The 69,978-nt window shown below is 46.6% G+C and overlaps 1 protein-coding gene across 1 annotated transcript; it reads right to left on the bottom strand.

Moving 5' to 3' along the window:
- Window positions 1-9,855: 9,855 nt before the first annotated feature.
- Window positions 9,856-53,822, bottom strand: LOC134353508 (excitatory amino acid transporter 2-like). The gene is made up of 10 exons (XM_063061505.1): window positions 53,702-53,822; window positions 47,128-47,280; window positions 39,238-39,488; window positions 35,761-35,941; window positions 29,515-29,641; window positions 25,895-26,128; window positions 20,147-20,341; window positions 16,874-17,008; window positions 12,712-12,943; window positions 9,856-10,002 (listed from the first exon to the last, which is right to left on the bottom strand). Exons 1-10 carry the CDS (start codon window positions 53,820-53,822, stop codon window positions 9,856-9,858), a joined length of 1,776 nt encoding a protein of 591 aa, XP_062917575.1.
- Window positions 53,823-69,978: the final 16,156 nt, after the last annotated feature.

Below are 69,978 nucleotides of genomic sequence, written 5' to 3'. Positions count from 1 at the left end.
GCAGCTGTGGAGGCCAAGTATTTATGAATATTGAAGGCAGAGGTTTATAGACTCTTGACTGGTCAGGGCAGGAAGGGATACAGGGAGAAGGTAGGAGATTAGTGCTGAGATGATGATGGAATGGTGGAGCAGATCTGATGGGCCAAATGGCCTGATCCTGGTCCTATATCTTCTGGTCTTATGCCCTATCATCAGCCCCTCCTTACTGGCTGTCTCACTACACACTGCCTCTATTTGCAAACCACATCCTCAGCCCTATCACTCTGGTTCCCATTCCCCTGCCGAATGAATTAAAATCCTGCCTGCAAGAATATTGGACCCCTTGGGTTCAGGTGTAACCCATCCCTTTTGTACAGATCATACCTTCTCCAGAAGAGATCCAATGATCCAGAAGTCTGAAGCCCTTCTCCCTGCACCAGTTGCTCAGCCATGCATTCATCTGTTACATCATCCTATTCTTACTCTCGAAGACACGTAGCACAGGAAGCAATTCAGAGGTTACTTCCATGGATGTCCTGCTTTTCAGCTTTCTACCAAGCTCCCAGAAATCTCTCTTCAGGACCTCCTCATCTTTCCTTCCAGTGTAATTGGTGCCAAAATGTACCAAGACTTCTGGGTGCTTATCCTCCCCCTTTCGAGTGCTGTGAACCTGATCCATCTCAGCCCTGGGTGTGAACATACTATCCGGGCACCTGGGAGTGAACATACTATCTGGGAGGCTCTATTGCACTCACAGAATCTCAACATAGACCAGTACAGCACAGGAATAGGTCCATCAGCCCCCAATGTTGTGCCAAACCACAGACAAAGTAAATCAAAGACACCCAAAAATTAATCCCTCCTATCTGCCCAATGTCCATATCCCTCCATCTTCCTCAAATTCACGTGCCTCTGTCAGATTTCCCCTCAGCCTCCATCTCACGTCCGTCCAGCCTTTCACGATAGCACGTGCCCTCTAAACCAGGCAGCATCCTGGTAAACCTTTTCTGCACTCTCTCCAAAGCCTCAACATCCTTCCTATAGTGGGACAACCAGAACTGTATCAATACTCCAGATGTGACCTAATCAGAGTTTTATAAAGTTGTACCATAATCTCTTACTTTTGAACTTGATGCCTCAACTAATAAAAGCAAGCATTCCATAAGCCTTCGTAACCACCTGATCAATATGTGTATCCACTTTCAAGGAGCCATGAACTTGGACCCCAAGATCTCTCTGTTCAGCAACGCTGTTAAGGGTCTTGTCCTTAACAGTTTACTGTCTCTTTGCATTTGCCCTACCAGGGTGCAACACTTCAGATTTATCTAGGTTAAATTCCATCCGCCATTTCTCTGCCCATATCTGCAACTGATCTATACCACGCCAGTCTTCTACACTATCGACAACTCCTCCAATCTTGGTATCATCGCAACCTTACTAACCTACCCATCTACATTTTCAACCAGGTTATTTAAATACTTCACAAACAGCAGAGGTTCCAGCACAGATACCTGCGGAACACCACTAATTACAGACTTCCAGCTCGAGTCAGTCCCCTCACTTACTACCCTCTGTTTTCTGTGGGCAAGCCAGTTCTGAATCCAAACAGTCAATTCGCTGTGGACCCCATGCATCTTAATCTTCTGGATTAACCTCCTGTGAGGGACTTTGTCAAATGCCATAAAATCCATGTAGACAACACCCACTGCCCTACCTTCATCAATCTCTCTCATCACCCTGTCAAACAACCCAAGCAAGCTGGTAAGACACGACCTGCCTCACACAAAGCCATGCTGGCTCTCTCTAATTAGGCCATGAGTTTCTAAATACTCATATATCGTATCCCTAAGAATTTTCTCCTGAAACTTCCCTACAACCGACGAGAGACCCACTGGTTCATAGTTCCCAGGATTTTTCCTTTGTTCCCTTCTTAAATAGAGATACAGCATTAGCCAGTCCTCCAGGACATCACCTGTGCATAGAGAGGACACAAAGATACCGGTTAAGGCCCCAGTAATCTCATTTCTTGCCTCCTTCAATAACCTGGGGTAAATCCCATCAGGATCTGGGAATTTATCCACCTTAATACTCATTAGGAGGCCCAATACTTCCTTCTCCTTGACCTCTCAATGTCCTAATGTATTTATACACTCAACACTGATCTCCTGGAACCCCCGGTCCTTTTCCTTGGTAAATAATGAATCAAAGTTCTCATTAAGCACCTCATTCACATTCTCTGCATTCAAGCAAACATTCGCCTCTTTATCCTTAAGAGGACCTGTCCTCTCTCTCATTATCCTCTTGCTCTTGATGTATGTATAGAATGCCTTGAGATTCACCTTAATCCTACATACCAAGGACTTTCCATGTCCCTTCCTAGCTTTCCTAATTCCCTTCTTTAGTCCATTTCTGGCTCATTAATGCTCCTCGTGTGCTCTGTTTGATCCTAAATTCCGAAGCTTTACGTACTTCTCTTCTTTACTAAATTCGTCACCTCTCTGGACATTTAAGTTCTCTAATCTTTCCATCCCCGTCCTTCCTTCTAACATGAACATGCCTCTCCTGTACTCTGTGCAACTGATCTTTAAACACCCTCCACATATTTGATGCGGACTTACCAGGAAAAAAAAGATGTTCCCAGTTAACTTTCCCCAGTTCCAGCCTAATGCTCTCATAATTTGCCCTACTCCAATTTAAGACTCTCCCGCAAGTACCATACCTTTTTTTATCTAGAGCTATCCTGAAAGTTAAGACATTGTGGTCACTGTTCCCTAACTGCTCACCCACTGAAAGGTCAGTCACAAGTCCCATCAGTGTGATTGCACCTTTCTTGTTTCCGAGTTCTACCCAAATGAACTCAGTGTCTGAACCCTCCATTATGTCTCTCCTGAGTGCAGTTGTGATATTGTCCCTGATTAGTAGTGCATCTGTCCCCCTGCGAATCTTTTACCTCCTTCTCTATCTATAAGAAAACTTCAAAAACCTGGTACATTAATCATCCATTCCTGTCCCTCTGTCAACCAGTTTCTGTAATTTCCACAACATCACAGTTCCATGTATTAATCCATGCTCTAAGTTCATCACCTTTACTCATAATACTTCTAGCATTAAAATTCAAACTCTTCATCTATATGACCCATCATACCTGGTATTTTGATTTTGCTTTTCAATACTTTCCCTGACATCTACCTTCCTGTCCAATCCTTCACTTACTGACCTGGTGCTCCGGTACCCAACCCCCCTGCAAAATTAGTATAAACCGTCCCAAGCAGCTTTAGCAAACCTCCAGGCCAGGATATTGGTTCCCCTCCAGTTCAGGTGCAGGCTGTCCCTCTTGTACAGGTCACCCCTTCCCCAGAAAAGGTTCCAATGATCCAAGAACTTGAAAACCCTGTCCCCTGCACCATCTCCTCAGCCATTCAGTCATCCATGCTATCACCCCAGTTCTACCTACACTGACCTGTGGCACCAGGAGTAACCAGGATATGAAGGTCCTTCTCCTCACCCTCTTTCCTAATTCTATATACTCACTGTATGGAGCCTCCTCCCCTTTTCTGCCTCTGTCATTGGTGCCAATATGTACCACGACCTCTGGCTCCTCACTCTCCCCTTTGAGAATGTCCTGCAGCTGCTCTGATACACCCTGGACCCTAGCACCCGGGAGGCAACACACCCAGCCTGGCGCCTCTTTTGCAGCCACAGAATTTCCTGCCTGTCCCCCTAACTATCGTCCCCTATCACTACCATACTGCCTGACATTACCCTTCTCGGTCAAGCATCAGGGCCAGCCACAGTGCAACTAGCCTGGCTGCTGCTGCTGTCCCCTGATGGGTCATCCCTCACAGCAGTATCCAAAGAGGTATACTTGTTGCTGAGGGGAATGGCCAGAGAGGAACCCTTCACTGACTTCTTAATTCCCTTACCTCTCCTGGTCACCCATCTACTGTCCGAAGCCTGTACTCTGGGTTTGACCACATCTATGATGTCTTCTGCCTCCCAGATGATCCTGAGGACATCCAATTCCAGCTCCAACCCCTTGACCCAGTCAGTTAGGAACTGAAGTTGGGTGCACTTCCAGTTGATGTGGTCTTCTTGGAAACTGTCAGGTATCCTGAATTGCCACATCTGACAGGAGGAACATTCCATTCTGACTACTCCGTACCAATAAAAACGCTTACCTGTTCCTATCTGCGCCTGTCTGTTCTCGCTGAAGCCTGTCAAGCCAAAGTCCTCCCACTCTATTACTGGCACACTCCAACAATGGCCACTCCACTTGACCCAGCTTTTCTTTTATTTGCTGTTGAGTTTAGTCCTCTCATCTCTACTCCTCTGTCTATGGAATCTCTTTTCACCACTGCAGTCCTCTTCACCTCTCTTCTCTTCTGAGCCACAGCACCAGACTCAGTGCCAAAGACTGTGCACCCCGCCTCCCCCCCCCCCCCGCAGTAGGTTGTCCCCCTCAACAGCATCCAAAGTGGCATAATAATTATTGAGGGGAACAGTGACAGGATTGGCATTTCCCTTCCTTCTCCTGACAGTCACCCAGTTACCTGCCTCCTGCAACCTCCATCCGGCTACCTCCCCAAAGCTCCTGTCTATCACTTCCTCAGTCGTCCGTAGGAGCCGAAGGTCACTGAGCTGCAACTCCAGTGCTTTATCACATTCTCTGAGGAGCTGCAGCTCAGTGCACCTGGTGCAGGTGTGGTTATCCCAGAGGCTGGAGGTCTTCCAGAATTCCCATATCTCACACAAAGAACAAAAACCTGCCCCTGAGCCATTCTCATTGCACTAACTGTACCCTAACAGACAAGGAATGAAAAAATAAAGAGGAAGAAGAAACATACCAGATACTTACCTCGCCCAGCCTGATCTTACCGAAGCCACTCTAACACTGGGCCACTCACACAATGGCCGCTCTGATTGCACCTGCCTTATTTTTATTTGCCTTTTCTAGTGAATCCTGATTGGGTGCACCCATGGACCTAGATGAAATTGCTGCTTCTTGTGCTCCTGCTTACTGACTGGGCGCAGTCCAACTCTGAAATCTACCTCGCTTTGATCTTCCACATTATTGTTTGCCTGCACTGCATTTTCTCTGTAACTATTAACACTCCTGCAATTTGTTATTGTTTCTCCTTTTACTGCCTCAGTGTACTGTGTAGTAATTTTATCTGCATAAAACAGAATGCAAGACAACCTTTCTACTGTATCTCAGGGTACATGTGAGACTGATAAACCAACTTCCATTCCAATAACTTTGCCACTTTGGGCAGGTTTGATTTTTCCTCATTGTCCTTATTGTCAGTATAGGGTGTAGGATCTATGTGCTGTAACTTGCAGTGTAAGGATAACAAGCTGGAAACGCAGATCATTAAAAGTATGTCCGTTTTATTCATGGTACTTTGACTATGCACATGTTCACAATACACACCTGATCAAATACATCACACACAACATCACACTTATTTACATTTCCAAAGTTTAAAAGTTCCAGGGGAAAGGGGTCAACGTGAACCCAAGGAACAGCAGTACATGGATCTTTCCTTGGTTGAGGAACACTTTGCTGCTGGAGAGTTTGGCAATGCTGGTCACCACAGCGACAGGAATTGTCCAAGCACTCTGGTCCAATGTTATTCGAGCTTGCTGAAGCCTACCTCTATATGATCCTTCCGCGAGCCTGGATATACAATTGATTGGCTTAATATGTAGAATCTAGGGAGTGTCTAAGACCAAAGGGCATAGCCTCAGGATAGAAGGACATTACTTTAGAATGGAGATGAGGAGGGTTTTATTGAGCCAGAGGATGGTGAATCTGTGGAATTCACAGCCACAGATGGCAACGGAGACCACGTCACTGGGTATATCTAAGCACATAGAGCACAGAACATTACAGCACAGCACAGGACAGCCCCTCATCCCACAACCAGTTAACCATTCGCCAACCATTTAACCTGCTCTAAAGTCTAACACTTCCCTGCCACATAGCCTTCCACTCCTGCATCATGCACCTACCTAAGAGTTTCTTAAATGCTCCCAATGCATTCCACTCGCTCACCATTCTTTGCGTAAAGAACCTACCTCTGACATCCATTTAAAGCGGAATTTGATAGGTTCTTGATTAGTAAGCCTGTCAAAGGTTTCGGGAACAGGGTAGGAGAATGGGGTTGAGAGGGAAAGTAAATCAGCCATGATCGAATGGTGGGGCAGGCTCGATGGGCTGAAAGGCCTAATTCTGCTTCTATATCTTTTGGTCTATGTGAGAGGCAGGTTGCAAACTTTGTACCAGATGTGGGTGTGGGTGCTTTTGAGCTCCACCTACTTTAATTCTTTGAACGAATCTTTTCCTAACATGGAGAGTCTACACATGCGGGCCGATCTACTACACTTGTGCATCCCACCAGGATTTACACCATTGACTAATGTCCCCTGGGGTCAGGGATGGTCAGATTGTGCACACAGCCTGTGCAGGAGCATCATAGAGCTCCGTTAGTCCATTTAAATCCCCTTTATCAACTCACCAAACACTGCCCCCCATCTTGAGTTACCCTGGCCCTCCACTCACGACTCAATTTGCCTTGTCGTCAGCTTCACTGCTGAGTTGGGGTCCCACTGCTGCAACCTCGTCATTCTATGGAGATGGAGGAAAATATCAACCTCAGCAAACACCCACAGGAACATCTGACTTTAGCCCTTGCCTTCAGTAAGAGGGAAGCCAGCATCCTGCCACCTCACTGCATGTTCAACCTCCTCCCGGGCAACATCCTTCCCTGAAGTTCTCCCTCTCTGCTCCTGAGACCCAAGCCATGAATGACTACATTGCCAATGCACTACAACGTGGTCTCATTCAACTATCTCAGTCCTCAGTTGGTGCAGGGTTCTTCTTTATCAGAAAGAAAGATGGAGGTCTTTGTCCTTGCATCGACTCAACCAAAGCATCGTTAAGAACACCCTTGATACCACACTGGTTCTGGTGGTCCACCAAGATTGCAGGTATGTGTCAGCTCATTGCTACCTGCCCTCAATGTGCCCAGTTCATTTCTTCCAAACCTGCGGCCCTCTGTGCTCATGCAGGTCCCCCTAGATCGGTGGTCCCACATCGCCATGGTCATCACCATGGATTTGACACCTTCCAATGGAGCCACGTTGATCACGATCACGACCACTTCTCCAAGGCGGCCCACTTCATTGCCCTCCTCAAACTTCCATCAGCCGCAAAGATGGCGGATCCAGTTCTCCAACGTGCAGTTCACCTCCATGGCTTCCCTCAGAGCTTTGTGTCAGACTAGGACCCTGCTTCTGGTGACTTTTCTGCTCCCTCCCTCCGCACCTCAGTGAGTTTGGCCTCTAGCTATCAAAGGTCAACCAGCAAGTGAAGAAGTTTTTGCGATGCTTCACTGCCCCTAACCCTTCCCCATGGAGGAAGTATCTGCTCTGGACTGAGCTGTCCCACAGTCTACACACCTCCTCTGCCTCAGGCATATCACCCTTTGAGGTTTTCCATAGTTACCAACTGCCATTGTTCCCCATGAGGGAACCAAAATGGAGGTTCTGTCCACCAGAGCCCTTGTTCACCAATGGCCGGAGTGCCATCCTAGCTGCCAACCATGCCTACTGCCACCAGGCTAACCGCCATCTGCAACCAGCCAGACTACTCTGGCCAGGGAACCATGTTTGGCTGTCCACGCGATATCTGCCCCTGTGCACTGACTCCCACAAGCTCTCACCCCAGTTCATTAGTCCCTTTAAGATTGCCCATTGCATGAACCCAGCCGTCACTGTCCCTCTGGATCACAGTTACCTTCCATGTGTCCTGCCTGTTGTCCATAGACCACTCAACCTACCTAAGCCTGCACCTCTGGAACTAAGGATGCTGGAAAATGGTCCAGCGTACACAATTCACCAGTTGATGGGTTCATGTCATCGTGGATGAGGTGTGCAGTAGCTGGTTGACTAGTAATGGTACAGCCCGGAGGGGAGGTCTTGGAATCATCTTGGAATCATCACTCATCGAGGACCCATCCTTTGGTCCTGGGCCATTGGGAGCTGGCCATAGGAGAAGGGATCCTATCACACCTGTATATGAGTCTCCACCCAGCTAACAGGAGTCACCCGCCACTTGCTTCTATCTCATCTCCTGCAGCCTATTTAAACCCAGCTCTCATCCACAGTCCTTTGTTCACCCGTTGAACCAGCAGCCTCCACCAGTTGCTCCCAGCCATCAGTTACTTTGCTGTCTTGTCGTGTTAAATATCCGCTCTCTCTTACTTTGAGGCTCTTCATGGCTTGTTATATTGCAGATCTTTCATTAAAGTAATTGCTCACCGCAAGATTGTCTCTGTAGCTCTCCGTTTGAGTCAAGCCTCCTCCACATTTCCTGACACATACTTTGATAATAAATTTATTTTGAATGTTGACATTTGAAGGGAATATGACTGCCCACAATGGGATTGAAACAGAATCAATCGACTTTCTAGAGGGAATAGGAGGGGCAGTAGAGAGAAGGCAATTTTGCAGAACCATGGGGGAAGAGTGGAATGGTGGAACTGGCGGCAAAGTTCTCCTAGTAGCCGGAACATCCTCAATGGGCTGAGTGGCCTCCTGCTGTGATCTTATGTCAGAGTCAGAGTCATACAGCTTGAAACAGGCCCTTTGGTCCAATGGTACGTGCCTGTGTTTGACCTTTATCCCTCTAATCCAGGGGTCCACGGTTAATGGTAAGGCTCCATAGCATATAAAAGATTGGGAATCCCTCTTCTAAACCATCTCCACTGCTATACATTTGGATCAAGCTTCCTCTACGTTTCCTGACTTGAATCTCTTGTGTTTATGGTCTGAACTCAATGGTTTCAGAGAGCGATAGTTAACCTGCCCGATTGTTGAGCATCACCAGCATTTCTGTTCAGGTCCCCACAGTCCGTGTCTACAGTGTCTTTTATTCATTGGTTTGGATAAATGCAATGGCATTGCCCAGTGACAGAGAGAACATTCACTGCTGTGTGTATCAAGGATAGGATAGGGTTACAGAGTTGTACCACCAGACTTGACCCCCCCAGAATTTACAGATCATTTGGGCAAAACCGGAAGAAAAATCTGCTAAAGCACAATTCACTTTGAAACAATAATGATCAAGATATATACATTAACACCTCCACTTTACATCAAGCACATTACACAGTTAGCAACACATACATATATACACTATTTCACGATGACATCTTTTAATTCAGATAATGTGGTCTTTCCCTGGACATGGTGAAACTTTTGGACAAGTTCAGTTCCTGTACCTATTCTACCACACACTTCATTCTTACCTGGGATCTCCGTCACTGCACAGATTTGAACTATCTACTCTAAAGGTTGCCTGCAACGGAGAGGTGGCCTCACAGCCTCTAGCCTCCCCAACCCATCTTTGCACTTTCACCATTGTTTCCATGAATTTTACTCCTGCAGTACCCTGCCTTCCCACAGCCAACCAGTGAACTTCTAGACTCCTGAATATCCAACTGAGTGATTCTTACTCTAAATCTAGCCATTATCCACCAGTTTATTTGTAAAATGCCAAGTTGGGTTCTTGGGATAACTCTTTAAAAAGAAGCAGAGTTTTGTAATGGTGCTAATCTCGGGTGCTTGAGCAAGTTACCTGTTAATCCCAGGACCATCCTGACACATTGACAATTCCAAACTACCGTGAAGTGGTTGAGTTCTTGAGGTACAGGAGAAGCCACCTGACAGAATGTGCAATTGATATGGATTAATCATCTAATATGCTTTTGAGTGCAAGTGAGTGCTGGGCCGTTATCTAGGACTAAGGATTTACATCTGCTTGTCTCTAAGAGAGGAAAAAAGGCTAAAAGATACTCAAGAAACCAAACAGAATTATTCATCCTCTCCATTCACATCTTCACTCTTCTCCGTGTCACAGTTGGGCAGGGTTTCAATGCTGTTCTTCAGTTCTTCTGCTTCCTCCTTTCCCTCCAGCTCATTGTCATCTTCCTCTGTCCCTTCGTTCTTGGAGTCTATAATCTGTGAAAGTTCAAAGTAAATTAATTACTAATCTACGTATATATCATCATAAACTACTTAGTGATTCATTTCCTTGCGGGCATTTACAGGAAAGTAAAGTAAAAGAGGACTTATGAAAAACTATATATAAACAAAGACTAAAAACTAATGTGCAAATATACACACACACACACACACACACACACACACACACACACACACACACACACACACATAAATAACACTAAACACATGAGATCTGTAGCCCTTGAAAGTGAGTTTGTAGGTTATGAACTCAGTTCAGTGTTAAGGTGAATGAAGCTTTCCACACCGGTTCAGGGGCCTGATGGTGGAAGGGGAGTAAATGTTCCTGAACCTGGTGGTGTGGGATCCAAAGCTCCTGTTCCTCCTACCTGAGAAGCGAAAAAGAGAGCATGGCCTGCACACAGTGAGCCCTTGATGATGGAAAAGCATGGTCTGGGTGGGGGGGGGGTCATTGATGATGTGGGGAGATGTTATTGTAGTTATGTCTCGCCCCAGTGAGTGGGAGATCAGGGCTGTTTAACCCTCTCACTATGAAGCTATGGAAAGACCTTGAGCAGGTTGGGACTTTATTCCTTGGAGTGTCAGAGACCCAGTGGGGTGGGGTGTGGTTACCTTATGGAGGTATACTACATTATGAGGGACACAGGGTAAATACACGCAAGTTGAAGGTGAGAAGGTGAAGAATTTAAAGAAAACTGAGGGGCAACTTCTTCAAGCAACACACATCAAAGTTGCTGGTGAACGCAGCAGGCCAAACGAAGGGTCTTGGCCTGAAACATCAACTGTACCTCTTCCTAGCCTGGCCTACTGCGTTCACCAGCAACTTTGATGTGTGTTACTTGAATTTCCAGCATCTGCAGAATTCCTGTTGTTGGCAACTTCTTCATCCAGGGGATGACTGGTATATGGAACGAGATGCCAGAGGAAGTAGTTGAGGCATGTACAATAATGACATATAAAAGTCAGTTGGATTAGTATGTGATATGGATGATTATGTATTATTAATAATAATTATTGTTATTTATCATAATATGAAGTAATTTAAAGGATATGCTGGCATTGGAGAGGGTCCAGAGGAATTGCACAAAAATAATCCTTGGGATGAAAGAGTTATTGTATGAGGATCATTTGACGGCTCTGTGCCTGTACTCGCTGGAGTTTAGAAGAATGAGGTGGGGTAGATCTCAATGAAGCATCAGATATTGGAAGGCCTAGGTACAGTGGAAATGGAGCAGATGTTTCCAACAGTGGGAGAATCTAGGACAAAGAGCACAGCCTCTAAATTGTGGAATGTCCCTTTAGAACAGAGATGAGGAGGAATCTTTTTAGCCAGAGGATGTATTTATGGAATTCATTGCCACAGATGGTGGTGGAGGGCAAGTTACTGGGTATATTTAAAGCAGAGGTTGATAGGTTCTTGATTAGTCAGAGTGTCAAATGTTATGGGGAGAAGGCAGGAGAATGAGGCTGAGAGGGATAATAAATCAGCCGTGATGGAATGGCAGAGAAGGTTTGATGTGGGGGGGGGGTGCTGAATAGCCTAATTTTGCTACTACGTCTTATGGTCTTGGTATTAAGTTTTTATTATTATTATTAGAGGGATGTGGGCCAATTATTAGAGGGAAAGGGAGAATGTTACCCAGGTTTTCTGCATTTTGGATATGGACTTGGATTATCTTTCACTGGTTTTTAACCTGGGACCTACCAGCCTTCTCCTTCCCACCCTCCCCCCACCTTCTTTATAGGGCCTCTGCCCCTTCCCTCCACAGTCCTGATGAAGAGTTCCTGCCCGAAACATTGACCAATCTTTTCCACGGATGCTGCCCGACCTGCTGAGTTCCTCCAGCGTGTTGTGAGTGTTGCTTTAAAGCATCTTTGGACATTGAGATACAAGAGATTATGCAGATGCAGGAAATCTTGAGTAACACATGCAAAATGCCAGAGGAACTCAGCAGGTCAGGCAGTATCTATGGAGGGGAATAAACAGTCGACATCTCTTTACCATGACATGTCTGTATGTGGCCTTCTCTACACGACGAGGGCAAATGTAGGTTGGAGGAGCAACGCCTAATATTCCATCTGTGTAGTCTCCAACTGGATGGCATGAACATTGCTTTCTCTAAATTCCATTAATTTCTCACTCTGTTTCAAATGGTTCTCCCACTCTTTTGTTTTCATTCCTGGCTCTTCTCTTCCCCTTCCATGCCCTCAAGTCCTGCCCATCTCCTCCCTCTGGTTCCCCATCTCCTGTCCTTTCCACTATCCTCTACTATCAGCTTCGTTCTTCTTCAGCCCTTTGACTCTTCCACCTCTCAGTTTCTTACTTCATAACCCCCTCCCCACCCACCTTCCCCCTCACCTGGTCTCCCCTATCACCAGCCAGCTTGTAGTTCTTCCCCTCCCACCACTCTCTTATTCTGGCTTCTTCCCCTTTCCGTTCCAGTCCTGATGAAGGGTGCCTGTTTAGAACGTTGACTTTATTCCTCACCATATTCCTCTTCATTCCTGACCTGCTGAGTTCCTCCAGAATTCTGCGTGTGCTGCCCTGGATTTCCAGCATCTCTTGTGTTTACAATTCACTGCACTTTCTCTGTTGTTTCGGACATTGATCAATCATTCTGGACACCTCTACAGGACACACAAAGAGCACACTCATTCGAAAGTTGATCGAATTAGAAATGTTACCTCATAATCATCTGTTGGTAAGGAGTTATATCCTGCGTAGGGAAGTGGACTTTTGATCTCCATCTTGTAAATCTTGTCATTGTTGAGCGATGGTTGGAGTTTAATCATTTCCAAGTCGGCCTGGTCCGTGTGCTGGGCATCGATGGCTGCCAGCTCGCGTTTGGAGAGATGGTGGACTATCCCAGCACCGAAAGAATCACCGATCACGTTCACCGACGTTCTCATTCTGTCACTGCAATACAAAGACCTATCACTGCAGTGCCCGGTGAACCTGAGGTTGGGGGCATTGTTTTGGTGTTTATACCTCTGGGAGGGGGAGGGACAACACAACATACCCCAGGCAGGAGATCCATACCCTCGGGTTCAACAAAAGCTTCTTCCCCACTGCCATCAGGTTCCTAAACCCACCTGAAAATCCCTAAAACTACCTCAGAATGTATTTCTCTCTCTCTACTAGTATCATTATGTTCATTTTGTTGTGTAAGAAATGTCAAAGATCAAAGATCAAAGATCAATTTTATCCCCATATACATTTACAGGTTTTGGGAAATTGCTGTGGTGTGTTGACACAACATGGAACAAAAAACAACATTCAACAATTATAAGAACAAAGAATTACATAGACAATAAACTGAGGTAAAACGTGTGTGGGCTATGCCAGTCAAAGCTCAAACTGGGCATGGCACCTGATGATAATGATGATGAAAATGTGTATAAATACAGAATTACTGTAGAGTTAATGTTAATTTTGGGTATCTTATGTTGACCCCAGTATGCATGGCAAAACACTTGTAGGCTGCTCCCAGCTCATCCTTGGGTGCACAGACAGCTTTCTAGAGCAGCAGTAATCTGAAAGCTTTACAGAGCCAGTTGTGTAATCAGAGTTCAGTACCCGCCTCTGCCTGCTTGGAGTTTGTACGTTCTCCCTGTGACCACATGGGTTTCCTTTGAGTGCTCTGGTTTCCTCCCTCATACCAAAGGTGCACGGTTAGGGTTAGTGGGGTGTGTTGGCACCGGAAGTGTGGAGACACTTGTGGGCTGCCCCTAGTTCACATTCATGGACGGTTTTGTTCATTGGTGTAAACGACACACTTCACTGTTTCGAGCTAAACTTTAAAAATCTGAACACAAATGATACGTTTCACTGTATGTCTTGATGTAAATGTATCTGAATTAAAATTTATTTTAACTTCTGTTTGTCCTTGTCTGGTGCTGCTTCCGTAAAAAGCCAGTTTTCACATCACGTATACCCAGGGTCCCCGACAACGAACACGAAGCTGAACTGCTGTATGAATGCTCCCCAACACAGAAGCCAAGCACTCAGGATGCTGGACATGGAGAATGAAGTTAGCATTGCTGGAAATGGTCAGCAGACCAGGTATGGCCCACGGAGTGACGGAGCTACGGAGTGGTACTGCCTTTGTATCACAGAGAACTATCACTGATCTCAGCAGGTCAGGCAGCATCTATGGAGGGAATAAACAGTCAATGTTTTGGTCTGAGGTCCTTCTTCAGCACTGGCTGATTGTCGTTTTGTGGCAGCAGGGCAGTGCAATACAGTGGAGTCCGGTTCATTGGGTCATCAGTTAATTGGGGCTGGCACATATTTGGAAGAACCCTTAAAGCACAAAAACTAATTGAGAAAATCATCAGGATTCCTTTGTTCATTTGGGACAATATGCTGCTTAATGGGGATGGTGCCGGAGGATTGGCGTATTGCTCATGTGGTTCCATTGTTTAAAAAGGGTTCTAAGAGTAAACCTAGCAATTATCGGCCTGTGAGTTTGAAGTCAGTGGCAGGTAAATTGATGGAAATTATTCTTAGAGATGGTATATATAATTATCTGGATAGACAGGGTCTGATTAGGAACAGTCAACATGGATTTGTGCGTGGAAGGTTATGTTTGACAAATCTTATTGAATTTTTTGATGAGGTTACTCAGAAAGTTGACGAGGGTAAAATGGTGGATGTTGTCTATATGGACTTCAGTAAGGCCTTTGACAAGGTTCCACACGGAAGGTTAGTTAGGAAGGTTCAATCTTTAGGCATTAATATGGTAGTAGTAAAATGAATTCAGCAGTGGCTGGATGGTAGACGCCAGAGAGTAGTGGTGGATAACTGTTTGTCAGATTGGAGGACGGTGTGTAGTGGTGTGCCTCAGGGATCTGTACTGGGTCCAATGTTTCTTGTAATATATATTAATGATCTGGATGATGGGGTGGTAAATTGGATCAGTAAGTATGCAGATGATACTAAGATAGGTGGAGCTGTGGATGATGAGGTAGGTTTTCAAAACTTGCAGAGAGGTTTAGGACAGTTTCAAGAGTGGGCTGCAAGATGGCAGATGGAGTTTAATGCTGAAAAATGTGAGATGTTACATTTTGGTAGAACTAATCAAAATAGGACATACACGGTAAATGGTGTAGAACAGAGGGAATGCTGTAGAACAGAGGGATCTAGGAATAATGGTGCATAGTTCTCTGAAGATGGAATCTCATGTGGATAGGGTGGTGAAGAAAGCTTTTGGTTTGCTGGCCTTTATTAATCAGAGCATTGAGTATAGGAGTTGGGATGTAATGTTGAATTTGTATAAGGCATTGGTAAAGCCAAATCTGGAGTATTGTGTACAGTTCTGGTCACCAAATTATAGGAAAGATGTCAATAAAATTGAGAGAGTACAGAGGAGGTTTACTAAAATGTTGCCTGGGTTTCATCTCCTAAGTTACAGAGAAAGGTTGAACAAGTTAGGTCTTTATTCTTTGGAGCATAGAAGGTTGAGGGGGGACTTGATAGAGGTGTTTAAAGTTATGCGGGGGATTGATAGAGTTGACGTGGTTAGACATTTTCCATTGAGAGTGGGGAAGATTCAAACAAGAGGACATGGGTTGAGAGTTAGAGGACAAAAGTTTAGAGGTAACATGAGGGGGAACGTCCTTACTCAGAGGGTGATAGCTGTGTGGAACGAGCTTCCAGCAGAAGTGGTTGAGGCAGGCTCTATGTTGTTGTTTAAAGTTAAAGTGGATAGATATATGGACAGGAAAGGAATGGAAGGTTATGGGCTGAGTGCAGGTCAGTGGGACTAGGATAAGGTAAGAGCTCGGCACAGACTAGAAGGGCCAAGATGGCCTGTTTCCATGCTGTAATTGTTATATGGTTATATGGTTAATTGTGGCTGGAGGATGTTACCTAACTAGTGTCAGACGTGTGCACTTATGTGACCATTAGCCAGGACACTATGCTTAGAGTGAACAGTTTTTAAATAACATCAGTTGTGTGTTCCTATGTTCAAAAAGCAGTGACTTTTGACACGGAAAGCTGGCAAGGAGTAAGCAGTAAGACAATTCAGAGTTATTTTGCTCACTGAGGTTTCAAGCATTCAGGTTTGGAGTTGCCAGAAATGGATCGAGAGTGAAAATGAAATGACTTCACAACTTCAACTAGTTAGGAGCTACAAAGAGTTTGAAGGTATCAACAATCAACTTGAATGTTACAATGAAAATGAAGACCTGGAGAATGCAATCGTCAAAAATTGTATGAAGACAGTCCTTTATCTGCGCTAGGTGTCTATTAGGATTTTTTTCATTTAAACTCATTCAGAGGAACACAGCAGATGAATTCCTCTGTTGATACCTTTCAGGAGCTAATACACAGTTTTATAGTACTGTAGTAGTATTGACAGTGTTATAATTTGTTCTGTATTTTATTTAAGCAGATAATTTGTTACTCAGTTAAACAGTAGTTGGCCCTTTTTGTACCTTTTTAACTATTTCCATGAAACTTCAGCTAATGGGGGCAGCGACTTATTTGGACCAAAATGTGTCCCAATTAACTGGAATCAATTATATATAAAGAACCTTACTCTCAGTTGCAATATATTCAATACATAGATAGATAGATAGTGAGGTGGTGTTCATGGGTGCATGGTGCTTAGAGATACCTGATGGTGAAGGAGAAGAAGCTGTTCCTAAAACATTGAGTATGGTTCTTCAGGGGCTGAGAGAATTGCCATTTTCCACACATCCCTATCCCATTTTCCTTGCCTTATTCTCATCATCCAACCTATGTTCTTACCGCCCCTCCTCGACCCTCCGACATCCCGCAGACCCACACGTGCACCACCCAGCCCTAGTCCCTGAGTCACCCCCGCTTGGACCTACTCACAGCAGCCAGTCGACTGCGATGAGGAGGCTGATGTCCTGGGTGGGGAGACCCACTGCCGTCAGGATCAGGAGCATTGTGACGAGGCCAGCGCTGGGAATGCTGGCAGCCCCAACACTGGCTAAGGTGGCCGTCAGGCTGATGAGCAGAGAGAGAAAAAAACGAGAGATCAATTCAAGAAAAAGGCTGAAATTTAAATATTTTATTCTTTTAAACTTGGAGCAGGGGTTCCCAACCTGTGGTCCACAGAACCCTCAGTTAATGGTAGGGTCCACAGCAAAAAAAGGTTGGGAACCCCTGATTTATAGACACAGCAACAAACAGACTTTTCCGGCCCAATGAACCCTCATTGCCCACTTACACCCTTAAATATAAGATGGATGTGCAAGCTTTAGAGAGGGTGCAGAGGAGATTTACAGGATATCAAGAAAGGTGAAGCAATATAGGGCCTTTCTCTTTGGAGTGAAAGAGGATGGCTTTATGGAGGTGTACAAGATGATAAGAGGCATTGATCAACTGGATATCCAGAGAATTTTCCCAAAGGTGGAAATGGCTAATACAAGGGGGTGTAATGTTAAGATGAATGGAGAAAAGTATGGGGTGGATGTCAGAGGTAAGTTTTTTACACAATGGTGAGTGCATAGAACATCCTGGCAGGGGTGGTTGTAGAGGCAGATGTATTAGGGGCATTTAAGAAACTCTTTAGATAGACACAAGGATGATAGTGAAATGGAGAAATATGTAGGAGAGAAGGGTTAGGTTGATCCTAGGGTAGATTAAAAGGTCAGCACAACGTGGGCTGAAGGGCCTGTACTGTGCTGAAATGTTCTATGCTTTATATGCTTTATACTGGAGGGGAGGAGAAGATGGTGGCACGATGCAGCGTGCACAGCCGCTCCAAAATGATATCGTATTTGTTAAGTAGGGGCCATGCACAATCCTGATTTAATGGAGACAGATGTGAGGAGCATGGAGGAACATCTGGAGAAACTTCTGAAATGCCCGCTTTGCTACCGCTGCTACTGTGCGATTGAGAATCTCCGGAGGGGAAAGTCCCAAATCCTTGGCTTTGCCTATTGATTGTTGCCGGGGCCGGGATCGAAGCGCTCGGCAGAGATGGTGCTCGGTGCTCGGTGTTGGAGGGCTAGTCGGAGGCTCAAAGTTTTCAGACCGACTCAAGAGTTGGCTGTGGTCGGGTGCTTCCAGGGTGCTGCATCGGCAAGTTTGCGGTGCTGGAGGTTCATGGCAGGGAGAGTTTTTCTTCCATCTACCGTCTGCGTGAGATGATGGGACTTTCGAGAGACTTTGAGACTTTTTTTTTACCGTGCCCATTGTCTGTTCTCTATCAAATTACGGTGTTGCTTTGCACTGTTGTAACTATACGTTATAATTTTGTGGTTTTTGTCAGTTCTTTTAGTCTAGGTTTGTCTTGTGTTTCTGTGATATCATTCTGGAGGAACATTGCATCATTTCTTAATGCATGCATTACTAAATGACAATAAAAGAGGACTGCATGTCCTCATAATCTAATCTAATCTAATCTAATAATCTAATCTAACGTTTATCAGACTATCCCCTCCCTGTCTCCATCAACTGGGCCTAACAAACTGCAGTTATACAGCGTGCTGGGGAGACAGCATGTGTAGCATTGAGTGCAGTTTGGGTCTCCTCTCCAAAGGCAGGGTGAGGGTATGACGTGAAGACTCACCAGACTGGTGCCTGGGATGGCACTTTGACGTACAAGGAGAGATTGAGTAACAGGACCTGCCTTTTCCAGAGGTTAGATGAATAAGGGGGCGGCACGGTAGCACAGCAGTTTGCGTAACACTTAACAGCGTGCATGACCCAGGTTCGATTCCCATTGCTCTCTGTAAGGAGTTTGTATGTTCTCCCCACGACCATGGGAGTTTCTTTCAGGTGCTCCAGTCTCCTCTGCACATTCCAAAGAGGTACAGGTTAAGGTTATCAGGTTGTAGGCTTGCTATGCTGGTGTGAGATGTGTGGTGACCCTTGTTGGCTGCCCCCAGCACATCCTCAGACTCAGTTCATCGCTGATGCAAACTACTGGATGTGTTGTGACAAAAAAAGGCAATCTTTAATTCACCAGGCTGGTTCCTGGGATGTCAGCTTTCACATATGAGGAGAATTGAGTAGACCTTAGCTATACACTCAGTGGCCTCTTTATTAAGTACACCTGGTACACCTGCTTGTTGATGCAAATATCTAATCAGCCAATCGTGTGGCAGCAGCTGACATAAAAGCATGCTGACATGGTCAAGAGGTTCAGTTGCTGCTCAGAACAAACATCAGAAAGGGCAAGAAATGTGATCTGACTGACTTTGACTGGGAATGATTGCTGGTGCCAGATGGGGTGGTTTGAGTATCTCTGAAACGGCCGATCTCCTGGGATTTTCACGCACAACAGTCTCTAGAGTTTAAACATCCAGTAAGTGACTGTTCTGTGGGCGAAAACAACTTGATAATGGGAGAGGTCACAGGAGAATGGCCAAACCACATGTTACGATGTGCAGAAGAGCATCTCTGAACGCACAACATGTTGAACCTTGAAGTGGATGGGCTCCAACAGCAACAGACCATGGTTTATCACACGTGTGTCAAAACATTCTGTACAGTGATGAGTCTGAACCCGAGCAGACCTGACCTGTGTTAAAGGGATAAGAGGGTATCTCACTGAAATTCACAATATTCTCACAGAGGTAGACAGGCTGTATACAGGAAGGGCGTTTCCTCGCCTGAGAAGCCCGGAGCCAAGGGTCAGAATAAGGGGTGGTCTAATGAGGAATGGGACTCAAGGAAATGTCTTCACTTAAAAGACCTTGGAATCCTTTGCCCTAAAGAACCGTGGAGGCTCAGTCATCGAGTCGTTCTAAATGATTTCTGGATAGTTAGCAAATCAGCGGGGCTGATGATAATGGTGTAGAGATCCGTTTTCACTTTGACATGAAAGAGTCTTCTTCTGTTAACCAGTTTCAAAAAAAAAAGACAAATTAAGTCAACTGTCAATCAATGCTGTAAAGCAATAAAACATTAAAACTTCCAAGGGGGTGAATGTTTTTTTTATAAGACACTGTAGCACATCCGTCTCTCAGTGGCCTGTGGATCAGACCCTGCTGCGGAGGGTAAAGGGCAATGGTTGAGGTCGAGTTTGTTACGGGGGGAGGAAGGGAGAGGCAAGTACAGTAAGGAAGTTGTGGCCTTGGCACAGGGATGTGGGGCTCTCCCTGCCGTGCCAGTGGGAAGAGATGGGTCACTCACCTGACTGTAATGATCTGCCCTGGGTCCAGCATGATCCCGTTCATCTGAGCGATGAAGATGGCCGCCACTGCTTCGTAGAGGGCCGTGCCGTCCATGTTAATGGTGGCGCCAATGGGCAGGACGAAGCGAGTCACCCGCCGGTCGATGTGCAAGTTCTCTTCTAGGCAGCGAAAGGTGACGGGCAAGGTGCCAGCGCTGGACGGGAGAGAAAAAATGAGGGGGAGGCAGTGGAAATGCCGAGGCATCGAGGGAAGTCAGTTGGTCAGCAGCTGAAGGGGTAGGATCTAAGTATCTTAACGCCATTATGGTAACAACGTGAAAACTATGTCGAATATTAATATAAAGAAAATATAAAAGATTTTCTAGGAGTGTCCCAACTCTTCATGATATCATCAGGAATTTGGTGAAGGGAAGTTGCATGCTGTGTGAACAGGTGGGGCTTTCAGTCGGAATGGGTTGGTGACTAGCAACTGCTATTTGGTTCATTAATGTCAAATACACTGAGGTATTGTGAAAAACTTTGTTTTGGATGTCATCCAGTCAGATCGTTTCATCACCTCTGTGCATCCAGGGAAAATAATGACAGTGCAGAAGAAAGTTTAGTTGCTAATGAAAAAGAGAAGTGAAAAGAAGCAATAAGGTACAAGGCTATGACAAGCTAGATTGTGAGGTCCCACCCATGTACCTATCCAAATTTCTCTTAAATGTTGCAATTAAACCCAGTTCCTCTGGCAGCTCAACCCACATTCTGAGTGAAGAAGTAACCCCTCATGTTCATCTTAAATATTTCACCTTTCATCCGTAACCTATGACCTGTAGTTCTAGTCATGTCCAACCTCAGTGGAGAAAGCCAGCTTGCATTCACCCTATCTATACCCCTTATAATTTTGTATACCTCTCTCAAGTCTCCCCTCGTTCTCCTGCGCTCCAGATAATACCATGGGGTAGCACAGTAGTGTAGCGGTTAACGTAATGCTATTACAATGCCATTGAACCAAGCTCAATTCCCGGCACGGTCTGTAAGGACTTTCTTCATTCTCTCAATGACTGCATGGGTTTCCTCCAGGTGCTCCAGTTTCCTCCCACATTCTAGAGAAATATGATTTTGTAGATTAATTGGTCACTTGGGTGTAACTGGGCGGCGCAGGCTCGTTAGATTGGAAGGTCCTGATACTGTGTTTATCTCTAAATAAAATTAAAAAATAAAAATAAAGTATTACCTTGTTCAACCCTTCCCTATAACTCTGGTCCTCATGTCCTGGCAACATCCTCGTATAAATTTTCTCTGCACTCCTTCAAACATGTTGATATCTTTCCTGTAGGTAGGTCACCAGAACTGAGCACAATACTCCAAATTCAGCCTCACCCATGTCGTTAGCAATTTAACGGCCAACTCTGTGACCAGGTGGATAACTGAGTTGCTGGCCCATTGATAATGAGGACAGTGGGCCAGATAATGACCCATCAGAATATCGGATCTGTCAGACGCTGGATCATTGGGACCTTCCTACAGTGGATGAAGCAGTCCACAGGGGATAGAGAGAAGCAGAAAGACTTTTTGCACTATTTATTTATTATATATACACTCAATGGCCACTTTATTAGGTACAGCTGTACAGTGGAGAGCATTCTAACTGGCTGCATCACAGTTTGGTGTGGGAGGGCAGGCTACTGCACGGGATCGAAATAAGCTGCAGATACTTGCGAACTCAGTCAGTTCCACCATGGGCACTAGCCTACCCAGCATTCTGCATGTCATCAAGCAGCAATGCCTCAAAAAGGGGGCATCTGTCATTAAGGACCCCCCCCCCTCACCATCCAGGACATGCCCTCTTCTTGCTACAATCAGACAGGAGCCTGAAGAGACACACTCAACAATTCAGGAACAACTTCTTGCCCTCTGCCGTCAGATTTCTGAATGGACATTGAACCCATGGACACTACTGCACTACTTTTTTTTCTCGTTTGCACAACTTTTCTAATTTAACTTATATATATTTACTGCCATTTGTTATTGTGTATTGTAATGTACTGCTGCCACGAAACAACTAATTTCACCCTATATGCCAGTGATATTCAACAGGATTCCATGCACCAGCTTGCTAATGCAAATATCTATTCAGCCAATCATGTGGCAGCAACTTAATGCATAAAAGCATGCAGGCATGGTCAAGAGGTTCAGTTGTTGTTCAGGCCAATTATCAGAATAGGGAAGAAATGTAAACACTAGAAGTTTTGCAGATGCTGGAATTCCAATGCAAAATACACAAAATGCTGGAGAAACTCGGCAGGTCAGGCAGCATCTATGGAAATGTATAAACAGTTGACATTTTGGGACAATACCCTTCTTCAGTGCTCAGGGAAGAAACGTGATCTAAGTGACTGACTGGGGAATGATTGTTGGTGCCAGATGGGGTGGTTTGAGTATCTCAGAAACTGCTGACTTCTGTACTCAGTAATCTTTAGAGCTCAACAGCGAATGGTGTAAGAAACAAAAACATCCAATGAGCAACGTTCTGTGAGTGAAAATGCCTTGTTAATGAGAAAAGTCAGAGGAGAATGGTCAGACTGGTTCAAGCTGACAGGAAGGCGACAGTAGCACAAATAATCACACATTACAACAGTGGTGTGCAGAAGAGCATCTTAGTACTCACAACACTATCTATATATACCGTATATAGATAGATAGATAGATAGATAGATTTATTATTTCTTATTTTATAGTATATTTCATCTATTGCTCTGTACTGCTGCTGCAAAACAACACATTTCACAACATATGTCTGTGATAATAAACCTGACTGTGATTCTAAATCTGTACTGAGAAAGAGTAGCTGGAGGCTGCTTTGTGAAGTAGGTGTTGGCACTGATGACATTATCATGAAGGCTAGCAATATCATGAAGGATACTAGCCACCCTGTTCATGGACTGTTTGTCCCACTCCCATCAGGGAAGAGGCTACTCAGCACCCAAGCCAGGACCACCTGACTCAGAAACAGTTACGTACATCCCCCAAGCCTTCAGGCTGATCAACACCTCCACCTACTAATCCACCCCACCACCCCTCCTTCCACCACTATATCCACATCAGCCATTCCTCTCCACAGCCCCTCAGCACCTTTCACCCACCGCACCACCCCCCACAAGCACGGCCACTTTACACTTACGCTCCGCACCTCATACCTACACTGACGCAGTCACTGTCCTGCTATGTCTCCACATATCCTGCTGATACCTAGAAGAGTTCCTCTTGCCAAGAGTCACTTTGTGACTTTATCACTTCCTGTCAGAGTCACCTTATGTACAGATACTCCTGCACCTAGCGTCACTTTGTGTACAGTCTATCAGTCTACATATATAAACCAATCTTACTGATATACACAGCCACACTCAGTCACTTGTTGGTCCATGGCCTCTTCTTGTGCCAAAAAGAGGTCCCCCTCAGGCTAGAAAAGCAACATCGCATATTCCACCTGGGTACCCTCCACCCTGATGGCATAAACATCGATTTCTCCTTTCAGTGAACAAAAATTCCCCTCCCCTCCTCTGACCTTTTAACTTCTCCTCACCAGCCTATCACTTCCCCCGGGTCTCCTCCTCCTTCCCTTTCTCCTGTTGTCCTTTCTTCTCCAGCCCTTTACCTTTCCCACCCACCCGGCTTCACCTATTGCCTTCCAGCTAGCCTCCTTCCCCTCTCCCCCGACCCCACCTTTTAACTCAGGCATCTCGCCTCTTCCCTTTCAGTCCCGATGAAGGGTCTCGTCCCAAAACGTCGATGGTTTACTCTTTTCCATAGATACTGCCTGGCCTGCTGAGTTCCTCCTGCATTTTGTCTGTGTGTTGCTTTGGATTTCCAGCATCTGCAGATTTTCTAGCGTTTGTACTTTATCGGATTGCTTTCATATTTATAATAATTGTGTTTTTATTGTGTATTTTTATGCTGTGTTAGATCCAGAGTAACAACCATTTTGTTCTCCTTTGCACTCATTTATTGAAGAATAACAATAAACAATCGTGAATCTTGAATTGTGTTTAACCTGTCGAGAGAGAAAGTGGGAGGCTAGAGGGTCCAGGCATTCAAAACTTTGATTATTAGATCATTATTGTTGTCGGGCCGTCTGGTGGCACAATGATATTGGCACTGGACCCGGGAGTAGAGGTTCCTGGGTTCGAAACCAGTCGGGTCCGCTCCCGAGTACGTTTTCCATCCGTGCCAGGCTGAGTGTCGAGATCGCAACTCGACCTCATAAAACAAAGGGAAAATACTGCAAAGATGTGTGAGGAGTGGCGCGCCACACAGTCTCTCTCTTGCTCCGTGCCTTGTAAAAAGCCATGAAAAAGACATCATCACGGACGCACGCACACAGGCACACGCCAAAAAAAAGATTATTATTGATGTTATTAGACTATTGAATGATTCGCTAGTGTGATAAGATAGACTGCTGATTTCGCCAGCTACCTCGTTATGATCTTACACCTTATTGTCTACCTGCACTGCACTTTCTCTGTGACTGCAACACTTTATTCTGCACTGTTATTGTTTTACCTTGTACTACCCCTACGCTCTGACATAATGATCGGCCTGTGTGAGCGGAGTGGTACAGTAGCGTAGAGTTTAGCACAATGCTTTACAACAGCCAGCTGAGATCACAGTTCTATTTCCACTGTTGTTTGTAAAGAATTTGAAACTTCTCCCCCGACTGCGTCAGTTTCCTCTTGGTGCTCTGGTTTCCTCCCACAAAGCTCATTCTTTGCTTACAGGATGTATAGTTTTTCATAAATTCAATTGTATTTCTTTACTTTCCTCTATATGCCAACAAGACAATTAACCTCAAGGTGTATGTGGTGACATAAATGGGTGGCATGGTAGCACAAAGCTTTACAGATCCAGTGACCCGGGTTCAATTCCTACGTTCTTCCCGTGACCGCATGGGTTTCCTCCAGGTGCTCCGGTTTCCTCCCACAGTCCAAAGACAAGCCGATTGGTAAGGTTAATTGGTCATTGTAAGTTGCCCCGTGATTAGGCCAGGGTTAAATCAGGGGTTACCATTTAGTGTCAGTGAGTTGTGGGCATGCTGTGGTACCAACAGTGTGGCAACACTTGCGGGCTGCCCTCAGCACATCCTCACTGATTTGATTTGACACAAACGACACTGTATGCTTCAATGTGCATGTGATAAATAAAACTAATCTCTTCGATATGCTTTTCACTGTACCTCAGTATACAGAACAGTAATAAACCAGTTTCCCAGGAATCCAGGATACCTTCCATCAGTTCTAGGCCACTTGGAGGAGGGAGAAGGGAGGAGGAGGGCTTCCCCTCCTGGAGGCAATTTTGGGATGCAGACAAGTCTCATATCTGCTTCATAGGTCAGGAATACACAAAGGGATGGATCAGATAGCGGGGTCCAAGACTGGGTGCCTGGAGAGGGAGGTACACACCAAGGGCTCGGCCTTGTAGGAGACATACATAAGGAATAAGGGCACACTGGAACAATGACAGACAAGACGGAGAACAGGGATCCCCCGGCACCATCCACCACACGGGAATGATAACAGGCAAGGTGCAGAGTAAAACTCCCCCTGCACCATGCCACCACACACACTAAGCCACAGCCAGCACAGGTTGAGTGGAAAGTACAGCTCCCTCTATACCATCCATCAGAGACAGGCTGAACTTAGAGTAAGGTCTCATTTCACATGTACAAGGCAGCAGGTTTGGGTGGGGAGGGGGACTGGTGATCCTACCTGGATGCTGTTCCTAGGGCTGTGATCCAAGCTTGGAATATCCCCCCAAAGAACGTCAGTGGGCTTTTCCTCGTCAGCATCAAATAAATGGAAGGGAGAATGATGCCACCGTGGATGATGAGGCCTACTATCACCGTCACCATGTACATCCCCAGCTGCCTAGCAACGGCCTCCAGGTTCTTGATGTCTGCAATCTTCCCACAGATCAGAGAGGCGATTCCCAGAGGAGAGTACCTAAAGAAAGAACAGACTTACTCATCTGCCAGGAGGAGATCCAAGTGCCATACTCCATTTCATCCATGCTGGCTCTGTTGCCCAGAGAGTTAGTCCCCTTGACCAGTATTTGACCCATGGCCCTCTAGCCCCTACAATCCATCAAGATAAGAGCCCATTATATAACGGGAAAGATATTAGCTTTGATAGATGATTGGCTGATTGGCAGGAGGCAAAAAGTCAGAATAAAGGGGGCCTATTCTGGTTGGCTGCCATTGACTAGTGGTGTTCCTCAGAGGTCAGAATAGGGACCATCCTTTTCACATCGTACAGTTTGTCAATGACTTAGATGATGGAATTGATGGGCTTGTGGCTAGGTTTGTGGACAAATGACGATAGGTGAAGGGGGAGTCAGTGTTGAGGAAGCAGAGAGTTTGCAGTAGGACTTGGATTGATTGAGAGAATGGGCAAAGGAGTGGCAGATGGAATATAGTGTGGGGAAGTGTATGGACCTGCGTAGACTATTTTCCAAATGGGGAGAAAATTTTAAAAACTGGAGGTGCAAAGGGACTTGGGAGTCCTCATACAGGATTCCCTAAAGACTAACTTGCAGGTAGAGTTGGTAGTAAGGAAAGCAAATGCAGTGTTAGCCTTCATTTTGAGAGGACTAGAATATTAGAGCGAAGGTGTGGTGCTGAGACTTTAAGACAGTAGTCAGACTACTCTTGGAATATTGTGAGCAGTTTGGGCTCCTTATCTTTGAAAAGATGCGCTGGTATTGGAGAGGGTCCAGAGGAGGTTCACAAGAATGATTCCGGGAATGAAAAGGTTAATGTATGAGAAACATTTGCTGGCTATGAGGCTGTACCCACCGGAGTTTAGAAGAATGAGGGGAGATCTCATTAAAACCTATCAATTATTGAAAGGCCTATTAAAAGTGGGTCTGGAGAGGATGGTTCCAATAGTGGATGATTCTGAGACCAGAGGGCACAACCTTAGAATAGAGGAACGTCCATTTAGATCAGAGATGAGGAGGAATTTATTTAGCCAGAGTATGCTGAATCTGCAGCAATGAATATATTTAAAGCAGAGGTTGGTAGGTCAGGGTGTCAAAGGTTACTGGAAGAAGGCAGAAGAATGGGGTTGAGAGGGATAATAAATCAGCCATGATGGAATGATGGAGCAGACTCAATGAGCCAAGTGGCCTAATTCTGCTCCTGTGTCTTAGGGTCTTATGTACTCATCTAGGTGGTGATTATATGCTGCTAATATGCCCGCCTCCATCATTATTTCTGACAGCTCATTTCTTTGTGTGAAGAAGCTGCCTCTATGTCCCTTTTAAATCGCCTACCTCTGATATTAATCTCTCTTTTTTCAGCACTCCAACCCAGGGAGAAAGACCATGTCCTTTCACTCTGTCTATGCCCCTCATGATCGCGTATACCGCTATCAGATGACCCCTCAATCTCCTACGTTCCAGGGAATAATGTCCCAGTCTACACAACTGCTGTTTATAACACAGGCCTCCAAGTCCAGGCAATGTCCTGGTGAACGTTCCCTGCATTCTGTCTAGTTTAATAACCAAAAGAGGCCACACCAACATCTTAAATAACTATGGACAGCGTCATTTCTCAGCTCCTGTACTTCATGTCCTGACCAATGAAGGCCAACATCCTAACAACTGTTTCATCACCCTGTCATTGATCTATCGGAATGACAAAAACCCTATGATTATCTTCACAGTGGCAACCTTGCTTCATTAGCAATTATTCTGCTGAATCTGAGGTTCATGGATCAAGTCCAACCCCAGACTTTCAAGCTCCTGGTCTGAGCTGCTGTCAGAGGTAATGGGAAGCCTTGCCTACCAGCATTAGGAAGGTGGAAATGAATGCATTGTACCACTAGGTGGCGCAGTGTCTAAGTGAGTGAACCAGTAGCCACGATTTAGACCACACTGCTCTGGAGAATGCAAGCTGGGACCAGGATAATCATAGGGAATTAGGAAAAAAGACAATTAGGTCAAAAGTTAATTTCAATAACCACAAAACCACCAGATCATTGCAGAAACCCATTCACCTGATGATAACACAATGATGCAGTGAGTAGAGTCAATGCCTCACAACACCATTGACTGTGGTTCAATCCCAACCTCCGGCAATATCTGTATGGAGTCTGCATGCTGTCCCTGTGACTGTGTGAGCTTCCTCCAGGTGCTCCGGTTTCCTCCCACAGTCCAAAGTTGTGCAGGCTGGTGGGTGAATTGGCTGCTGTGAGTTGCCTTGATTGTGTGGGTGAGGGGTAGAACCTGGGGGGATTTGAGGGGAATGTGGGTGGAATAAATTGAGGTTAAAGTAATGGGCTCGATGGTCCGCGGACGGTAGGAGAATGGGGCAGTTTCTCTGCTATGTGACCCTATGGCCCACGTTATGGAAGGAAATCTGCCAACCTACACATCTCCAGTGCCACCAACGTGGTCAGTTCTTTGCTGCCTCTTCAGATTGTAAAGGGTAATGTCAGCTGGCATCGCTGGTGAGACACACATCCCGCTGGTGAATGAAGACAAAACAATGGAAGAGTCTTTTCAGAGACTCTTAGGCAGGTACATGGAGCTTAGGAAAACAGAGGGCTATGCAGTAAAGAAATTCTAGGCAGCTTCTAGAGTAGGTTACATGGTCGGCACAACACTGTGGGCCGAAGGGCCTGTAATGTGCTGTAGATTTTCTGTGCTCTATGTTCACCACTCGTTCCTGGGTCAATGGAAAATGCATGATCTGGACCTTTGAGATTTCAATTTAGAGATAGAGCCCAGTAATCGGCCCTTCTGAACCAGTGAGTCCGCACCACCTAATTACACCCCTGTGACCAATTAACCTACTAACCCATACATCTTTAGAATGTGGGAGGAAACGCAAGTGGTCACCGGGAGAATGTACAAACTCCTTACAGACAGCAGTGCAAGTGAACTTTGGTCGCTGGCGCGATAATTGGATAACACTGACCTCCCAATTTTTAGGAGCTTACTGTGCACAGGTTGGCTGCTGCATCTCTGACCTCACAACGCTTCACTGATTTCAATGGCTGGATACTAATATCAACCAAAATGCGCCAGAAATACACACCCTTTACTCCTAACGAGAAATGACCCGTAATGTCAACAAATACTCCTCTGATGTACAATGGCCAAAACTCAAAGAATAACATAAGCATCAAAATTGGAGTAATCAATTCTTTCTTGCTGTATTTAACTTTGCCACGGAAATGCTTAAATTCCCATTCATCTCAGACTGAGCCCATTCGAAATCTGTGGTTGTCCCTTTGAAGACTTAGATGATGAAGCCTCAGAAAGCCCAAGAGACATTGGAAAAGCGCAGAGCAGTGTCCTGTTTGGCCGATGCTCTGTGTCTTACCACATGATCATTGAGACCAGCCTCATGATGATCTCGTTCAGCACGTTGAAGAAGTCAATCATCACCTGAGCTCTTTCTCCCATCTTGCCCATGGAAATCCCAAACGCAATGAAGAACCCAATCAGACCTAGAGGACAAATGGCAATAGAAATAATCAAACACTCAGACAGATGAATAGATAGGTAGGTAGATAGATTGATAGATAGATCAATAGATGGATAGATAGGTGGAAAGATAGACGGATAGGTGGATAGATGGATGAATAGATGGATAGATAGATAGATGGATGGATAGATGGAAAGATAAGTGGATAGATAGATGGATAGATGGATAGATAGATAGACAGGCAGGCAGATAGAAAGACAGTTATATCGATATAGATAAGATATAGATATAGTTTGGGTGAATGCAAGCAGGCTTTCTCTCCTCAGGTTGCATGAGAGTAGAAGCGGAAGACATGGGTTTAGGGTGAAAGGTGAAACATTCACTGGGGATCCTGAGCTGGAACTTCTTCACTCAGAGAGAGACGCAGGTGTGGAACGAGTTGCCAGAGAAGAAGGAGGATGCAGGCTCGAATATGAGTTTGGACAAGGAGATGGTTGGGAAGGGTAGGGAGGGCGTTAGCCCAGGTGCGGGTCAGTGGGACTAGGCAGAGTAACAGGTCGGCACTGACTGCTTGGGCTGAAGGGTCTGTTTCTGTGCTGTAGTGGTCCAGGACTCCATGACTCTGAGCTGTACAGAGTACAGAGAAAATTTACAATGTGGTGGTGCCCACTTCTTTATCCGTCAAGTTATTGATAGGTACAGTCAAACTCCTTTTCCAGTCTGAGCTCAAAATATTCCCACATGTACTACTCAACTCAAAAAACGATAAACAGTACAAGTCAAAGTTCAAAGCAAATTGATTGTCAGAGTACATATATATAATTTATACACCCCCATACAGTATACGTAGAGATGTATGGGGTTTCCAGGTAGGGGTAGTACCTCTGGTTAAGGGGCTTGTTGTGTCCACTCTGGGGCAGCTCACTCACCGTTGGTCCCCACCGGGCACTCAGCTCTCATCTATGAGTTGCTCCCTCTCAACTTCCCAAAGTCTCCCAATTAAATCCATTACCAGTTCAGGAAATACTCTTTATTATGTACGTAGTCATTTAGTGTGGGATGATTATGCAAGCTACAAATACAGAACATCAGGAACATGACACGCCAACATTTGACCTTCTCTGTCCTTTTTCACCCTGTCCTCCTCAACGGTCTGAGCCCTGAGGGTATAGTGAAGGTGACCTCTGTTCCCCCGGCCAAACTCCAGTCTCGCTGTAGAGTGTCTTTTTTTTTTATCTGTGCCCCCAAGCAGCAAGGGCTAGTTTGGTGTTCAACTCCTGGTAAGCCAACAGTGGCCCTGACAGCTACCAGGTCAAAGGTGGATCAAGTCATGGGGCCATACAGCATGGAAGCAAGCCATTTAGCCCAATTCAACCTCAGCAAGCTGGTCCCAGCTACCCGTACTTGGCCCATAGCCCTCTAAACCTTTCCTATTGATGTGCTTACCTGGATGGCTTATAAATCTCACTAATGTGCTCTCCTCAACCACTCTTGTTGGCAGCTTATTCCAAGTACGCACTATCCTTTTGTGAAGAAGCTTCCCTGATGTCCCTTCCAAATCCCTCCCCGCTGATCTTTAACCAATTCAGCACACCCTCCCAGGGAGAAAGACAATGTGCCTTCACCCCGTCTATGCCCCTCATGAACGAATATATCTCTATCAGGCCAACACTCAATCTCCTGCATTCCCAGGATAAAATCCTAGTTGATGTAACCTCCAGTTAACTCAGGCACACAAGTGCAGGCAACATCCTGGAAAGTATTTTCTGTATACAGTACTTACTAGTTTAATAACATCTTTCTTATAGCAGAGTGACCAAAACTGTAAGCAATATTCCAAGTGTGGCCTCACCTATGTCAACATAATTTCCCAATTTATAAACTCTGTAGCCTGACTCATAAATGCCAACATACCAAGCACATTCTTCATCACACTATACAACTGAACACCGCTTTAAGCAAACTATGTACAATGACCCTACCATTTATTATACCAGTCCTACCCAGGTAACCAGAATGGAGAACTTCCCTCAGAGCCCGCAGGAAGAAAGTACAGGCACCTCAGCACGAATACTACCATGTTCAGGAACAGTTACAACCCCTCAATTATCAGGCTCTTGAACCAAAGGGAATAACTTCACTCAACTTCACTTGCCCCGTCATTGAAATGTTCCCATAACCAACGGATTCACTTTCAAGGACTCCTTATCTCATGTTCTTGGTATTTGTTTTTATTATTATTATTTCTCCTTTTTGTGTTTGCACAGTTTGCTGTCTACTGCACTCTAGTTGAGTGCTCTAGTTGGGCAGTCTTTCATCGATTCTGTTATAGTAATTAATCTATTGAGTGTGTCGCCAAGAAAATGAACCTCATAGTAGTATGTGGTGACATATTTGCACTTGATAACAAGCTTACTTTGAACTTTGAACTATCCCTGGAATTATTTACTTGTGTCAACCTTTCCTGCCCCACTCATTTGTGCTGAACACTTGTATGTGTCCAGGACAACGAAGAGGGCAGGAAAAATATCACTGTGGACCCGACCCACCCTGCAAACTGCCTTTTTCAAATGCTCCGTCTGGAAAGCACTATAAGACTATTAAAGCAAAAACTTCAAGCCATCTTAAAACTTTCTTCCTCCAGGCAGTTAATCTGATCAACTTTTCTAGTTAGCCCACTCCAACCTTTCTTGATCATTAACCCTGTCACTGCACTGTGAACACTTTAAACCACTTTTTATAATGCTGTTTACATTGTAGATAAATGCTGGTGTTTATATATTTATTCACATTTTTATACTTTAACCTCTAACTTCCATTTATATATAACTTTTTTCTTTATAATTGTTGAATGCTGTTGTTTTTTGTTGTATGTCGTGCCCTGATCAACACAACACAGTAAATTCCGAATACATATAAATATATATTGTGAGTAAAGTTGATCCTCCTTTATCAATGCAAGCATTAAAGGACGAAACTCAACACAAGGACAAAACTATTTACTTAACTGTCACGTGTTTCCCTCTACCCTGGCTGCAGTATGCCCTATTTACAAGAAACACTTGGAATATTGTACTCAGTGCTGGTCGCCTCATTATGGGAAAAACGTAGAAGATTTAGAGAAGGTGCAGAGGAGATTTACCAGGATGCTGCCTGACTACAGAGTAAGTCTTACAAGAATAGGTTGATCGAGCTAAGGCTTTTTTCTTCGGAGTGAAGGAAGATGAGGGTTGACTTGATAGAGGTGTACAAGATGATAAGAGGCATAGACAGCCAGAGACATTTTCCCAGGGTGGAAATGGCTAATACGAGGGGGCATTATTTTAAGATGGTTGGAGGGAAATGTCAGAGGTAGGTATTTACCTCAGAGGTGGGCACGTGGCCAAGTGGTTAAGGCATCGGACTAGCGACCTGAAGGTTGTGAGTTCGAGCCCCAGCCGAGGCAATGTGTCGTGTCCTTGAGCAAGGCACTTAATCACACATTGCTCTGCGACGACACTGGTGCCAAGCTGTATGGGTCCTAATGCCCTTCCCTTGGACAACATCGGTGGTGTGGAGAGGGGAGACTTTGAGCATGGGCAACTGCTGGTCTTCCATACAACCTTGCCCAGGCCTGCGCCCTGGAGAGTGAAGACTTTCCAGACGCAGATCCATGGTCTTGCAAGACTAATGGATGCCTTATAGATATTTACACAGATAATGGTGAGTGGCTGGGTGGTGGTAGAGACAGACGCATTAGGGACTTTTAAGAGCCTCTTAGATAGGTACATGGATGATAGAAAAATGAAGGGCAATGTGGGAGGGAAGGAATAGATTGATCTTAAAAGGCCAGCACAACATCAAGTGCCTGTGCTGTCCTATAACAGTCTATTTTCTGACAAACACATTCTTGTCTGCACAGAGCTGGAAAGGAATTGACCGTCCTGATAGGACCATGTAACGCATTGTCACAGCAACGCATCTGGTGAACAGTACGGGTTGAGTGAGGAGGCAGGGTCTGCTGTGGGTCAGTAGACAGCAGCTTAGCAAGGCTAGAGCCCCCTCACAACTGGCAAAGCCTCAGCCACTGCTTCTTCGGTGCCCCCGGACATAAATGTCTCCACCTGGACCATCAGCTGCAGGCTGGAACCTTGCAATCGTGCTAAATTTCAAAACTTTATCACGGAGCGGCAGAGTTGTGTAACACTACTGGAGCGCCAGCAACCTGGAGCCAATTCGTCTTGCTGTCTATACGGAGTTTGTATGTTCTCCTCGTGACCGAGTGGGTTTTCTTAAAGTGGTCTGGTTTCATCCCACCTTGCAAAGATTAGGTTTATAAAGTTGTAGGCATGCTACGTCAGCGCCAGAAGCCAGGCGACACTTGCAGTCTGCCCCTAGCACATACTTGGACTGTGTTGGTAAATAACAGAATCAGAATCAGGTTTATTATCACCGGCATGTGACGTGAAATTTGTTAACTTAGCAGCAGCAGTTCCATGTAATACATAATCTAGCAGAGAAAAAATAAATAAATAAAATAAAACAATAATAAATAAACTATGTATATTGAATAGATTTTTTAAAACATGCAAAAACAGAAATACTGTATATTAAAAAAAAATGAGGTAGTGTTTATGGGTTCAAAGTCCATTTAGAAATCAGATGGCAGAGGGGAAGAAGCTGTTCCTGAATCGCTGAGTGTGTGACTTCAGGCTTCTGTACCTCCTACCTGATGGTAACGGTGAGAAAAGGGCATGCACTCCTTGCTGGTCTTTAAAAAACACCCAGTAGAGTTATTGATGCCTTCCTGTTTCTAACTTCCGCCCACACAGACTCAGTAGACAATCCATGAATTCCTCCTTTTCTGCAGTCGTGACACCATCTCTGATCAGCAGTGCCACACCCCACCTCTTTTGCCTCCTTCCTTGTCCTTTCTGAGACATCTAAAGCCTGGCACTCTAAGTACACATTTCTGTCCCTGAGCCATCCAAGTCTCTGTAATGGCCACAACATCATAGCTCCAAGTACTGATCCACGCTCTAAGCTCATCTGCTTTGTCATGGTGCTTCTTGCATTAAAATAGACACATCTCAAACCATCAATCTGAGTGCATCCCTTCTCTATCACCTGCCTATCCTCCCTCTCACACTGCCTACTGCACACCGCCTACAACCTGCCTATCCTCCCTCTCACACTGCCTACTGCACACCGCCTACAACCTGCCTATCCTCCCTCTCACACTGCCTACAAGCTTGCCAAGTCTTCTTCTGTAGCATCTCCCAAACCTGTGGCTTTTACTGTGAGGATAGACAAAGGCAGCGGGCATTTGGAAACACCGCCACTCACCACCATCCTGACTTATATATCGAACTCAAAGTAAAATTTATTATAAAAGTACATATATCTTACCATATACTATCTTGTGCGGGCACATGGCCAAGTGGTTAAGGCATTGGACAAGCGACCTGAAGGTCGTGAGTTCGAGCCCCAACCGAGGCAATATGTGTTGTGTCCTTGAGCAAGGCACTTAATCACACATTGCTCTGCGACGACACTGGTGCCAAGCTGTATGAGTCCTAATGCCCTTCCCTTGGACAACATTGGTGTCGTAGAGAGGGGAGACTTGCAGCATGGGCAACTGCTGGTCTTCCATACAACCTTGCCCAGGTCTGCGCCCTGGAGAGTGAAGACTTTCCAGGTGCAGATCCATGGTCTCGCAAGACTAACGGATGCCTTTTTAATATTATCTTATAACCATATTACAATTACAGCACGGAAACGGGCCATCTCGGCCCTTCTAGTCCGTGCCGAATGCTTACTCTCACCTAGTCCCATCTTGAGATTCATCTTCTTCAGGCATTTACAGGAAAATAAAGAAACATTACAGAATTTATGAAGAACTATGAAGTGAGAGAAGTTATTCATGCTGGTTTGGCACCCTGACAGTTGAAAAGTAATAACTGTTCCTGAACCTGCTGATGTGGGACCTAAGGCTCCTGTATGAGAACAATATAAAATAAAAGATAAAAGATGAGATCTCAAAGGATGCCACTTGTTGTTATGATTCCCTACTTGGTTTGTGTCTATATTAGTCATTAGCTGACTCTCTGACAGAGAGACTTTCCTACACACATGTGCCCCGTGTGAAATGGTGCGAGGTACCTAAAACATTCATTCCCCACTTGAACTCCAGTTGCTTCTTCATGACAAAAGCCTGCCGGCTGTTGATGGCTGGAGGTGTTCCATTCTGAACAGAGATATTTCCCGCGAGACCTTGCGTTACGTTGTCAGGTTTGACCTCTTCGGGCAGAGAGGTCGGGACCTTCTTCAGTACGGTTTGTACCTGGTTCATGAGCAAATCAGAACAGTTAGCAAAATAAATGCATCCTCGAAATTTTTTTTGCAAGAAAGTGCGGAGCTGTGGACACAGATCAGTACATCACACAAACCAACCTCCTCTGCGTGGACTTTTCCTGCTGCCTCAGGTAGGCAGCCAACGTAGTCAAAGACCCTTCCTACCCTGGACAGAAGATGAAAAAGTTTGCTGAGATCATGAAAAACCAGGAACAAGGACAGCTCCTATCAGACTCGTGAAAGGGCCTCTCCTACAGGACAGGATTTTCTCTGATCTCCCAATCTACCTCATCATGGCAGCTACATTTGATTTTCACTAACACCATATCTGCACTCTGTTCTCTTTCTACTACCGCTATGTCTAGAGTGATCAGTCTGGGTGGCACATAAACAAAAGCTTTTCACTGGACTTTGATACATGTGACCATAATAAACAAGCACTGAATATTTCCCCTTGTATTAAAACATGAGAATCTGGAATTGAAAGCTTTGTCATATGAGGAGTATTTAATGGTTCTGGGTCTGTACTCACCGGAGTTTAGAAAAATGAGGGGGATATCTCATTGAAACCTATCAAACGCTGAAATGCCGAGATAGGGTGGACGTGAAGAAGATGTTTCCTGTAGTGGGGGAGTCTAGGACTGGAGGGCACAATCTCAGAATAGAGGGATGTCCATTTAGAATGGAGATGAGGAGGAATTTCTTTAGCCAGAGGGTGGTGAATCAATGGGGCTTGTTGCCACAGGCAGCTGTGGAGGCCAAGTCATTGAGTGTATTTAAGACAGATGTTGATAGATTCTTGATTGGTCAGGATATGAAAGGCTATAGGGAGAAGCAACACACATAAAAGTTGCTGGTGAACGCAGCAGGCCAGGCAGCATCTCTAGGAAGAGGTACAGTCAACGTTTCGGGCCGAGACCCTTCGTCAGGGAGAAGCAGGAGACTGGGGTTGAGAGGGAAATGGATCAGCCATGATCAAATGGTGAAAGCAGACTCGATGGAACAAATGGCCTAATTCTGCTCCAATATCTTATGGTCTTATGGTCTAAAACATACTGAAATTTTGCAATAATATGAAGTAGGATAATTTATCTGACAGATCTTTTAACAAAGTTAAAATTGAAATATTGTGTTCAGGTCTGGTTGCCTCATTATAGAAAGGATGTGGACGCTTTAGAGAGGGTGCAGAGGAGATTTACCAGAATTCTGCCTGCACAGGAGAGCATGTCATGGGGATAGGTTGAGTGAACTCGGGCTTTTCTCTTTGGAGTGAAGAAGGATGAGAGGTGACTTGACAGAGGTGTACAAGATGATAAGAGGCATAGATCAAGTGGGCAGCCAAAGACTTTTTCCCCAGGGCAGAAATGGCTGATATGAGAGGGCATAATTGTGTTGGTGTGTGGCCAAGTGGATAAGGTGTTGGTCTAGTGATTTGAAGGTCGCTAGTTCGAGCCTTGGCTGAGGCAATGTGTGTGTCCTTGAGCAAGGCATTTAACCACAGATTGCTCTGCGACAACATCGGTGCCAAGCTGTATCAGCCCTAGTGCCCTTCCCTTGGACAACATCGGTGGTGTGGAGAGGGGAGACGCAGCATGGGCAACTGCGGTCTTCCATACAACCTTGCCCAGGCCTGCGCCCTGGAAACCTTCCAAGGCGCAAATCCATGGTCTCATGAGACTAACGGATGCCTATATAAATTTTAAGGTGACTGGTGTATAGGGGGATATCAGAGGTCAGATCTTACACAGAGTGGTAGATACGTGTAATGCTCTGAGAGGCGTGGTGGTGGACGTGATATATTAGAGACATTTAAGAGACTCTTATATAGGCACGTGCTTGATAGAAAAATAGAGGGCTACGTAGGAGGGAAGGGGTCGATTGATCTTAGAGTAGGTTAAAAGGTTGGCAAAGCATCATGGGCCAAAGGGCCTGTACTGTGCAGTCGCGTTATATGTTCTATGTTCTAAGTCACATACATGGAACACAGATTTTCGGAGTTTCATTTAGTTGATGGTGACTGGATGTTCCTTCTACATCGATTATACTTATGACTGTGTTAAGTCAATCCTCCCAGGTAGTATCTCTGCCATGGTGACAGCCCGGCACACAGATCTTTCAACGAGATGGGGGCTGACTGTACAGACACTAAGGCAATGTTTGAGCTCCAGGGTGCACTGAGTTCAAGGATTCCTGAAAGAGGCACACGGGAAGGTAAAGGTGATGAAGATAAAAGCATAAAAGATAGGAGCAGAATTAGGCCATTCAGCCCATCGTGTCTGCCCCACCATTCAACCATGGCTCACTTTTGGTGCCGAGCTGCGACGTCTGTCGAGGCTGCGGCGCAGGTTTAATTGTTTCTAGATTCATAGGGATAGCTTTGGCGGCAGCACAGGATTAAGAGGAGGGGTTAGGTCTTAGGGACAGCGATGAGGGGAGTTAGAGGTCAGGGGTAGTAAGTGAAGGTCAGACTAGGAATCTCCAGTCAGCGGTATCTCTGGTCACCCCATAGGCGAGAACTGGTAACCCCTAAAACAGCAAGTCCTGGGATCAGAGGTCTGTGTGGGCAGGAGGCAAATCTGTGCGTCGATGACCCAGTGGCATGTCCGGAAGTCAGCCCAGTATCCGTGACCCTGAGGCACAATGACTGCAAGCAACAGGCCTGAAAGTGTGTCCAGAAGCTGCAGACCCAACCCCTGTGAGTCCTGACGAAGGGTCTCGGCCCAAATCGTCGACTGTACCTCTCCCTATAGATGCTGCCTGGCCTGCTGCGTTCACCAGGACTTTTTATGTGTGTTGCTTGAATTTCCAGCATCTGCAGCTTTCCTCGTGTCTGTGGATCTGCTAGTCCGGGCCGGGGTCTGTAGGTTGGAATCCCAGCCTGTCCTAGGACTGGAGGCTTGTCGGTGTGTGTGTGTGTGAGTGGGTGAGAGGAAAGGATCTTTTTTGGTTGTTGTCATGTTCGTTTTTGTTGTTGTGGCTTATGTTGCTCTGCTGACTATTGTAGACATGCTATTTTGCCACCAGGGTGTATGGCGACACTTGTGGCTGCCCCCTGCACTCTTAAGTTGCGTTCGCTGTTAACAGAAATGACACTTTTCACTGTATGTCTCGATGTGCACGTGACAAATAAATAACTCTGAATAAGGTAGTTGGGATGTTAACCTCCATTGGCCAGGAGATGTTAGGAATGGACATCAAGATAAAGGGATGTAAATAAACCTCCTTCATCTTACATGCTCAGATCTGCTATTGTCGATAAAATGTGGCCATAATTTTAACCATCACCTGCTGGAAACACGCTTGCACGAGGTTTTCCGGGAAGAGATTCCGAATGAGATCCATGAAGGCATCCAGGCTCGACACATCGGGGTTCTTGGACCTCGTGTTGACCGAGGTCCTGAGCTTAGGGTTACCAGGATGGATGATGATCACCAGGATCACACCGAGAGCAGCCGCGATAACCGTCGTCGTCATGTAGTAGGCCAAGGCCCGCGTCCCCATCCGGCCACTCGATTTGGCATCGAGGCCCGCTAGCCCTGGGGAGGAAAGGGGGCATAAATCAGGGCTGCACTACCTCAATGGGACTGGCGAATCCTGAGGCAGCCAGTTCAAGCACAACCATCCCTCCATGCACATATAGCCACAGAGAAGTACAGCACAGAAACAGGCCCTTTGGCCCATCTAGTCGATGCCAAAACTATTTAAACTGCCTACTCACATCGACCGGCACTGGGACCGTAGCCTTCCATACCCCTACCAACCGTGTACCTTTCCAAACTTCTCTTAAACATTGAAATTGAGCTTGCATGCACCCCTTATGCTGGCAGCTCATTCCACACTCTCACAACACTCTGAGTGAAGACGTTTCCCTTAAACTTTTGACCTTTCACTCTTAAACCATGACCTCTGGTTGTAGACCCACTCCACCTCAGAGGAAAAACTCTGCTTGCATTAATGTGATTGATACTCTTCATAATTTCGTATACCTCTATCAAATCTCCTGTCAATCTTCTACGTTCTAAAGAATGAAGTCCTAACTTATTCAATTTTTCCTTACAAATCAGGTCCTCCAGACCCGGCAAAATCCTTATAAATTTTCTCTGTACTCTTTGAACCTTGTTTACACTGGTACACGATACTCCAAATTAAGCCTCACCAACGTCTTATACAATTTCAACATACCATTCTATCCCCTGAACTCTATACATTGATTTATAAAGGCCAATGTGCCGACAGCTTTCCTTACGACCCTATCTACCTGTGACGCCACTTTCAGAGAATTATGGACCTGCGTTCCCAGATCCCTTTGTCCTACTGAACTCCTCAATGCCCTACAGTCACTGGGGAAGATCTACCCTCATACTTCTCTGTGTCTGTCATTCTTCAGGCCATTTTCCCAGCTGATGCAGATCCGCCTGCAAGCCATAATAGCCTTGCTCAGTATGCATAAGCTCCCCAGTCTTGTTGTCATCCACAAATTTGCTGATCCAGTTGACCACATTTTCATCCAGATCATTGATATAGACAACAAACAACAACCGATCCCAGTAGCATGCTCTAGTCACAGATCTTCTGTTGGAAAGGCAACTATCTATACTAATCTCTGGCTTCTGCCACAAAGCCAATATCTAATCCAATTTGAATGCCAAAGACTGAACCTTTTTGACTAACCTCCCCTGCGGGACCTTGTCAAATGCCTTGCTAAATCCACTGCCTTGCATTCATCAACTTTCTTGGTAACTCCCTCAAAACACTCAATAAGATTGGTTAGACAAGACGACCATACACGAAGCCATGCTGACTATCCTTAAACTGTCCATGTCTACACAAATACTTATATATCTCATCCCTTAGAATACCTTTCCTAAAAATGATGTCAGACCTGCTGGCCTATAATTTCCTGGTTTATGTTTAGAGCCTTTTATAAACAGCAGAACAACATTGGCTATCCTGCAATCTTCAGGTACATCTCCTGTCACCAAGTATGATTACCACTAGGGTCCCGACAATTTCTGCACTTGCCACCAGTAGAATCCAAGGGAAAACCATGTCAGGCCCTGGGGATTTATCCACCCTGATTTACCTCAGAATAGCAAACATTCTACTCCTTTGTAATCTGTATAGGGTCCATGAAGTTGATGCCACTTTGCCTCACTTCTATAGCTCTGTATGCATCTCCTGAGTAAATAGTCCATAACCTGTCATTTTCATCAGTTCAAAAGGTTCAGTGCTTAGAGCAAATGACACCGTCTTCCATTAAAGTCACAAGGCATTCAATATTTATGGCATTAATGTCCAGCTGGAAACCATCCCAAAGTTGGTTTTCATTAACATTAAGTCCACATTCTGTTCTGGGATTGGGACTGAGGAAGTGGGAGACGGGAATGATGATGCAGCGGGAGGAAATGGGAGACGGGAATGATGATGTAGCGGGAGGAAGTGGGAGACGGAAATGGTGATGTAGTGGGAGGAAGTGGGAGACGGGAATGGCGGTGTAGCAGAAGGAAATGGGAGACGGGAATGGCGGTGTAGCAGGAGGAAGTGGGAGACGGGAATGGCGATGTAGCAGGAGGAAGTGAAGGACGGAATGGCGATGGAGCAGGAGGAAGTGGGAGACGGGAATGGCGATGTAGCAGGAGGAAGTGGGATACTGGAATGGCAATGTAGCAGGAGGAAATGGGAGATGGGAATGGTGATGTAGCAGGAGGAAGTGGGAGACGGGAATGGCGGAGTAGCAGGCGGAAGTGGGAAGCGAGAATGATGATGCAGCGGGAGGAAATGGGAGACGGGAATGGTGATGCAGCAGGAGGAAGTGGGAGACAAGAATAATGATGAAGCAGGAGGGAGTGGGAGACGGGAATGATGATGTAGCGGGAGGAAGTGCAAGACGGGAATGGCGGTGTAGCAGGAGGAAATGGGAGACGGGAATGGCAGTGTAGCAGGAGGAAGTGGGAGACGGGAATGGCGGAGTAGCAGGCGGAAGTGGGAGACGAGAATGATGATGCAGCGGGAGGAAATGGGAGATGGGAATGGTGATGCAGCAGGAGGAAGTGGGAGACAAGAATAATGATGAAGCAGGAGGGAGTGGGAGACGGGAATGATGATGTAGCGGGAGGAAGTGGAAGACGGGAATGGCGGTGTAGCAGGAGGAAGTGGGAGACGGGAATGATGGTGTAACAGGAGGAAGTGGGAGACGGGAATGGTGATGTAGCGGGAGAAAATGGGAGACGGGAATGGCGGAGTAGCAGGAGGAAGTGAGAGACGGGAATGGTGATGTAGCAGGAGGAAGTGGGATACCGGAATGGCAATGTAGCAGGAGGAAATGGGAGATGGGAATGGTGATGTAGCAGGAGGAAGTGGGAGACGGGAATGGCGGAGTAGCAGGCGGAAGTGGGAGACGAGAATGATGATGCAGCAGGAGGAAATGGGAGACGGGAATGGCGATGCAGCAGGAGGAAGTGGGAGACGGGAATGGTGATGCAGCAGGAGGAAGTGGGAGACAAGAATAATGATGAAGCAGGAGGGAGTGGGAGACGGGAATGATGATGTAGCGGGAGGAAGTGGAAGACGGGAATGGCGGTGTAGCAGGAGGAAATGGGAGACGGGAATGGCGGTGCAGCAGGAGGAAGTGGGAGACGGGAATGGGGATGTAGCAGGAGGAAGTGGGAGATGGGAATGGCGGAGTAGCAGGAGGAAGTGGAAGACGGGAATGGCGGTGTAGCAGGAGGAAATGGGAGACGGGAATGGCGGTGCAGCAGGAGGAAGTGGGAGACAGGAATGGTGATGTAGCAGGAGGAAGTGGGAGATGGGAATGGCGGAGTAGCAGGAGGAAGTGGGAGACGGGAATGGCGATGGAGCAGGAGGAAGTGGGAGACGGAATGGCGATGTAGCAGGAGGAAATGGGAGATGGGAATGGTGAGGTAGCAGGAGGAAGCGGGAGACGGGAATGGCGATGGAGCAGGAGGAAGTGGGAGACGAGAATGATGATGCAGCGGGAGGAAATGGTAGACGGGAATGGCGATGCAGCGGGAGGAACTGGGAGACGGGAATGGTGATGCAGCAGGAGGAAGTGGGAGACGAGAATGATGATGAAGCAGGAGGGAGTGGGAGACGGGAATGCTGATGTAGCGGGAGGAAGTGGGAGACGGAAATGGCGGTGTAGCAGGAGGAAGTGGGAGACGGGAATGGTGATGTAGCGGGAGGAAGTGGGAAACGGGAATGGTGATGTAACGGGTGGAAATGGGAGATGGGAAAGGTGATGTAACGGGAGGAAGTGGGAGACAGGAATGGCAGTGTAGCAGGAGGAAGTGGGAGACGGGAATGGCGGTGTAGCAGGAGGAAATGGGAGACGGGAATGGCGGTGTAGCAGGAGGAAGTGGGAGACGGGAATGGCGATGTAGCGGGAGGAAGTGGGAGATGGGAATGGTGATGTAGCGGGAGGAAATGGGAGACGGGAATGGCGGAGTAGCAGGAGGAAGTGGGAGACGGTAATGGCGGTGTAGCAGGAGGAAATGGGAGACGGGAATGGCGGTGTAGCAGGAGGAAATGGGAGACGGGAATGGCGGAGTAGCAGGAGGAAGTGAGAGACGGGAATGGCGATGTAGCAGGAGGAAGTGGGAGACCAGAATGGCGATGCAGCGGGAGGAAGTGGGAGACGGGAATGGCAGTGTAGCAGGAAGAAGTGGGAGACGGGAATGGCAGTGTAGCGGGAGGAAATGGGAGACGGGAATGGCAGTGTAGCAGGAGGAAGTGGGAGACGGGAATGGTGATGCAGCAGGAGGAAGTGGGAGACGAGAATGATGATGAAGCAGGAGGGAGTGGGAGACGGGAATGATGATGTAGCGGGAGGAAATGGGAGACGGGAATGGCGGTGCAGCGGGAGGAAGTGGGAGACGGGAATGTCGGTGTAGCAGGAGGAAATGGGAGACGGGAATGGCGGTGCAGCGGGAGGAAGTGGGAGACGGGAATGGCAGTGTAGCAGGAGGTAGTGGGAGACGGGAATGGCGGTGTAGCAGGAGGAAATAGGAGATGGGAATGGCAGTATAGCAGGAGGAAATGGGAGATGGGAATGGCGGTGCAGCGGGAGGAAGTGGGAGACGGGAATGGCGATGCAGCGGGAGGAAGTGGGAGACGGGAATGGTGATGCAGCAGGAGGAAGTGGGAGACGAGAATGATGATGAAGCAGGAGGGAGTGGGAGACGGGAATGATGATGTAGCGGGAGGAAGTGGGAGACGGGAATGGCGGTGTAGCAGGAGGAAATGGGAGACCGGAATGGCGGTGCAGCGGGAGGTAGTGGGAGACGGGAATGGCGGTGTAGCAGGAGGAAATAGGAGACGGGAATGGCAGTGTAGCAGGAGGAAATGGGAGATGGGAATGGCGGTGTAGCAGGAGGAAGTGGGAGACGGGAATGGTGATGTAGCGGGAGGAAGTGGGAGACGGGAATGGTGATGTAGTGGGAGGAAATGGGAGACGGGAATGACGATGGAGCAGGAGGAAGTGGGAGATGGGAATGGTGATGTAGCAGGAGGAAATGGGAGACGGGAATGGCGATGCAGCGGGAGAAAGTGGGAGACAAGAATGATGATGAAGCAGGAGGAAATGGGAGACGGGAATGGCGGTGCAGCGGGAGGAAGTGGGAGACGGGAATGGCAGTGTAGCAGGAGGAAGTGGGAGACGGGAATGGCGGTGTAGCAGGAGGAAGTGGGAGACGGAAATGGCGATGTAGCGGGAGGAAGTGGGAGACGGGAATGGTGATGGAGCAGGAGGAAGTGGGAGACGGGAATGGCAATGGAGCAGGAGGAAGTGGGAGACGGAATGGCGATGTAGCAGGAGGAAATGGGAGATGGGAATGGTGAGGTAGCAGGAGGAAGCGGGAGACGGGAATGGCGATGGAGCAGGAGGAAGTGGGAGACGAGAATGATGATGCAGCGGGAGGAAATGGTAGACGGGAATGGCGATGCAGCGGGAGGAACTGGGAGACGGGAATGGTGATGCAGCAGGAGGAAGTGGGAGACGAGAATGATGATGAAGCAGGAGGGAGTGGGAGACGGGAATGCTGATGTAGCGGGAGGAAGTGGGAGACGGAAATGGCGGTGTAGCAGGAGGAAGTGGGAGACGGGAATGGTGATGTAGCGGGAGGAAGTGGGAAACGGGAATGGTGATGTAACGGGTGGAAATGGGAGATGGGAAAGGTGATGTAACGGGAGGAAGTGGGAGACAGGAATGGCAGTGTAGCAGGAGGAAGTGGGAGACGGGAATGGCGGTGTAGCAGGAGGAAATGGGAGACGGGAATGGCGGTATAGCAGGAGGAAGTGGGAGACGGGAATGGCGATGTAGCGGGAGGAAGTGGGAGATGGGAATGGTGATGTAGCGGGAGGAAATGGGAGACGGGAAAGGTGATGTAGCGGGAGGAAGTGGGAGACAGGAACGGCAGTGTAGCAGGAGGAAGTGGGAGACGGTAATGGCGGTGTAGCAGGAGGAAATGGGAGACGGGAATGGCGGTGTAGCAGGAGGAAATGGGAGACGGGAATGGCGGAGTAGCAGGAGGAAGTGGGTGACGGGAATGGCAATGTAGCGGGAGGAAGTGGGAGACGGGAATGGTGATGTTGCGGGAGGAAATGGGAGACGGGAATGGCGGTGTAGCAGGAGGAAGTGGGAGACGGGAATGGCGATGTAGCAGGAGGAAGTGGGAGACCGGAATGGCGATGTAGCAGGAGGAAGTGGGAGACGAGAATGATGATGTAGCGGGAGGAAATGGGAGACGGGAATGGCGGAGTAGCAGGAGGAAGTGAGAGACAGGATTGGTGATGGAGCAGGAGGAAGTGGGAGACCGGAATGGCGATGTAGCAGGAGGAAATGGGAGATGGGAATGGTGATGTAGCAGGAGGAAGCGGGAGACGGGAATGGCGATGGAGCAGGAGGAAGTGGGAACGAGAATGATGATGCAGCGGGAGGAAATGGGAGACGGGAATGGCGATGCAGCAGGAGGAAGTGGGAGACGGGAATGGTGATGCAGCAGGAGGAAGTGGGAGACGAGAATGATGATGAAGCAGGAGGGAGTGGGAGACGGGAATGATGATGTAGCGGGAGGAAATGGGAGACGGGAATGGCGGTGCAGCGGGAGGAAGTGGGAGACGGGAATGTCGGTGTAGCAGGAGGAAATGGGAGACGGGAATGGCGGTGCAGCGGGAGGAAGTGGGAGACGGGAATGGCAGTGTAGCAGGAGGTAGTGGGAGACGGGAATGGCGGTGTAGCAGGAGGAAATAGGAGATGGGAATGGCAGTATAGCAGGAGGAAATGGGAGATGGGAATGGCGGTGCAGCGGGAGGAAGTGAGAGACGGGAATGGCGGAGTAGCAGGAGGAAGTGAGAGACGGGAATGGCGATGTAGCAGGAGGAAGTGGGAGACCAGAATGGCGATGCAGCGGGAGGAAGTGGGAGACGGGAATGGCAGTGTAGCAGGAAGAAGTGGGAGACGGGAATGGCAGTGTAGCGGGAGGAAATGGGAGACGGGAATGGCAGTGTAGCAGGAGGAAGTGGGAGACAGGAATGTCGATGGAGCAGGAGGAAGTGGGAGACGGGAATGGCGATGCAGCGGGAGGAAGTGGGAGACGGGAATGGTGATGCAGCAGGAGGAAGTGGGAGACGGGAATGGCGGTGTAGCAGGAGGAAGTGGGAGATGGGAATGGCGATGTAGCGGGAGGAAGTGGGAGACGGGAATGCTGATGTAGTGGGAGGAAATGGGAGACGGGAATGGTGATGTAGCGGGAGGAAGTGGGAAATGGGAATGGTGATGTAGCGGGAGGAAATGGGAGACGGGAATGGCGGAGTAGCAGGAGGAAGTGAGAGACGGGAATGGCGATGGAGCAGGAGGAAGTGGGAGACAGGAATGGCGATGTAGCAGGAGGAAGTGGGAGACCGGAATGGCGATGAAGCAGGAGGAAATGGGAGATGGGAATGGCGGTGTAGCAGGAGGGAGTGGGAGATGGGAATGGCGATGCAGTGGGAGGAAATGGGAGACGGGAATGGCGATGTAGCAGGAGGAAGTGGGAGACGGGAATGGCGATGCAGCGGGAGGAAATGGGAGACGGGAATGGCGATGCAGCGGGAGGAAATGGGAGATGGGATTGGCGATGCAGCGGGAGGAAGTGGGAGACAGGAATGGCAATAACTCACCTGTGATGAGGCTGGAGACAATGAGAGGAAGAATAAGCATCTTCAGCATCCTCATGAGGATGTCTCCTGGGAAGGAGAGCAGGAGCAGAACATTGGGGCCCAGGTCGGGCACCATGCGCAGGAGGCATCCGAACACGGCACCCAGCACCACACCTGGAGTACACAGGATTGAAACCAGGAACTAGGCCCAGACAGAGAGAGCACACGCACACAAGGAGCAGAGATTTGCATTTATATAGCTCCCTTCACTACGCCAGGGCACCCTGCGGCAGACCCACAGCACGGCACCCAGACCCTCCGTCTGCCTGTTCCCACACACAGCAAAGTGATGAGAACAAGATTCACAATTCAGGATTGTCATACTTCAGTGCACGAGCATAAAGGAGAACAAAATGATAGCTACTCCAGATCAATGCAGCTTAAAAAAAACCATTTAGCATAAAGAACTCAATAAGAAGAAAAATACACAATAAATGTAAGTACTAAAGTAACCCTATAAAAGACAATGCACAGGTAACTGTTATAAACATAGAATGGCTGTATGTACATAAGGTAACGCTAAGTGATGTGTATGTAGTGGCGGTGGGGGGGGGGCAGTGTAGTGGCCGAGTGGTTAAGGCGTCGGTCTAGTGATCTGAAGGTCGCTAGTTCGAGCCTCAGCTGAGGCAGCGTGTTGTGTCCTTGAGCAAGGCACTTACCCACACGTTGCTCTGTGACGACACCAGTGCCAAGCTGTGTCGGCCCTAGTGCCCTTCCCTTGGACAACATCGGTGGCATGGGGAGGGGGGATTTGCAGCATGGGAAACTGCCAGTCTTGCATACAACCTTGCCCAGGCCTGCTCCCTGGAAACCTTCCAAAGGCACAAATCCATGGTCTCACAAGACTAACGGATGCCTATAAGGTGGGGGGGGGTGCGTTGCGGTGGGTTACTAAGTGGAAATATTGATTGGCCTGAATGTTGTTGTTTGAATCTGGTGGTCCTGGTGTGGACACTGTGTGGACCAGACCTGATGGGAATGGGATGTACAGTCCATGAGCAGGGTGGCTGGGATTCTTCTGAATTTGCTGGCCTTTTCCCGGCACCTTTCTGTATATCTGTCCCTGACGGCGGTAGGCTGGTGCCGGTGATGCTTTGGGCAGTCTTGCCCGCTCTTTGGAGAGGCCTTCCTGTCTGCCGCAGTGCCGTTTCAGCAACGCCCAGTTGCTGCAGCACGTTAGGATGCTCTCCACTGCGCATCTGCTGAAGATCATGAGTTAACTTTGGAGAGGGAGCCAGAGAAGGTTTGTGAGTCTTGACCAGCTCTCTTCAGCCACCTCAGAAAGTAGAGGTGTTGTTGAGCTCTCTCAACTGTGTTCTGGGACCATGAGAGGTTGTGTAAGATGTGGACTCCCAGGGGTTTGAAACCGTTCCTAGTTTCCGCTGCGGTGCCGCCAGAGTAATGCTGATCGAGAGTCAATTATTGCTCCGACAACTGAGGACAACTCATCTGATCTTATTGTATAACAAGGTTACTTTGTACTTACAGATGTTAAATCTCACCTAAAAGACAGATCACAACAAGTCATCTGTCATTATGTCCACACAGTGAATGCAGGGCGCTACGGAGTGTTATAAGACAGGGAGATTATAATTCCGTGAAAGTGGAGTCATGAGTAGACAGGGTGGTGAAGGAAGTTTTGGGCATATCAAGGCGCTGGGTACAAGAATGCAGGCTTGCACCTTATTGTCTACAGGCACTACACTTTCTCTGTAACTGTTACACTTCCCTCTGCATGAATTTCCCTTCTACCAGCTCAATGCAAAACTGTATGAAGATCTGTGTGAAAACACGAGGAAATCTGCAGATGCTGGAAATTCAAGCAACACACACAAAAAATGCTGGTGAACGCAGCAGGGCAGGCAGCATCTATAGGAAGAGGTACAGTCGACGTTTCGGGCTGAGACCCTGACATATAGATGCTGCCCGGCCTGCTGCGTTCACCAGCACTTTTTGTGTGTGTTGCTTGAAGATCTGTGTGGATGTTTTTCACTGCACCTCTGTACGTGTAACCAGCTTTAACTGTGCAACTTAGGCGTGGTACTGTAGCACAGTGGTTAGCGTAGAACTTTACTGCGCCGCTGATCGAGGTACAAACCCTGATGCTGTCTGTAAGGAGTCTGTACGTTCTCCCTATGACCACACGGGTTTCCTCTGGGTGCTCCTGTTTCCTCCCACAAGCCAAAGATGCATGGGTTAGGATTAGTGAGTTGTGGGTAATACTATGTGGGTGTAGGCAGAGTGCTGACACCTGCGGGCTGCCCCCAGCACGAACCTCGGACTGTGTTGGCGGTTAATGCAAATGGCACATTTCACTGTGCGTTTCAAGGTGCATGTGACAAATAAAGCTAGTCTTTATTTCTTTAAGTTCTTTGAGGTCTTCATTTTACCGAGGTGACCACCAAGGTGTGGGAGGTGGACACATTTTCCAGAGACCCTCCATGAACCTTCATTGTCACAGGCCAGTGTGGGAAGCATCTTGGCCTTGCAGTGAGGCTGTAAGACCCATTTTATATGTTTAATAGTTTATAGGAGGAGAAGGGTGAAGAGTCATTCCTGGCCTGTGTCTTCCTGGAGATATGGTGTTGGTATTGGCTTGGCTTTGTTATTGTCACATGTACTGAGTACAATGGGTGGCGGGGTGGAGATACGTCTCTACCAAAGGAGGTGTAAGGTGCTCCTTCTCTCTGCTAGCTTGCAGGGCACCCTTGGGCAAGGTGTAGCCCCTGCTTAGCCCCCCGATCAGAGTCACGTGAAGCCATGGGAGTAGGTGGTGGATGGTCGGATGAGCAGCTGGTGCATATCACAAGTCCTGGTTATGTGACCACTGACGCCAGGCAGACAATCTCTGAAGAGTATTGATAATGGCTGGGGGTGGGGGGGTCACCTGTCTTGTAAAGACACTGCCCAGAAGAAGGCAATGGAAAACAACTTCTGTAGAAATATTTGTACAGAACAATCATGGTCATGAGACGATGATCGCCCACACACGTAATGATGATGATGACAGAGAGGGTAAATATGAGCAGGCTTTTTCCACTAGGACTAGAACTAGAGGTCATGGGTTAAGGGTGAAAGGTGAAATGTTTAAGGGGTACATGAGGGGAAACTTCCTCACTCAGAGGGTGGTGAAATGAGCTGTCAGCTGTCGTAGTCATGTGACACGACACATAATGATGATGTCGTACGACACGGCACACGATGATGATGATGACAAGAGTACAGTCTTGCATACTGTTCATACAGAGCAAGTCATTACAGAGTGCATTGAGATAGAATAAAAATGTGATAATGAAAGAGCGCCATGCAGGTCAACGATAATGTGGCAGTAACTAAATCATCAAAGTTTGCGGGATTTGCTTTTGAGAGTGCAGGCCTCCCTCAGTAGCGGGTGACAACATCAGCCTAACTGTGGTATTGGAGTAGAACTTAAAGGCTCTGACCTTTAACCTCTGTGTTCCTACAAATACCATTAACGTTGCAACCAAAGATATTCTGACATTGCAAGCTCAGAATAGATTTTCCAAGACCCAAGTATGGCGTTCAATTCTGAAAGCTGGTCACTGGGTGGGATGGCGATTAGTTCCTCGAGGGATTGTCGGACATATGTTGGTTTGCTTGCGACACTGAATGGCCTCTCTGCGGCACTCTTTTCCTTCCTCCACATACCGGCGCAAGGCTGATTAAAGCAAAGATAACAGCCGTTCCAGGGATTTATACTCTCTTTCATTTCTTACTTACCTCGGATTGACGCAGAAACATCGAGGGCCTAATGAAATTCAAATCCCTTCTGATCGAGAAGCAATTAGTTGACCATCAAAGAGGTCAAGGCGAACATGAATTAATGGTGTATGCTCGGATTCAGAGAGGATCATGTGATGCTGGTGTTGAGGTCCCTAATCTTCTTTTAAACAACTACAGTTATCTTGAAAATTGCCGCATAATCTTTAGCATTAAATGGGAGATAGATAGATAGATAGATAGATAGATAGATTTATTGATCCCAAAGGAAATTACAGTGTCACAGTAGCATTACAAGTGCACAGATATACAAATATAAGAGAAGTAAGAAAAAATAAAATTTGAAGTTACCTCAAACAGCCTAACAGGAGGGGATCATCACTTCCCCGGCTATAGGTTGACCCATTATAGAGTCTAATGGTCGAGGGTAAGAGTGACCTCATATAGTGCTCTTTGGAGCAGAGCAGATGTCTTAGTCTATTACTAAAAGTGCTCCTCTGTTCAGCCAAAGTGGCATGCAGACATGAGAAACATTGTCCAGAATTGCCAGGATTTTCCGTAGGGTCCTTTATTCTACCACAGCCTCCAGTGTGTCCAGTTTGACTCCTATAACAGAGCCAGCCTTTCTAATCGGTTTGTTGAGCCTGTTGGCCTCACCCGTGTTGATGCCATTGCCCCAGCACACGGCATAGAAGATTGTACTGGTGACAACAGACTGGTAGAACATGTGGAGAGGCCTGCATGGTGCTGGTATAGTGACTGTCACCCCTGGGCAGAGAGTTCACTGTGCGACCCACACACAAACTGGTGCTCCTCTTTCCCCCCCACCCCCAGGAAGATATCTATACGTTGACCGGTGTCTCTCTCTGCCCATTATCTCTTAGAAGGCGATCTATAAACTTAATCAAAGTCAAAGTAAGTACATACTAGAGGGTGAAAGGTGAAATATTTAAGGGGAACTTCACTTGGAGGGCAGTGTGGTGTGGTACGAGCTGCCAGTGGAAGTGGTGAATGCAGGTTTGATTGGAATATTTAAGAGAAGTTTGGGTAAGTACAAGGACAGGAAGGGTATGAGGGCATGATCCAGCTACAGGTTGATGGGACTAGGCAGAATAATAGTTCGGCACAGACCAGATGGGCTGGAGGGCTGTAGTGTTCTATGGTGCTTTGAGTCTTTGATATCATATACTACTTGAGATTTTCTTGTAGGAAATAAAGAAATACAACAGAATTGATGAAAAACAATACATAAACAAATACTGACAAACAACCAATGTGCAAAAGAAGACATTAAATAAAATTAAAATAAATATTGGGAACCTGAGTTGTAAAGTCCTTGAAAGTGAGTCTGCAGGTTGTGGAATTACTGAGCTGAGTGAAGTTATCCATGCCAGTTCAGAAGCCTGGTGGTTGTAGGGAGCTAATGGCTCCTGAACCTGGTGAGGACGGACCTAAGGCTCCTGTACCTCCGGCTTGATGGTTGTAGTGAAAAGAGGGGCTGGTTGGTGGGGGTCCTTGATGATGACCCTCCTCAGGGATAAGGGAATTATGTGTACAGTGATCATTGTCTCTCAGTCCCTTTCTCAGGAAAATATTTGTACATTGACTCCTCCTTCCTCTGCCTCAGGGGTCAGATCAGTACACGGTGTCTCTATCACTCTTTGATTAGGAGATTAGCTCCTTTTTAGGCAGTCATCAGTGTTGAGAATAAACGGTTTCCACTCTGGTTCTACGGGCTGATGAGACAGTTGTGGGATAAGCAGATCTTTCCTTTGGTGGGGCAGGGTGAGCTGATTCTCACAACCAAGGTCAGGGTGAGCTGATTCTCACAACCAGGGGCAGGGAGAACTGGTTCCCCAAACCAAGGGCAGGGTGAGCTGGTTCCACAACCGGGGCAGGGTGACCTGGTTCTCACAAATCTCCAGATGGGGCAGGGTGGGCTGGGTGATGGGCTGTCCAATCTTCCATCAGTTCTGCACATCCCACACAATGCCTTGAAGTTCCCAGCACTGCCCTTGTCTGTCACCCTGGTCATGGGCTAGATGTTCCCCAGAGTCGGTGAGAATGGTGCGTTTCAAGGAAGTTGTGTCAATACCTCTGACTGTTTCCAGCTATGGTCTCTTCCCATGACAGAGCTCGGAACAGCTTCCACTTTGTGAACCTGCAGCCAATCCGGTTGACCGGTGTCCCAATTCCCATGCTCCGCACTGGACCCACCCGGGAGGAAGATGCTTCGCTCTCCCACTGATGGTGCTGAAGGACTCTGGAAGGGAGGTTAAGGCTTTGATCTCTTAATTGGATGTGATCGATCCTGACTAAAAGGAGAGTGGTGTGAGCTCAGGCCAAGATCTATCCATGAACTAACCATTATCATGTGCAGCCCAGTAAGAAAGTGAATATCATTGGCTTTGATAGTGAGATGCGACTGGGAGCTGTGGGGCATGATAGCAAGTAAACTCACCTCCCATGTGATATAGGGAGGGTGTGAGATGGCATTCTCCCCCCTCCATATGTAATAAATCGCTGTATATTACACACACACACACACACACACACACACACACACACACACACACACACTCTGACACACACACACACACACACACACACACACACACACACACTCTCTCTCTCACACACACACACACACTCAGACACACACACTCACTCACACACACACATGCGCGCGCACGCGCGCACACACACACACACACACACACACACACACACACACACACACACACACATCATGAGACCCTTACTTTACTCCCTGAGACAGTGTTGTGAAACTTACCGAGGATGGTCAGGAGCAGCAGCAAGTTGCGTTCCAGCCAGTTACAGCATTTGGAGCCACAGGGCAGTTCAGCCAGGTTCAGTTTACGGTCTGGAATGGGAATATCTGATTGGTTGGTCATCTCTGCAAACTGGACACAAAGGGAAACAACAACGTAGTGGGGATTCTCACAGTGGCAGCAACAAGTCATCTAGGCAATACATTGGAATAATGAAATCACTGTAACGTTCCACAAAGCATATCCACAGTATACCCCTCCCAAGTATACCCTGACAAAATATTTCCCAAAGCATACACCAACAAAGTATATCCCATAGCATACCCTAAGAAATAATACCCCACAGTATACCCTGAAAAAGAATACCCCACAGTATACCCTGACAAAGTAAACCCACAGTATACCCTGACAAAGTATATCCCACAGTATACCCTGACAAAATAAACCCACAGTATACCCAGACAAAGTAAACCCTACAGTATACCCTGACAAAGAATACCCCACAGTATACCCTGACAAAGAATACCCCACAGTATACCCTGACAAAGTAAACCCACAGTATACCCAGACAAAGTAAACCCTACAGTATACCCTGACAAAGTATACCTCACAGTATATCCTGACAAAATAAACCCAAAGTATAACCAGACAAAGTATACCCCACAGTATACCCTGACAAAGTATACCCCACAGTATACCCTGAAAAAGAATACCCCACAGTATACCCTGACAAAGTAAACCCACAGTATACCCTGACAAAGTAAACCCGCAGTATACCATGACAAAGTAAACCCACAGTATACCCTGACAAAGTATATCCCACAGTATACCATGACAAAGTAAACCCGCAGTATACCCTGATGAAGTATAGACACAGCATACCCCAGCAATGTATACCCCCAAAGTATACCTCAACTAATTTGCAGATTACACCAAGAACAGGGGCATATTGGACAATGGGGAAGACTATCAATGCTTGCAATGGATTTGGACCAGCTGGAAAAATGGGCTGACAAATGCCAGTTGCAGTTTAATACAGACAAGTGTGAGGTGTGACACTTTGGAAAGACAAACCAGGGTAGGACTTACAAAGTGAAGGGTAGGGCATCGAGGTGTATGGTGGAGCAGAGGGATCTGGGAATACAGACCTCGCCCAATAGCCACTGGAATATTGAGGAACGGATTTGCTGGCAGGTGAGGGGTTTACATGGGATGCTTATGGGTAGCACAGGGTCATTGTAATGGGTTGCTTTAACTTTTTTAACATAGACTGGGACCTCTCTAGTGCAAGAGTTTTAGACAGGAAGAGTTTGTTAGCTGCATCCAAGAGGGTTTCTTAAATCAATATGTAGATAGTCCAACAAGAGGAGAAGCCATACTGGAGCTGGTGTTGGGTAATGGGCCTGGCCAAGTGACTGACTATTCAATGGGATAATATTTTGGAAAAAGTGATCAGTACTCCTTCAGTTTTATGATGGCTATTGATAAGGATAATATGGACCCTGCAGAAGAGTATTAAATTGGAGCATGGCAAATTACGAGAGTAATAGGCAGGAACTAGGGAGGTTTAACTGTGAGAGGTATAGATAGGGTAGACAGACAGTATCCTGTTCCGAGACTTGTAATGTCTAATACCAGAGGGCATTCTGTACATTTAGGATGAGGGTGGGGGGGGGGTAAGTTCAAAGGAGGTGTGTGGGGCAACATACAGGATATGTTGAAGTTGTATAAGACGTTGGTGAGGTTGAATTTCGAGTATTCTGGTTACCTACCTACGGGAATAATATCAATAGTCTTGAAAGAATATGGAAAAAATTTACAAGAAATTTGCCAAGAGTTGAGGATCTGAGTAAGAGGGAAAAGTTGAATATGACAAGAGTTTATTCCCTGGACCATCTTGATTCGCTGAGGGGCGATCTTATAGAGGTGTACAAAATTATGAGGGCTCTAGATAGGGTAAATATAAGCAGGCTTCTCCTCAGATTGGGTGAACTTTGAACTAGAGGTCATAGGTTAAGAGTGAAAGGTGAAATATTTAAGGGGAATCTGAAGGGAAACATCTTCACTCAGTGAGTCGTGCAAACGTGGAACGAGCTGCCAGTGGTCGTTGCCGGTTCAATTGTTGCATTTAGAAGAAGCTTGGATAGGTATGTGGATGGGGAGGGGGTTCAGTGGGGTGTGGTCTAGCTGCATTTAGATAGGACGAAGTTGAAGATCAGGTTGGCATGCGCTAGCTGGGCCCCAATGGCCTGTAACGTCCCCACATCAGTCTGTCTATATAGTGTGTTATTCCCACGCTTCAGTGTCAGGTGAGTAACACCCCTCCCTCTGTGATGTTGCTTGCACACAGAGTTTAACAATGAATGGCAAACATTTACAGCACTTGGTAACACTCCACACACTCTGAGAAAAGCCCTCAGTGCCAGTGTAACACGCCGACGGCCGTGTCACCGGGTGTTACAGACTGGAGGCCGTGAAACCGGGTGCTACTTACTGGAGGCCGTGTCACCGGGTGCTACACCCCAGAGGCCGCGTCACCGGGTTTTATAGACCGGAGGCCGTGTCACCGGGTGCTACACGCCGACGGCCGTGTCATCGGGTTTTATAGACCGGAGGCCGTGTCACCGGGTGCTACACGCCGACGGCCGTGTCATCGGGTTTTATAGACCGGAGGCCGTGTCACCGGGTGCTACACGCCGACGGCCGTGTCACCGGGTTTTATAGACCGGAGGCCGTGTCACCGGGTGCTACACGCCGACGGCCGTGTCATAGGGTTTTACAGACCGGAGGCCGTGTCACTGGGTGTAACAGGCAGATTTTGGGACTGTGATTGGAAATCCCTGAGTGAGTCTCTGTGAAATATCCCCACAGAGTGACAGTCCCTTCGCCCCTCCCCCCACAGGGCAATACTTAATGACAAGTCCACAGAGAAGAATCACGCACTCTGATTAAACACACACACACACACACACACACACACACACACACACACACACACACACACACACACACACCCACCCCATACCCACATACACAGGATAAAACTCTGTGAAGTTGCTCACACCCAGGATGGCAGGTACAAGCCTGGCCTTATTTACAGCGTAACACTTAGTGACAATACTGCACCCAAGGTTAAATTCACAATGACGTTCCACAACAGCTTATGAAATCCTCAGTGACACATCCACCTCTAATGTAACAGTAAAAGACATTACCTCACCCCTGCCTAACACACAGTAACATGCCTACACCCCTGATACAAAAGCAGGAGCAAAAGTAAGTCTTAAATCCACATAGTTTGAGGGATTTTGGGCCAGACGATTTGGGATTACCCCAGACGATGGGTTATATTAGTCAGCACGGACCGTTTAGGCCAATGGGTCTGTATCCATGCTTCGTTACTCTGTGGCTCTAAGACTGGATTAGTGTCTGGTCAAACATCCACCAGGCAAAATGCAACAAGGGGGGATAGTCGTTTCACTGCTCAGGAAGAATGAGGCCAAGAATCACTCAAATGTCATTTGGCAATTAAGTATTAGATGACCCTGCAGAACAAGAATGCACAAGGTTACCAAGCAAGTGCAGACGGTAGTTTGGAAATATGTGGCATCTTGGACATTATTGTGGGAAGAATGGAATCAGGACCTCTTGGAAAAACCCCAGGTTGGAAAAGCTTGGGTTCTGCATTACCTTTGTTCCTTTATTTAGACAGAAATTTACACTATAAGACAGAGGAGCAGAATTAAGTCATTCAATTCATTGAGTCTGCTCTGCCATTCCATCATGGCTGATTTATTATCCCACTCAACCCCATTCTCCTGCCTTCACCCCATAACCTTTGACACCCCTCACTAATCAAGAGCGTATCAACCTCTGCTTTAAATATACCCAACGACTTGGCCTCCATAGTCACCTGTGGCGATGAATTCCACAGATACACCACCCTCTGGCTAAAGAAATTCTTCCTCATCTCAATTCTAAATGGACACCCCTCTATTCTGAGGCTGTCTTCTGCTCTTAGACTTCCCCCACTATAGGAAACATTCTCTCCACACCCAACTCTAATCTGGGCCTTTCTATATTCAATTGGTTTTAGTGAGATCCGCCTACATTTTTTTAAACTCCAGCAGTACAGCCCCAGAGCCATCAAACACTCCTCATATGTTAACCCTTTCATTCCTGGAAGCATTCTTGTGAACCACCTCTGGCCGTTTCCAATGCCAGCACATCCTTTCTTAGATAAGGGGCCCTATACTCATAATACTCCACATGTCCTCTGACCAGTGACTTATAAAGCCTCAGCTGTACATCCTTGCTCTTGTATTCTGAACCTCCTGAAATGAATGCTAACAATGCATTTGTCTTCCTTACCACCGACTCAACCTACAAGTTAATCTTTAGGGAATCCTGCACAAGGTCTCCCAATTCCCTTTGCACCTCTGATTTTTGAATTTTTTTCCCTGTTTAGAAAATAGTCTACGCCTTTATTCTTTCTACTAAATTGTATAACTCTACACTTTCCGACACTATTTTCCATTTGTCACTTCTTTGCCCATTCTCCCAATCTGTCCAAGTCTTTCTGCAGACTTTTCATATCATCTGCAAACTCTGCCACAAAGCCACCAATTCTGTCAGCCAAATCATTGACGTACACTGTGGGGAGAAGCGGTCCCAACACTGCTCCCTGTGGAAGACCCAGCAGCCAACCAGGGAAGCCCCTCTTCATTCCCACTCTTTACCTCCTGCTATTTGCCTGTCTTAAGAGTCAGTGTGGTGTCACAAGTGGAAACTGGGAAGATCACGTGTTTGTTCCATTGAGGTAAACAGATTCCTGCATGGCTTTGACAAGGCATCTGATGTGGGGAGTTTGGACTCAGGATAGAACATAGAAACAAGTCCTTTGGCCTAACGTGTTCATGCTGACCATCAAGTGTGTACCATAATGTGGTCAGTTACAAAACTGAGATGAGGAAAAGAGTGTCGTGAATCTTTGGAACCCTCCACCCCAGTGGGTTGTCAAAGTAAATTTATTATCAAAGTACATATACATCATCATAAGTTACCTTAAGAGTCATTCCCTTGCAGGCATTTACAGGAAAATAGAGAAATACAATAGAATTTTATGAAAAACTCTGCATAAACAAAGATTGACAAATAACCAATTTGCAAAAGAAGACAAATTGATGATACTGAGAACACGAGTTGGAAGAAGTTGGAAATGAGTCGGAGATTGTGGAATCAGTTCTGTAACTAAAGTTATCCACACCCATTCAGGAGCCTGATGGGTGTAGGGTAATATCTGAGTAAGGGTCACTGGAAAACTCAGGACCGGGGATCCCAGGGACTTCAGCAACTCAAACAAAGCAAAAGATTTATTACAAAAATTCACCAGCAAAACTAACAAGAGCTCAAGCACACTATACAGAATCCTGAAAATCCACAAAATAACTCAGTTCGAGTTTTGCCAGACCATGAACTGCAAAGACCATACAAAGAGGGGTTGGCATGCCCCCTCCCACCTTGAAATACACCCTGGAGCACAGAGGAATTCAGGACCAATCAAACAACAGAGGTGTCCAGATGAAGCAATAATCCCCAAAGACAACAACTACAATGTAAGACGTTGAAAATCCTGTGCTACCTAAACTATCCCAAGTTTAATAAAAGTGCTATCTGTGGAATGCTCTGCCTCAGAAGGCAGTGGAGGCCAATTCTCTGGACTCTTTCAAGAAAGAGTTAGATAGAGCTCTTAAAGATAGCGGAGTGAAGGGATATGGGAAGAAGGCAGGAAAAGGGTGCTGATTGTGGATGATCAGCCATGATCACAGTGAATGGTGGTGCTGGTTCGAAGGGCTGAATGGCCTACTCCTGCACCTATTGTCTATTGTCTAGTGCTAAATACAAAGAGAGTTTAACAATCCCCATGATCCGAAATGGGACACTTGCAAAACAAAGTTAGAATCCAGAACTAGTCCAAAGACAAACTATTGGACATAAAAGGTAAACAATCACTGCATAACCCATGAGGTGACACTGAGAAAACACTAACTGAAAAAAAATCTCTTCCTCTTCTTTTGAAAATGACCCCTAGTTGTGACAGACTGCCTTGAACCCGGTGGTGAAGGACCTAAGGCTCCTGTTCCTCCTTGCCAATGGTAGTAGTGGGAAGAGAGCTTGGCCTGGATAGTTGGGGTCTTTGCTGATGGGTGCTGCTGGCTTGTGGCAGCGTTCCATGTCCATGTGGGGCTTGAGTCATTCGTGCATTCAGCACTGAAATCCTGGAGTCAGAGAGGAATACTGCACAGAGACAGACCCTTCAACCTGTACTGACCATAATTTAAACAAATCTAACATTAATCTCACACTTTTATTCTCTCCACATTCACACCAACTCTGCCACTCACCGGCATGCTAAGAACACCCTACAGCAATTAACTTACCACCCGACAAATATAGGGATGTGGGAAACCCACACAATCACAGGGACAATACCCAAACACCATGCAGACAGCGCCGGAGGTGGGGATCGAACCTGTGTCCCTGGAGCTTTGGGGCAACAGTTCTCACGGCTGCACTGTGTTCCATCCTGGTTGCAAGGGAATCATTGGTCAGAGGGATCTGACAGTAAAAGTGGAACCTGCAAGGTCAGATTCTGTTGATTGATTGGTCGTCCGTCGGACTGGATGATGACAGTTGGATTATGCAGTTCTGTTGTGTGTTCGTAGGTGGCTGCTGGAGTCCAAGTTGTGAGCGATAAAGATGTCCACAACAAGGACATGAAAACAGTGCTGGACCTCTAGCCTCTGCTATTTCTGTTCTTCTTTGTCGGGCAATGATTAGTACTGCTCGGCATCTCTTCTCCAGGTTGCTGTGAGTGATTCTAACCAACGCTCGCCAGCCATTCCGGTCCAGTGCACTCTGTTCCAGCCATTTTAGTACAAGCCCAGGGCGTGAAATGTTAGCCTTCATGATGCCTTTGAATCTCTTACCTTGATTCCTCTTGCCCAGCACAAGCTCACCATATAGTAGCTGCTTAGAGATTCCGGAATCCTTCATACTTATGAAGCACCCTGTCCACCAAAGCTTTGCTTTTACATTCATGGTCTCAACACCTGTAGTTCCTGCCCTGTCAAGGACCTCTAGGTTTGTGACTTGGCCCTGCCAATGGATGCCAAAAATCGACCTCAAACTATGCATATGGAATCCCTCTAGCATTTTGAGGTGTCTTCTGCATACGGTCCAGGTTTCACATCCTTACAGAAGACTGCTGAGGACAACATCTTCATACACCTCTAGTTTTGTGGGCAGGTCGATGTTGTGCTGGTTCTACACAAGGGATCGCAGTCAACCAGGCCTCTGGCTGGCCTTGCAAATCCTGGTGCTGGCGTCACTGTCTAGCTAGACTGAGGTTGAGTGACACTGCCGAGATATTAGACTTCTTCCACTGTTCTCCCTCTTGTCCCTTTGATGGTGATGGTGGCAGCAACTGATCCAGGAGCAAGCTTGGGACCAAGAGGCCAAATGGCCAATTCTTCACCCTACATCTGCCATCTAATTGCCAATCCTTAAAGTCACAATAGACTCAGCACTGCCTTGGCAGAGAGTAGTGATCTTAACCCCAAGATCCAGAACAGATTTATCCATCCAGAAACACTTCTACACAAGACCAGATGACCTGGTTATCATTGCTACATCAGACACCTTTCTGAGTAGAGGCCATATTTCTCAAACAGCAGTCGTGGTCATATCTTTAAAATTATTTACTTCAGGATGTCCTGCAGTTATAAAAAATGCGGCTCCCCCTTGTGGAGATGGGAAACTGTGCAAACAAGGATGGATGAATAACTTCGGACATTCTTGCTTTAGATTTCTGGTTCCCTGCCTTAGAGTCATGGAGACATAGAACACTACAGCACAGAGCAGGCCCTTTGGCCCATCTAGTCCATGCTGAACTATCAATCTGCCTTGTCCCACCACCCTCCATACTCCTCTCATCCATATACCTATCCAAATGTTTCTTAAATGTTGCAATAAAACCTGAATCCACCACTTAACTTGGCAGCTTGATCCACACTCTCACCACCTCATGAGTGAAGAAGTTCCTCCTCGTGTTCCCCTCAAACATTTCACCTTTCAATCTTAATCAATGGCCTCTAATTCTAGTCTCACCCAACTTTGGTGGAAAAAGCCTGCATGTATGTGTCCTATCTATACCCCTCATAATTTTGTCTACCTCTCTCAAATCTCCCTTCAATCTTCTACATTCTAGAGAATAAGGTCCTGACCTATTCAACCTTTCTCTGTAACTCAGGCTCTCAAGACCTGGCAACATCCCGGCAAATTTTCTCTGCACTCTTTCAATCTTATTGGTATATTTCCTGTAGGTAGGTGACCAAAACTGAACACAATACTCCAGATTGGGCCTCACCAACATCTTAAACAACTTCAACATAACATCCCAACTCCTGTAGTCAATACAAATGAGAAAATTTGCAGATGCTGGAAATCCAAAGCAATGAACACAAAATGCTGGAGGAACTCAGCAGGCCAGGCAGCATCTATGGAAGAAAGTACAGTTGATATATTGGGCCGAAACCCTTTATCAGGACCATTCATCAGTTGTGTGTTGTGCGTGTTGTTTCCTGCAGTCAATACTTTGATTTGTGAAGGCCGATGGGCCAAAAGCTCTCTTTACGACCCTTTCTTAAAGTCCAAGTGCTGCCTGAAATCTCCTACGTTACATATTCCCAGAAAACTGGGTATTTTTATGCAGAACAATCTTAGTTTGGATGCTTTAAGGAAGCGTTACTTTTAACCTCCATGTGTGCTCTTCTTTCTCACAAGATTTTCCACAGACATCACATTCCAAGTGACAGGACTCTTGTGACACTTTCTATACAGTAATAGTTGTTGAACAAGGTGATAAACTGACTTGATAGAGGTGTATAAGATGATCGGAGGCATAGATCGAGTACACAGCCAGAGACTTTTTCCCAGGGTGGAAATGGCTAATGTGAGGGGCCGTAATTTTATGGATAAGTGGGGAAAATATAGGGGGTGGCCAGAGGTAGATTTTCACTCACAGAGTGGTGGGTGCATGGGTGCCAGGGGTGGTAGTAGAGGTTTAAGAGATTTAAGAAACTCTTAGATGGGCTCATGGATGATAGAAAAATGGAGGTCTGCATGGGATGGAAGAGTTAGGTTGATCTTAGAGTGGGTTAAAGGATTGGTACAACATTGTGGGCTGAAGGGCCTGTGCTGTGCTGTAATGTTTTATAAATCTATGCACCTATGAACAAATTACATTGGTTACTTTAATTATTGGTAATTGGACCTTTCAAATAAACACCCCAATGTGCAATAAATCCAGAGCTTCCACAAACAATATTCCAGAAGCACAAGCGATTCTGCAGATGCTGGAAGTTCAGACCAACACACACAAAATGCTGAAGGTACTCAGCAGGTCAGGCAGCGTCTATGGAAAGGAATAAGGAGTCGACATTTTGGGCTGAGACTCTTCGAAGAATGGTAATTTTTTTTTAAAGCAGCAAAAAGCTGGGTCAAAAGCAGCACACTTGCAAAGTTCTTGCCCTCACAGTTCCTGCACCTGGGTTCAGTCCTAATCTCAGGTGCTGACAGTGTGGAATTCACATGTTCTATCCATGACTGTGTGGGTTTGGTCGCACATCCCAAAGATGGTGGGTTAATTGGCCAGAGTTAATTGTTCCCTCTCACGCTGAGATGTAGAATTCATTGAGAGTTCATGAGAATGTGGGGAGAGTAAAAAAAATTACAATCGGTGTCGGATTAGTGTTAATAGGTGTTGATTGTGGTTATGGACTCAATAGGCCCAGTGGCCTGCTTCTGGTCTATATGACTCCATGGGTTTAGAGAGGTAGGTTTCCTGAGGAGGAGGAGAGATTCAAGGTGTGGCATATCTGCCCGGGGCTAGGTAACAACGATCTAGATTCACAAGAGTGACAGAGCAGAGATTCCAGGGCTGGCAAGTTCACCAAAAACGATTCTATTTATTTCAATACAGATCCTCTCTCTTGGAGCTGCTAAAAAGGAGTCTTGTTAACCGAAACCTGCAAAAGGCACCACGGTGAGGAAAAGTAGGCTTCCCTTCATACCTAGGCCAGTGCCTGCTTCTCTGCCAGCACCAGAAGGGAGATGATCCATTCACCTGAACATCCTCTTTGACCATAAGGATGACACTTGACCCCCACATTCTGCCTCGTTACGATCTTGCAGCTCCTTGTCTATCGGCCCTGCAACTTCTCCGCAGCTGGTACACTTTATTCTGCGTTCTGTTGTTGTCTCACCTTGTTCTACCTCAGTGCACTGTGCAGTGATGTGAATTGTCAGAACAGTCTGCAAGACAAGCTTTTCACTGTATCTCAGTGCACGTGACAATAAGAAGTAAATTCTGATCACTTGACTTGCGGAGATATCAAAGACTGCAAAATCTGGAACCTGGAGCAACCTGCAAGTTGGTGGAGGAATTTGGTGGGTTGAGTAGCATCCATGTGTGGAAATTATTTATTTTTTCATTTAGAGATAGAGCACAGAACAAGACCAATGAGTGCCCTGCCCAACAACCCACCTATTTAACAATAGCCTAAGCACAGAAGAATTTACAATGACCAGATAACCTACTATCTACAACACTGGACTTTGGGAGGAAACCAGGGCACCTGGAGGAAACCCACATGCTCACAGGAAGGATGTATAAACTACAGACGGTGCCAGAACTGAACTTAGAACTCCGACGCTCCAAGCTGTAATAGCGTCATGCTAACGCTATGCTACAATGGGCAAATCCCGCCCTGATGAAGGGTCTCAGCCCAAAACATCGATTATCCATTTCCCTCATAAATGAGTTCTCCACCATTTTCTGTGTGTTTCTTACTTTACTCTTACATCAAACTGCTGAGCACTAGTTGGTTGATGGGTTATCGTAGTTACTATAATTTATAAGGATTTCATTGGCTACAGAGCCTTTAGTTGTGAAGGGTGCTACAAAAAGCAGTCTCACTATTTGTGATTTGCTTGTGCTTAGCAGTTGTCATGCTTCAGCCAATCAGGAGCAAATACTTTGCCTGGTGGGCAGGAGCTTCCATACTCCATACTCAGTGCAGGTGGTCCCACCCACTGTGTCTGCCAGAGTGGGACAGGAATGGACTCCCTTCCCTTCCTGCCATGTTCATGATGCTATGGCAATGGGGAGACCTGTCTTTTAAATTGTCTGAGATCAATCACTGACAAAAAAATAATCACAGGCAATGGTGTCATCTGCTCCCGCAATCACATTCAGAAGCACAGTCCTAAACACAAGAGATTCCTCAGAGTAAAAAATAATAAAAGGGTTCAGCATAGTGTTGAGTGAAAGAATATTACAGCGCCAGTAACCTGGGTTCAATTCCCACCCCTCTCTAAAAGGAGTTTGTATGTTCTCCCCGTGACCACGTAGGTTTCCTCAGGGTGCTCCGGTTTCCTCCCACATTCCAAGGACGTATTGGCCTGAAGTTAGTGTGGTTTTCTGAAGGGAAGCTCTCGCCTGACAAATCTATTGGAATTCTTTGAGGAAATAAATGGCCGAATAGACAAAGGATAGCCAGTAGACATTGCTTACTTGGATCTTCAGAAGGTCTTTGACAAAGTGCTGCACATGAGGTTGCTAAACAAGATAAGAGTCCCTGATATTACAGGAAAGATACCAGAATGGATAGAAGATTGGCTGACAGGCAGGAGGCAAAAAGTGTTACTAAAGGGGATCTCTTCTTGTTGGCTGCCTGTGACTAGTGGGGTTCTGCAGGGGTTGATGCTGGGTCTGCTTATTTTCACATTCTGTGTCAATGATTTAGGTAGTGGAATTGATGGCTTTGTGGCCAGGCTTGCAGATATTACAAAGAGGGGCAGATAATGTTGAGGAAGCAGTGAGGCTGCAGAAAGATTAGGAGAATGGACAAATAAGTTGCAGATGGAATACAGTGTAGAGAAGACTATGGTCATGCACTTTGGTAGAAAGAATAAATGCATAGAGTATATTCTAAATGGAGAGAAAATTCAAAGATCAGATGTGCAAAGGGACTTGAGAGTCTTTGTGCAGGATTCTCTAAATGTTAACCTGCAGGCTGAATCAGTGATGAGAAAGAGAAATGCAATGTTAGCATTCATTTCAAGAGGACTAGAATATAAAAAACAAGGATGTAATGCTGAGGCTTTACAAGGCAATAGTCAGACAACATGTGCAGTATTGTGAGCAGTTTTGGGTCCCTTATTTGAGAAAGAATGGCTTTGGAGAATGTCCAGAGGAGGTTCACAGGAGGATCCCAGGAATGAAAGGGTTAACGTACAAGGCGTGTTTGATGACTCTGGGCCTGTACTCGCTGGAGTTTACAAGAATGGAGGGGGGGACTCTCATTGAAAACTACTGAATATTGAAAGGGCTAGATAGAGTGGACGTGGAGAGGATGTTTGCATTAGGAGAGGTATCTAGGACCAGAGGCCTTAGAATACAAGAATGTTCCTTTAGAAGAGAGATGAACAGGAATTCTTTTAGCCAGAGGGCGGTGAATCTGTGGAACTCATCGCCACAGATGGCTGTGGGGTTGAGCAGAATCGATGGGCCGAACTGTCCAATTCTGCTCCTATGTCTTATGGTCTTAAGGGTTAGGATAATTGGTCAGATGGGTGTACGTGCACGGCGCGGGCTTATTAGGCTGAGAGGGCCTGTTACCGGGTTGTATCTCTAAACAACTAAAATAAACAAAGTAAAGTCCCTCTGCATGAAAATAAAAGATGCTACATTTAGCTTACAGGACTATTTGACTGATCTACAAGCAGGGAGATGTCCTTTGCATAGCTGTGGCGCCAGGAATTACGAATGGTCTATTCAGACTCTGAACAGGATTAGTAACACACGCATAAGAGCGAGGGCAACATCTGGGTCCTGTACCAACAGATCTGATCCTTATTAAGAATGCTTTTTTTAACCCTCTTAACATTCATTCTAATGAATTTGAGAACTAATCCTGGTAAAGGCCAGTCAGAGAGAACCCAGATATAGGGGCTGACTTGGGGTTGGTTGTGTATGTACCTGGGTGGGGGGGGGGATGGGTAGGCACGGGACTTGTCTTGTTGGTTCCTGTGCTCTGTGTTGTTCTGCCGGGCATTATGGGTAAACTCTGCTGGTGCTGGAGTGTGTGTGGTGACACTCGTGGGCTGCTCCCAGCACACCCTTGTGTGTGTTGGCTGTTAGCGATGGGCAATAAATCGACAATAAACAATAGGTGCAGGAGCAGGCCATTCAGCCCACAGAACTACAACCCTCTGTGTGAAAAGGTTTTTCCTCAACTCTGTTCTAAATTGTCTACCCCTTATTCTTAAACTGTGGCCTCTGGTTCTGGACTCCCCCAACATTGGGAACATGTTTCCTGCCTCTAGTGTGTCCAATCCCTTAATAATCTTATATGTTTCAATCAGATCCCCTCTCATCCTTCTAAATTCCAGTGTATACAAGCCCAGTTGCTCCAGTCTTTCAACATATGACAGTCCCGCCATCCTGGGAATTAACCTCGTGAACCTACGCTGCACTCCCTTAATAGCTAGAATGTCCTTCCTCTAATTTGGAGACCAAAACTGTACACGATACTCCAGGTGTGGTCTCACCAGGGCCCTGTACAACTGCAGAAGGAACTCCTTGCTCCTATACTCAACTCCCCTTGTTATGAAGGCCAACATGCCATTAGCTTTCTTCACTGCCTGCTGTACCTGCATGCTTACTTTCAGTGACAAATGAACAAGGACACCTGGATCTCGTTGTACTTCCCCTTTTCCTAACTTGACACCATTCAGATAGTAATCTGCCTTCCAGTCCACAAGTATCGCTGTGCTTCTGGCACCAACATAGCATGCCCACGGCTCACTGTCCCTAACCCGAACAGCTTTGGACTATGGGAGGAAACCAGAGCACCCGGAGAAACCCACGCGGCCATGGGGAGAACATACAAGCCCCTCACAGACAGTGGCAGGAATCGAACGCTGATCGGTGATCGCTGTTGCTAACTGCAAACTACCATGCTGCCCTGAAGGGGACTCGTGTGGATGGGGATATTGGTTTGCATGGACAAGATGGGCCGAAGGGGCTGTTTCTGTGCTGTCTGACTCTATGACTCTCGATCAGGGGTCCACGACTGCTTTGCTTAATGGTAATGGATAATGGCATCAACACCTTGGGAACCCCTGCTCCAGATTCAAGATTCAAGACTCAGATTTATCGTACATGGAATCAGAGCCGGCCGGTAGTGTAGTGACTTCGAGGCGAGTGATCCCGGGTTCAAGTCCAGCTGGCCCCTTGCATGCTGTGTTGAGCGTCGAGCTAGCAACCCAGCCTTATAAAACAAAACAAGACAAATACTAAGAAATGGTGAAAAAAATGCCGCCCAATGCACCACAACGATGCGAAAGAGAGCCACGACCGTCAAGTGGGTTGCAATTTATTTACGTGATGTGGGTGTCACCACCCAAGCCAACATTTGGGTTGAATACACTGGAATTTAGAAGGATGAGAGGGTTGAAACATGTAAGATTATTAGGGGATTGGACAAGCTAGAGGCAGGAAACATGTTCCTGATGTCCAGAACCAGAGGCCACAGTTTAAGAATAAGGGGTAGATAATTTAGAACAGAGTTGAGGAAAAACTTTTTCACACAGAGGGTTGTGGATCTGTGGAATGCTCTGCCTCAGAAGGCAGTGGAGGCCAATTCTCTGGATTCTTTCAAAAAAGAGTTAGACAGAGCTCTTAAAGATAGTGGAGTGAAGGGATACGGGGAGAAGGCAGGAAAAGGTACTGATTGTGGATGATCAGCCATGATCACAGTGAATGGTGCTGCTGGCTCAGAGGTGAATGACCTACTCCTGCACCTATTGTCTATTGTCTATTGACTGCCCTGTCACACTCGTGGACTGTGTAAGTTGCTGACACAAAATGACACACTTCTCTGCATGTTTTGATGTATGTGTGGCAAATAAAGCTAACTTTAAAGTCTTTCCTTTTGCCTACATTTGACTCATAAGGAAAATTCTGCCAGCTAAGCACAGGGTGTGTTTCTCCTGGAGCGGATCGTGCCACAGCTGGTAGAGCCACTGCCTATTGTGGATTCAATCCTGGCCTCGCGCACCCTCTGTGTGGAGTTTGGACATCCTCCCTGTGACTGCATGGGTTTCCCCCGCGTGCTCCAGTTCTCTCCCATATCCCCAAGACATCCTGGAAGGGATGTGAACAAAGAGGCACAGAATGAGGGAGACAGGTAAAGTGACATGAAGAGAAATATTTGTATGATGACAACCTTGCCATTATTAGTTGAGGTATTGAGTTGAAGAGTCAGGAAATCATGTTGCAGATCTATAAATCTCTATTTAGGCCACATCTGGAGTATTGCATTCAGCTGTGGTCACCCAGCTACAGGAAGGATGTGGAGGCTTTGGAGAGGGTGCAGAAGATGTCCGCCAGGATGCTGCCTGGACTACAGGGCATCATTTTAAGGAGAGGCTGGATGAACTTGGGTTGTTTTCTCCGGGGCAGTGGAAGCTGAGATGAGACCGGTTAGGGGTTTATAAGGTTATGAGAGAACAGAGGAATATGGATCATGTGCAGGCCGATGGGATAGGTTAAATATGACATCATGTTTAATACAGGCATTGTGGGCTGAAGGGTACGTTTCTGTGCTGTTTGGTTCGATGTACAATGACTTAACATTAATTAGAGAGTTTAAAATGTGAGTAAATGTGAACTTGGGAGTTTTCAATACACCACAATTTAATCATCAGAACTACCACATTGGGTGTCCTTAACAGGAAATGGGGAACTACCCCACTGTGGTTCCTTAACAGGGAATGGGGAACTACCCCATTGTGGTTCCTTAACAGGGTATAGGAAACTACCCCACTTGGGGTCCTTAACAGGAAATGGGGAAATACCCCATTGAGGTCACTTAACAGGAAATAGGAAACTACCCCACTGGAGTTCCTTAACAGGAAATAGGGAACTACCCATTGAGTGTCCTTAACAAGAAACAGGAAACTACCCCATTGAGTGTCCTTAATGAGAAATAGGAAACTACCCTATTGGGGTTCTTTAACAGGGAATGGGGAATTACCCCATTGAGTGTCCTTAACAGGGAATGGGGAACTATCCCACTGGGTGTCCTTAACAGGAAATAGGAAACTACCCCATTGGGGTTCCTTAACAGGAAATGGTAAATTCTGTTCAGAA

Source organism: Mobula hypostoma, chromosome 11 (assembly GCF_963921235.1).
Source record: "Mobula hypostoma chromosome 11, sMobHyp1.1, whole genome shotgun sequence".
NCBI lineage: Eukaryota > Metazoa > Chordata > Chondrichthyes > Myliobatiformes > Myliobatidae > Mobula > Mobula hypostoma.
The sequence above is the reverse complement of the archived record's forward strand: the minus strand, read 5'-3'. Positions and strand labels throughout refer to the sequence as shown.

What these genes read in the sequence shown, in the direction of transcription:
- LOC134353508 (XM_063061505.1), bottom strand. Translation starts at nt 53,822, where the DNA reads ATGACCAACCAATCAGATATTCCCATTCCAGACCGTAAACTGAACCTG. An exon ending in GCTGCTCCTGACCATCCTCG is followed by an intron (nt 47,281 to 53,701) that starts GTAAGTTTCACA and finishes TGTGTACTCCAG; the next exon opens with GTGTGGTGCTGGGTGCCGTG. An exon ending in TACCAACAGATGATTATGAG is followed by an intron (nt 10,003 to 12,711) that starts GTAACATTTCTA and finishes GAACTTTCACAG; the next exon opens with ATTATAGACTCCAAGAACGA.